Source organism: Dromiciops gliroides, chromosome 1 (genome assembly GCF_019393635.1).
Source record: "Dromiciops gliroides isolate mDroGli1 chromosome 1, mDroGli1.pri, whole genome shotgun sequence".
Classification (NCBI taxonomy): Eukaryota; Metazoa; Chordata; class Mammalia; order Microbiotheria; family Microbiotheriidae; genus Dromiciops; species Dromiciops gliroides.
This window is the reverse complement of record NC_057861.1, coordinates 49,180,922-49,250,043: the sequence shown is the minus strand read 5'-3', so window position 1 is coordinate 49,250,043 and position 69,122 is coordinate 49,180,922. Positions and strand designations below refer to the sequence as shown.

The following is a 69,122-nucleotide window of genomic DNA, read 5'->3' as shown; positions in this document are numbered from 1 at the left end:
AGGCCCTGGTGGTGGTGGTGGTGGTGGGCAGGAGTAGACCAGGTGAGGTGCAAAAGGCCTTGGGGTCCTAGTTCTGTGTTCTAAGGATTTCTTCGCGGCTTTGATGTGTGCTTACCAGTTCCTTCCAACTCTGAGCTTTGAGAAGCTACAGATCGGGGTTTTGTGTAGTCACTTTCAGAAACAGATTGGGGGGGGGGGGACAAAACCTCTCTCTGATAGGGCCATCACCTTCTTTCCCCTTGTTGCCTCCCTTTGCATGAAGGCTATGCTCCTGGCCTAAGGGGCTGTGGGTAAACCGTGGTCTAAACCCTGGGAGGGGGGATGGTTTGATGGAGTCCTTAGCCAAGCTAGATTAAGAGCTGTTCAGCTCCTTCCCTTCCTGTCTATCTCTGAAATTTCCAGCTTCTCCCTGCTTTTGGGTCTCACCTGGGGCCTGACTCACTTGCAGGCAGGTTTTCTCTCCCCATTTCTGCCTTCCTCTGCCCTGACCCTGACAGGAAGCTTTCCTTGTGGTTGACAGGAGGTTAATCCATCCTGGAGACCAGTTCCAGCAGGTGTTAACACCTGACCTTGGCACTCACCTGTGCTTCTTGGCACCTCCATTGTCTGGGGGCTGCATTTTCCTGGCTTTACTTTATGAGCCTGGTCCATCCAGGATGGGAAAAGGAGGATAGGATGGTTCTGTTTAGTGATACCCCAGGAAGGATGGGGATTAATGGGTGGCTGCAAAATAGGTGATGAACCATTGGCATTTTTGGACAAAAGACAGCTTTGGTATAGGAGGAAATCTTTAAGCAGAGATGAAGATACCTTGGAATTGGCTCTTCCATCAGATTGCTATTTGACTTTGGGAAAATCCCTTCAGTGGACACATTTATGAAAAGTGAGGGCATTGAACTGTATTTTCTCAAAGATCTCTGCTAGCTCTGACTTGTTCTTTTCTTTTTTTTTTTTTTTTTGGCAGGGCAGTGAGGGTTAACTGACTTGCCCAGGGTCACACAGCTAGTAAGTGTCAAGTGTTTGAGGCTGGATTTGAACTCAGGTCCTCCTGAATCCAGGGCTGGTGCTTTATCCACTGTGCCACCTAGCTGCCCCCTCTGATTTGTTCTAAGGGTTCCCTTAGGCCTGACATCCTGTGTTCTAAAGCTTCCCCCACCCCCATTCTTGACATTCTGTGTTTTTCGAGCCCTCCCTGCTCTGATGTCGAGTGTCCTAAAGGCCCTCCCAGCTCAGTCAGTCAGTATCAACGGGCCCTGCCCTGTCTGAGAGCTTGTGTTCAAGGGCCCTCCTAACTCCGAGGGTCTTATGTTCTAAGACTTGGGGTTGGCAGAGGCCTGGGGCTTGGCTCACCACCCTAGGCTGACCCCTCCCGGCTGTGGCTGCGGGAGGCTGGTGCTCAGCTCCCAGGCGGAACGTGGCTAATTGAGCCGCTAATCGGCTTCCTTTCCGCAGGGCCTTCCGTTAATGAGTCTGGTGAGGGGAGGGGGGACATCTCCCAGGCAGCTCAAGCCCAGCGGGGCAGCTCCCAGGGGCTCTCAGCCAGGGCTGGGCTGCTTGAGGGAGGGAAGAGGGAGGAGGGGGGGGTCAGACAGCGGTGGCTTCACCATCCATCACCCCACTGAGCCCAGGAGGCATCAATAATTCATCTGCACTCAGCAACAGGCCCCGCCTGGGCTGAGCTGGGGGGATGGGAAGGAAGAGATCAGTGGAGGGGGGACAAGCTTAGCCCTGTTACTGCTTGAGTATTCAATCTGTCCCTCATCCAACGTCCTCGCCAACTTTCCTAAGCCCCCATCTCTTTACCAACCACTCCCAGTTCTCAATGAGTCCCTACCCCTTTCACTGCCCCCCAATTCCCTCCTGGATCCCAGTTTTCTTACATACCCTCTCCATTCTACTCATTGGACCCATATCCTCCCTCCCGAGCCCCCTTCTCTCCATTCAGGGCACATCCTGTTAATGAGTGACCCCCACCTCAAACCAATTCCCTGTCCTCTCCATGGGCTCCACCACCACTTTCTCTGAGTCCTTGTTCATTCATTAAGCAATCATCCCCCTCCCTGAGACTCCCATTACCTCGAGAAGCTTCCTACTCCCTAAATGGGTCCTCATCCTACACAAAGCCTCCTATGTGCAGCCTCCATGCTCCCCAACTCTCCCTCTTCAATGAACTTTCACCTCCAACCCTGAGCCAGGAAGGGGCTACAGCCAGAGAGGATGAACTCCAGTCTGAAGAACTGGTTGGAAACTAACCCTGAAATTCTCCCTGGGAAGACAGTGGGAATTTAAATCCCCTGAGGAGTGTGGGGTTTGCCAGGCATTATGGGAAGAGAGTGAGGAGAGAGAAGATATAATAAGGTTAAGACACAGAAAAGAGGTGGGGGAGAGACTAAGAGAAAAATAGAGACTTAACACTGAGCCTGCCCTTAGAACAGAGAGCATGAGAGCTGGGAGGGTCCTTAGAATCCAGAATGTCAGAGCTAGGAGGACCCTTAGAACATGGAATATTAGACTGGGGAGGGCCCTTAGAGAATGTCAGAGCTAGGAGGAACCTTAGAATCTAGAAGGTAGGAGCTGGGAAGCCTTTAGAACAGCGAATGTCAGAGCTGGAAGGGACCTTAGAACACTGAATGTCAGAACTGGGAGGACCCTTAGAACACAGAATGTCAGAGCAGGAAGGGCCCTTAGAACCTAGCATGACAGGGTTGAAAGGGCTCCTAGAACACAGGATGTCAGAACTAGAAAATAATTTTAGCACAATAAATATCAGCAGTAAAAGGAACCTCAGAAAAGAAAGCCGAAGCTCACAAGAGTTCTTAGAACATAGAATATCAGAACAGAAAGGAACCCGAACAATCATATGTAGTCCAACCTTCTCATTTTACTAATGGAGAAACTGGATCTGAGGCAGGGGAAGAGACAAGCCTAATAACACACAGTGAGGCAAAGCAGGGACTAGAAGCCAGTATGATCCCAGGACCTCTTCCTTTCAGCTATGCCCCGGTCAATGATACCATTGAGACAGTTTCAAATTCATTGATTGCTCTGAGCCCCCACTAATGTATCTGTTTTATGCCAGACCAAGCTAGATAACGAATTCAAAGCAAAGATGTTTCATTAAAACAGAATGACAGTGTAACAACAGAAAATTGAATCAGGTATTAAATATTCTTGGAAGTCATTCTCAAATGGGAATGCTAGTTGACTTCCAATTTAACCCCTCTGTTTCCTCAGTGTAGTGGAAGGACACATGGGGTCAGTTGTGTTAATTTGCTGTAGGGAATGTCAGAACTGGGAGGACCCTTAGAACACAGAATGCTTTGGGAACACTGGCAGAAATCACAGAGCATTTCAGAGTTCCCAGTCGACTTCTTTTGGCTCAGTAGTTGTGATTGAGTGTTGACTGACCTTCTTCAGTCACCAAAGCTTAAAATGTACTGACTTCTCTTGGGACCCAAACCTAGGGACTGTTGACTTTTCTGGGTGCCGTAGTCACTTCTGCCATCTGTACTAACTCTGGTATTGTTTAGAAGTGGCTGCCATTTTCCTTCATCTCTCTCATCTCCCTTGGGCCAGCCTGCACAGTGAATCTTCTTGCAGGCTGTCTGTAGGAACAAAGAATGGGGGGAAAGAGAAGGTGCCTATTATTTGGGGACTGGTTAGAAAAATGCAGCACAGAGATGTAATGGAATATTATTGTCCCATAAGAAATGGCAAATAGAAAGAATTCAGGGAACCAAAGGATGACAATGTAAACTAATACAGTGAGATAAGGAGAACTAGAACATACACAAAGGAAAATAATACTAAACAGAATGATATGTAATTATAATGATCAATCTTGGCCCCAGAAAAGAGTTGTGAAAATGTAACTCCCCTTCATTGCAGAGGTGGGGAGGCTACAGGGTAATGATTACTGCATGTACTATCCAACAACAATAGTTGGGGGGGGGGGCACCATAGTGCATAGAGCCCTGGGCCTGGAGTCAAGAAGACCCATGTTTATGAGTTCAAGTTCAGTCTCAGACACTTACTAGCTGTGTGACCCAGGGCAAGTCATTTAGCCCTGTTTGCCTCAGTTTCCTCTTCTGTCAAATGACCTGTAGAAGGAAATGTCAAGCAACTCTAGTATCTTTGCCAAGAAACTCCAAATGGGGTCACAGAGAGTTAGACATGACTGAAGGACTGAAATGACTGAACAACAAGAAGAACAATAAAATACATATATATTTATTTGTATCCCCCCAGTAGATTGTCCACAACTTGAGGGCAGGATCTAGTTTTCATTTCTCTCTTTCTATCTCCAGTGCCTTACAGTCTTGCTTAATAAATGCGTCTTGAATTGTAATGAACTTGGGGCAGCTGGGTAGCACAGTTATAAAGTACCAGCTCTGGATTCAGGAGGAACTGAGTTCAAACTTGGCTTTAGACACTTGACACTTACTAGCTATGTGACCCTGAGCACGTCACTTAACCCTCGTTGCCCTGCCCAAAACAAAAACAAAACAAAAAACAAAAAAGTCTGAATCAAATTGTGAAGGGCTTTAAATGCCAAACATGAATTTGCATAAATAAATAATGAAATCTCTAAGTTGACATAGTCTGACTATGGGTAGAGTTGGAAAGGACCTTAGAGACCTTTGATTTTACAGATGGGGAAACTGAGGCTTAGGGAATGGAAGTGACTCACCCAAGATTGAGCAGCCTAAGTAGGAGTCTGAGACAGGATTTGACCTCAGGTTTTCCTGGGAACAAACCCAGATCTACCCACTGTGCCACCTCAATAATCTTCCTCCCACTCCTAGAGTATCTTTTTTATCATAAAAATATTTTATTATTTTCCAGTTACATGTAAAGATAGTTTTCAACATTTGTTTTCATAAAATTTTGAGTTCCAAATTTTTCTCCCTCTCTCCCTTCCCTTCACCCTCCCCAAGACAGAACTCGATCTGATAACTCCTAGAGTATCTTAAGTCAACCTGATCATTGATTGGATAAGCCTGGCACGTCTATAGTGATGTCGGGTCATTTATGTACTTTTGGCTTCCTTAAACCCTGTTGCCTGCCTCAATCTCATTGTGGAGCATCTGGTTCCTCTGGGCCACTGGCTGAGATAGCCTGAGCAGGCTTCCACGACTGATTATGATAATAGAAACAGTAGCAACAATAACTACAATAGCATTTGCCTGGTACGTTAAGGTTTGCAAAGCATATTACTGTGTTACTACTGTGTTACTGGGAGGTGCTATTATTAGCCCTTTTTAAAAATGGAGGAGGGGGCAGCTAGGTGGTGCAGTGGATAGAGCACCGGCCCTGGAGTCAGGAGGACCTGAGTTCAAATCCAGCCTCAGACATTTAACACTTGCTAGCTGTGTGACCCTGGGCAAGTCACTTAACCCCAATTGCCTCACTAAAAAAAAAAAAAATGGAGGAACTGAGGCTGAAAAGTTGAATTGTTTGTCTAGGACCACATAGCTAGTAAGTGTTAAAGGCAGAATTCAAACTCAGGCCTTCCTGAATCCAAGTCCAGCGTTTTATGTACCTAGCTAGTCACCTTTAAGAGGGTAGCAACATGTAATTTCCTCTCCTTTTGGTTCTTTTTTTTTTTTTTTTGGTGAGGCAATTGGGGTTAAGTGACTTGCCCAGGGTCACACAGCTAGTAAGTGTCAAGTGTCTGAGGCCAGTTTGGACTCAGATCCTCCTGAATCCAGGGCCGGTGCTTTATCTGCTGTGCCACCCAGCAGCTCCCTCCTTTCAGTTCTTTAATTGTGATTCAGGTCTTCTCCATAGAAGTTATCTTCCAACTCCAGAAGATTGTGATGGACTAACAGGTCCTTCTCAAAGCCCACTTGGCTGACTCTCTCCTCATGTCTTCTCTCCCTCCCCCTCTGTCCCCTTCTCTCCCCTGCCCCCATCACTAGAGAGTCCTCTATGGGCAGCTGTTGGTTGTTCTTGTTCCTCTTGTTCTTTTTTTGTGGTGAGGCAATTGGGGTTAAGTGACTTGCCCAAGGTCACACAGCTAGTCAGTGTTAAGTGTCTGAGGCCGGACCCAAACTCAGGTATTCCTGAATCCAGGGTCGGTGCTCTATCCACTGCGCCACCTAGCTGCCCTTCTCTGAGCTCTTCTGATGGAAGGACATCATTTGGGAGGTGGGTCTTCTTCAACTGGTCCCTTAGCAGAGAAATACCACGGGGAGGCCACATGTCTTTTATCTTCTGAAGCTTCAAAAGCATCGTTCAATAGGTGAGCATGGCTCTTGGCCAGATACCAGCAGCTATGACTGCAGCATCCTCTCTACACACAGGCAGACTTCACAGGGTCTTCTGCTCAGGCCTCAAGCTCTCTAACACAAGGGAGGCAGCTGGTGGCACAGCAGATAGAGCACTGGACCTGGAATCAGGAAGACCTGAGTTCAAATCTGACCTCAAATACTGGCTATGTGATCCTGGGCAAGTCACTTAGGTTTCAGTCTGCTTCAGTTTCCTAAGCTATAAAATGAGGATAACAATAGTACTTACTTCTCAGAGTTGCTGTGAAGATCAAATGAGATATTTGTAAAGTACCTAGCACTGTGCCTGGTAAATAGTAGGTTCTCTATAAATGCTTATTCTCTTTCCCCAGTATGTTGGGTACCAACCCATCAAAATGCTCTGGCTATGGGGTCACTTTGCTCAGATGCAGCTAGGTGACACAGTGGAACTAGAGTCAGAAAGTTCAAATTGGGCTTCAGAAACGTACTAGCTAAGTGACCCTGGGTGAGTCATTTAACCTCTGTGGCAGTTTCAACATCTGTAAAAAGGGGCTAAATAAGGCGGCCACCTCCCAGAATTATCATGAGGATCAAATGAGATAACATTTGTGAAGTGTTTTGCAAATCTTGTTGTTTTTGGTTTTGGTTTTGGTGGGGCAATGAGGGTTAAGTGACTTGCCCAGGGTCACACAGCTAGTAAGTGTCAAGTGTCTGAGGTCAAATTTGAACTCAGGTCCTCCTGAATCCAGGGCTGGTGCTTTATCCACTGTGCCGCCAGCTGCCCCCACAAATCTTTTTTTTTTTTTTTTTTAGTGAGGCAATTGGGGTTAAGTGACTTGCCCAGGGTCACACAGCTAGTGTTAAGTGTCTGAGGTCGCATTTGAACTCAGGTACTCCTGACTCCAGGGCCAGTGCTTTATCCACTGCGCCACCTAGCCGCCCCCACCCCAAATCTTAAAGTGTTATGTTATTGTTGAATTGTGGCCCCTTTGGGGGTTTTCTTGGCAAAGATGCCAGAGTGGTTTGCCATTTCCTTCTCTAGCTCATTTGACAGATGAGGAAACCAAGGCAAACAGGGTCGAATGACTTGCCCAGGGTCACACAGATTGGAACTCAGGAAGATGAGTCTTCCTGACTCCAGGCCCAGCTCACTATCCACTGAGTCACCTTGCCACCCCTAAAGTGCTTTTTAAATGTTAGCTGTTATTCTTATCACACAAGGCCACTTGACTCCTGCCAAGCTAACACAGCTTTCTCTCAGAACCTTGACCTTGGGTTTTAGACCTGGAATTGAAAGGGGCCTTGGGTCCAATCCATTCATTTGACAGGTAAGGAAACCGAGAGCCAGGAAGGCTAGGAGAGTTGCCCACTGTCACACAGGTTAGTGAGTTACAGAGACAGTATGCATAGGAGGCCAGTCTTAGCTCCTGCTTGGGCTGGTACTGGTTACTGTACGTGTGAGATTAGAAAAGAATGAGATTATATAACCTATATCAGATTGTTTTCAGTCTTGGGGAAGGAAAGGGAGAGAGGGAGAAAAATTTGGAACTTGAAATCTTATAAAAACAAATGTTGAGGGGGCAGCTAGGTGGCGCAGTGGATAAAGCACCGGCCCTGAATTCAGGAGTTCCTGAGTTCAAATCCGACCTCAGACACTTGACACTTACTAGCTGTGTGACCCTGGGCAAGTCACTTAACCCCCATTGCTCCGCAAAAAAACAACAACAACAACAACAAATGTTGAAAAGTATCTTTATATGTAACTGGAAAATAATAAAATACTTTTAAGATTAAAAAAAAAGAAAAGAATGAGTTGCTCATAGACAATTGAAAAGTCAACAAAAGCAAGTTGATTTAGGGATGTCAAGGGGAAAGACATTCAAGGCAAGGGAAGGATGTTCATCCAAGACTTAGACATGGTTCATCTGAGCCGGTGCTGGTGTCCTGATCTGAGGTCAGAAGCTGAGGTCAGGGAGGGGCTGGAGTTCCCCACTCCTGCTTGTTTTGGGGCACAGACAGCCAAACGGCCCTAGTCTTAGCCCTCTGAACCAATTAAATCTCAACGACGGTCTCAAAGCCTTTTTTTTTTTTTAGTGAGGCAATTGGGGTTAAGTGACTTGCCCAGGGTCACACAGCTAGTAAGTGTTAAGTGTCTGAGGTCAGATTTGAACTCAGGTCCTCCTGACTCCAGGGCCGGTGCTCTATCCACTGCGCCATCTAGCTGCCCCTTCTTTCCAAATTCTTAAAAGTAGCCACCAAATTCCAGCAAAGTCTTTTTTTTTTTTTTTGGAAAATTCATTGAATGTGTTTAGGTGACAAACATTTCCTTCTGTCTTATTGGGTCATTGTACAAATATTGTCCCATTTGATCCTCACAACCCTGGGAAGTAGGTGCTAGCATTAGTCCATTTTACAATCAAGGAAACTGCCTAGACACTGTGACCCACACACCTGACAGAGCCCCTCAGAAGAACCACTTGTCAACAGAAAGCTTCAGAGCCAAGTAACCCTTTCAGTTATCCCTCTCAACATTCTTCCAGCATCTCTCCTAGGCTCCCAGACATAAAACTGGAAAGGTCCTTAGAAACCATCGAATACACTCCTCTCATTTTTCAGAGGAGGAAACTGAAGCCTAGAGAGTCACTTGCCCAGCATACCCCAGCTAGAAAGCAACAGTGGTGAGATTTGAACTCAGGTCTCACTGATTCCGAAGTCCAGTGCCCTCTGCACTGTCCCATACTGTCCCTCTCCAAATACCATATGCCAATCCAGACATGCCAATGCTTCCCCGTAGTTCTTATCACCTACCAATCTGTCCTCAAGCCACTCAAAAGTGTCTTGGGGCCCCCCAGACATTTCTTGGGGCTCACATTCAAGCTGCTTGAATCCTACTGGTCAGATTAAAACCGTCTTTTCCTCAGCTTCCTCTGCCATCAAGGATTCGTTCATTGATTTAATAAGTAGCTATTAAGTGCCTACTATGCGCCAGGCACCGGGGTAGGGACTGGGGGTACAAACACCAAAGACTCCCTTAAGGAGCCTCCATCTCTTAGAGGAAACAGTGTACACAGAGAATCAAACAGAAAACTGATACAGAGTGAATTCAGGTGTGAGGGGTGGGGAGCGGCACTAGCAAATGAGAGGGAGGGGATTCAGATCAGTTTCCTGTAGGAGCCAATACCTGAGCTAAGCCTTGAAGGAAGCCAAGAATTCTTTGAGGCCAAGCTGAGGAGGGAGAGTGTTCCAGGCCTGGGGGTCAGTCTTGCCAAGGTCACAGATGTAGGGTATGGGATATATATAGTGTTCAGGGAATTGCAAGTAGGCCAGTTCATGCACGAAGGAGAACAAAGTAGGCTGGAGCCAGGCTGTGCAGGACTTTAAAAGTCAAACAGAGGCATCTGTATCTTAACAGCAAGAGGGAGCCATTGGGGTTTCTTGAGTTGGATAGTAACACAGGCAGACTTGTGCTTTAAGTACATCGTTTTATTATAGATTTTAAAAGGAACAGCAGGTTGTACATAATGGATTTGAAGTTTCAGGTGCAATTATCTTTTTTTTTTTCATTGTACCATGATATGGAAATGTTTGTTTTATTCCATAAATTAAAAATAAAATAGGGGCAGCTAGGTGGTGGAGTGGATAAAGCACTGGCTCTGGATTCAGGAGGACCTGAGTTCAAATCCAGCCTCAGACACTTGACACGTACTAGCTGTGTGACCCTGGGCAAGTCACTTAACCCTAATTGCTCCACCAAAAAAAACCCCAAAACACAACAACAACAACAACAAAAAAAACAAAAATACCCCCAACCACATAAAAATAAAATAAACACTTTTTTATTTAAAAAAAATGTTTTAAAGGATTATGGACCAGAAAGGGGAGAGATTAGATGGATGCAGCAAGGCTAACAGTAGGCTATTGTAATAGTCCAGTGAGAGGTTTTGAAGTCCGGAAGCAAGGATGCTGGTGGTTGTGTGAATGGATGGAAGGGATGAATGGGAGTTATTTTGTAGAGCAGCTGTTCTATTTTGTGTGGCCTGGGCCCCTTTGGGAGTCAATCTGCTGAAATTTGTGGAATCCTCAGAAGAATGTTCAGAAATGCACAAAATAAAATATATGAGATTACAAAGGAAACCAATTATGTCAAAATACAGTTATCAAATTAAAAAAACCTAGGGGCAGCTAGGTGGCACAGTGGATAGAGCACTGGCCCTGGAGTCAGGAGGACCTGAGTTCAAATCTGGCCTCAGACACTTAACACTTACTAGCTGTGTGACCCTGGACAAGTCACTTAACCCCAATTGCCTCACTTAAAAAAAAAATTTAAAAACCTAGTTCATGAACATGACTAATATGGATAAATGTTATATATAATTGCACATATACAATCTCTCTCAAATTGATTACTGTCTTAGGGAGGGAGGGCGGGAAAATTAGGAATTCAAAATTTTATATAAAAATGAATCTTAAAAATAAGTTCATGGACTCTATAGAATAAGATTTTAAGTGCATAAAATAAAACATGGATTGCAAAGGAAACCAATTATATTGACACAGTTATTGTGGGGTTTTGTTGTTGTTTTTGCAGGGCAATGAGGGTTAAGTGACTTGCCTAAGGTCACACAGCTAGTAAGTGTCAAGGGTCTGAGGTCAAATTTGAACTCAGGTCCTCCTGAATTCAGGGCCAATGCATTATCCACTGCACTACCTAGCTGCCCCCTATTGACACAGTTATTGAAATACTTAAAAAATAAACAAGTTCATGGATCCCAGATTAAGAACCCATGTTATAAGTGGATAGAGAACCGGCCCTGGAGTCAAGAGTACCTGAGTTCAAATCCGGCCTCAGACACTTAACACTTACTAGCTGTGTGACCCTGGGCAAGTCACTTAACCCCAATTGCCTCACTAAAAAAAAAAAAAAAAAGAACCCATGTTGTAGAGGAAGAATCAACAAGATGTGACCACGGATTGGGGAGGTAAGAGTGGACCACAACTCCAAGGCTAAGAACTCAGATGGCTGAGCAGCCTCTATAGAAAAAGGGAAGGAAGGAAGATAGGAAGGGATTTGGGGAAGACTGTATAGTACAGTGGTTAGAACTTTGACTTTGGAATTAGAAGATCTAGCTTCCGAATCCCACCTCTGACAATTACTACTTATGTGATTGATCATGGACAAATTGCAAACCTGTCCCTAGGTCTCAGGCTCCTCATCTGTAAATTGGGGAGGGGGTTGGACTAAGTGACCCATCATGCGGTCCTCTAGCTAGCTCCATGATCTTATCATCCACTTCAAAGCTTTCTTTCTTTTTTCTTTTCATTTTTTTTGGGGAGGAGGCGGAGCAATGAGGGTTAAGTGACTTGCCCAGGGTCACACAGCTAGTAAGTGTCAAGTGTCTGAGGCTGGATTTGAACTCAGATCCTCCTAAATCCAGGGCTGGTGCTTTATCCACTGAAGTGCCACCTAGCTGCCCCCCTGTCCAGAACTTTGAATCAAATGGAGCTCATCCCAATCCCTGCTGACACACCCAAGATGTCTCTGAGGTCCGGACATACCAGGACCATGGTGTCTGCCTTTTTAGAGACCCCTGTGACTCTTCCTGAGAGAGTTCCAAGCTCACCCTACCTAACTCAAGTAACCTCAGTCTTCCAAGGTCTAGACCTTGCTATGCAGATACACAGAAAGTGTCCTTCATTAAATCAATTAAATCATTAGTTTTATAAATGAACAAATTAATTCATAATTAACTGTCAAAATTAATTAATTAAATCTGTTAAATCCATCAAATCAACAAGCGTCTATTAAACAAGCCAAGTCAAGGAAACAAGAATTAATTAAACCCCTCCTTTGTTCTAATCATTGTCAACACAAAACAAAAATGAAACTGTGCCCTGTCCTCAAGGAGCTTCCATTCTATTAGGAGGGACAATGTGTGCATAAATAGGCATATGCGGGGGCAGCTAGGTGGTGCAGTGGATAGAGTACTGGCCCTGGATTCAGGAGGACCTGAGTTCAAATCTGGCCTCAGACACTTGACACTTACCAGCTGTGCGACCCTGGGCAAGTCACTTAACCCTCATTGCCCCACCCAAATAAACAAACAAATGAATGAATGAATAAGTAAATGAATACACAAATGAATGAATGAATGAACAAGCAAGTAAATGAATGAATGAATGAATAAATAAACAAGCAAATAACCAAATAAATAGGTGTATGCAATGGAGCTATACACCCAAAGTTATTAAACCATGTATGCCCTTTGCCCGAGCAATACCACAACCAAGCTTGCCCTCCAAATAGATCAAAGAAAGAGGAAAGAGAGCCATATGTACAAGAATATTTATAGCAGCTCTTTTTAGTAGTGGCAAAGAACTAGAAACTAAGGGAGAGCCCATCACCTGGGGAAGGGCTGAATAAGATAGGGGATAGATTGTGATGGGATACTATTGTGCTGTAAGAACTGATGAAAAAGATGGATTCAGAGAAACCTGGGAAGACTTGCATGAACTGATAAAGGGTGAAGTGAGCAGAACCAGATTGATTTAGACCATAACAGTAGTATTGTAAAGACAACTTTGAAAGACTTAGGAATGCTATCAACACTATTCCAGAGGACTCATGATACAACAAGATGCCCACCTACTGATAGAGGGCCAATGAATTCCACCCAGACTATGGCATATGGGATTATTTTTTTTTTTTGGTGGGGTGGGGCATGGCTAATACAGGAATTTCTTTTGCTTGACTATACATGTTTATTGTAATGGGTTTTGTGTTTCTTGCTTTTTCTATAAGGGACAGGAGAGGGAACAAATTGAGGCCCTAAAACACAATAACATTTGGTGTGGCTGAACAAATTATGGTATGTGAATCAAATAGAATATTATTGTGCTGTGAGAAATAATGAAAAGGATGGTTTACTACCATAAAAGGAGCTGCTGTAAATGATTCTGTATGAATGAGTCCTTTTCCTCTTTCTTTGGATATCACTGAATCTGTGTGTGTATGATTCAGTGACTTTGCTTTCCACAATGACTGAACCAATAATCTACTCATTTTATAGAAGAAAGAACTGGGCAGCTAGGTGGCACAGTAGATAAAGCATTGGCCCTGGATTCAGGAGGATCTGAGTTCAAATCCAGCCTCAGACACTTGACACATACTAGCTGTGTGACCCTGGGTAAGTCACTTAACCCTCACTGCCCCACCCCCACCCCCCAAAAAGAAGAAAGAACTGAGGCACAGAGGTTATGGGACTGCCCCAGGGTCGTCTAGCTACTAAGTATCTGAAATGAGATTTGAATTCAGTTCTTCTTGACTCAGTACTCTAGCCAATATTCATCACATTCATCACAGACCAATTCCAGGTTATTCATCATTCCTAAACTCCCAAATTCCTATAACCCATTCATCAAAACTAGACCCTTTTCTGCTTGGGTTAGGCCAACGTCACCTAACTGTTGCATAAAAATGGCTCCTTTGGGGGCAGCTAGGTGGCACAGTGGATAAAGCACCGGCCCTGGATTCAGGAGGACCTGAGTTCAAATCCAGCCTCAGACACTTGACACTTACTAACTGTGTGACCCTGGGCAAGTCACTTAACCCCCATTGCCCTGCAAAAAACAAAAAAAACAACCCCAAAACAAAAAATGGCTCCTTTGATTTCCGCTCTCCAGAGCAAGCATCCCAAACATAAATTGAGGCTAGAGATATTCTCTCCATCACACTATAGGGCCCTGAGGAACCATGGGGAAATATTCTTTGTCCTCCTCACACCATAAAAGGGTCCATGTAATCTCCACAAACATTGTGGCACCTGCGATCCGGAGCCTGCATTTCCTAGGAGTAGCTGGTGATGGCAAGCACAGGTTCCCTGAGGCTTTTCCCACCTTGATCCCTTGTGGACTCTAGCATTTCCTCTGGAGCATATCCTCCAAGGGACTCCAAGGGAACTTCTCCTGGTGAGCTAAGATGATTCCCAATTTCTATACTGAGCTCCTTGTTGTGTAGTGGGATTGTCATTGCCTTTGGGACTGCCACAGCTACTGGTTACTGGGAAAGGTGTGGGTGTTAGGTCACTGGATAGTGAAGATTATGTTACTATGGAAACCCAAGCAACCTAGCCCTGGGCATAGAAAGAAAAATGACACACACAGTCTTTGCTCTCCAGAAGCTTAGTTATACCGGGGAAAATTTGGAATGTACACAGGATGTGGGTGGCACAGTGGATAGAATGCTGGGCCTGGAGTCAGGAAGACCTGAGTTCAAATCCAGCCTCAGACAGGTACTAGCTATGTGACCCTGGGCAAGTCACTTAACCCAGTTTGCCTCAGTTTCCTCATCTGTAAAATGACCTGGAGAAGGAAATGGGAAACCACTCCAGTATGTTTGCCAAGAAAACCTCAAAAGGAGTGAAGTCAGACACAACTGAAAACAACAACAAAGGGCTATGCTGGTAAAGGTTAAACAACCACTTCTTGGGTGGGGAGGGGCAGGGTGGAAATGTAGGCATAGATACACTTTTCAGTTTAATCTGTATTGCTATCATTTAAAAATTTTATTTATTTTTTATAGGCAAACAGTTAAGTGACTTGCCCAGGGTCACACAGCTAGTAAGTGTCTGAGGCTGGAATGGAACTCAGGTCTTTGAAACTCCAGGGCTGATGCTCTATCCACTGTACCACCGTTTAAAAAAATCACTTTCTTAAGTCTAGATGATCAACAAAACAACAAATAAAACTTTTATCAGTAGCATTTGTTGAGTTCCAAGACATGAATGCTCACCCTGAAAATTTAACAATCGGCTCTTTGAAACTGACCCAGGCATATTCCTGCAAGTCCAATAGATCAGGGTAGGGAGTGCCGGGAGGCAAAGGGAAGAACGGGATAAAGTGTTTAAATCATTCTAGTTTGGGAACTGAAGACACAGAAATCCAGCCCTATACTCTTGAGGGGTAATCATGGCCCTGCAGTTCTTAACTTTCTTTGTGCTGTGGCCACAGGGCACATGGACTCCTCTGGAGAGTCTGGTGAAGTCTGCATTCCCCTCCATGAATAATTGAAGGAAATGCTCAATATCGATCAGAGGTTGGTGAAAATAAAGATTGTTCCCCCATCCAAATTCAAGGACCCCCTGAAATCTATCCATGTATTCCCTTGGGGAAAGGGTTCTGTAAACACCGATCTATCATCCATTAACTAGCATTTTTAAGCACCTACTATGTGCCAGGCACTGATTGACCTCAGGTTAAGAACTCTTGCTATATAGTTTATTGGTGATGTGCAGGTTATCTGTGGCACACACGCACACACACACACACACACACACACACACACAGAACTACAAAGAATATATGTGCCAATCATCTCTACTGGCCACCCATTAAATAATTTTTTAAAAGTTTTATTGATGCCTTTTTGCTTTTAAAACCACAAAGAAAACTGACAAAACAACCATCTGACAGTGGATGCAACATTGCAGTCCCATAGCCCCCCACTTCTCTATCAACAAGAGAAAAGTACATTACAGGGGCAGCTAGGTGGCGCAGTGGATAAAGCACCGGCCCTGGATTTGGGAGGACCTGAGTTCAAAGCCGGCCTCAGACACTTAACACTTACTAGCTGTGTGACCCTGGGCAAGTCACTTAACCCCCATTGCCTCTCAAAAAAAAAAAAGTACATTACATTATTTATTCTAGAATTCTTTTCAATCCCCCTTAATGCTAGTGCCTTCCCTCTGTTTATCCTGTATATATCTTGCATGTATATTGTTGCTTCCATTCCATCTTCCCTATTAGAGGCAGCTGATGGTAAAGTTGGGCCTGGAGTCAAGAAGACCTGAGTTCAAATCTAGCACTGAACATTTACTAGCTATGTGACCCTGGGGGAAAAAATCACTTAACTTCTGAAGCCTTAGTTTTCTCAACTGAGAAATGGAGGTAATAATAACACCTACTGGGGTGGCTAGGTGGCACAGTGGATAAAGCACTGGCCCTGGATTCAGGAGGACCTGAGTTCAAATGTGGCCTCAGACACTTGACACTTACCAGCTGTGTGACCCTGGGCAAGTCACTTAACCCTGTTGCCCTGCGCAAAAAAAAAAAAGAAAAGAAAAGAAAAGAAAATAATACCTACCTCCAAGGATTGTTGGGAGGATCAATTGAGATAGTGTTTGTAAAAAAAAAGTTCTTAGCAGGGTCTAGCACATAGTAGGTGCTTTGTAAAAATGTGAACTCCTAGGGAACCAGGACTGTTTAGTCCTTGCTTATGCTTAGCAGAGTGCTCGATATACATGCTTAGTAAATGCTTTTTGACTTGATGTTCTCCAAGAATAAAACTGACAAACAAAATTAAGCTCTCTACCCAGTACACCATACTGCCCTGCAGACCCCTCCCCCCCATAATTTCCTCAGTTGTACAAGAACCTCTGAGGTCCCTTCCAGCCCTAAGTCCAATAATCTGATCTAAGTAGCAGAGATCATATTTGAACCCTGGGCCTTTGTACTTAAAATCCAATACTCTTAGGGGCAGCTAGGTGGCGCAGTGGATAGAGCACCGGCCCTGGACTCAGGAGTACCTGAGTTCAAATCCGACCTCAAGACACTTAACACTTACTAGCTGTGTGACCCTGGGCAAGTTACTTAACCCCAATTGCCTCACTAAAAACCAAAACCAAAACCAAAACCAAAATCCAATACTCTTTCCATGACTTTCTTCTCCTAAAGGACTCCAGGAACATCAGAGTTCTGAGATGAGGCAAGAAGCCAGGAGGGGATAGAGTGTACTTGCTAGGCATTCGAGTGACCAAGGAGGTCACTGATAAAAAAGAAAGGTCCCCTCCCCTCCTTCCCAATGCCAGCAAAGACCTGGACATAAAGCAGATACCCATCATCTGGGGAATGGCTAAACAAATTCTGGTCTATGAATGTAATGGAATATGACCAGGTTCAAAGAGATGACAAAGAACAATAGTGAATATTTATATAGGACTTTAAGGTTTGCGAAAGGCTTTACATGGATGAATCCATTTGGATCCTCAGAACAATCCTGTGAGGTAGGTACTAATATTATCATCCCCATTTTATAGATGAGAAAACTGGGGCTGAGAACTGTTAAGTGATTTACCCAGGGTCACCTGGCTAGTAAGTATAGGCTCAAGTCTCCCTGAATTTGGGCTGATTGGCTCTATCCACCTGGCTATAGAGACTCAAAGAAAGACATATAATCTTAGGTAGGGTCCAATGAACAGAGCCAAGAGAACATCAGACACAATTTCTGTAACAATGTGAGAGGAGAAAACAACAATCACCCAAACAAAAAAAAAATGAAGGTAGCAAAACAGAGATGGCCTGGAAGGAGAGAGAATCCGTTCCCCCAACTCCTTTGCAGAGGAGACTTACGGTGGTGGGTTCTGTGGTATGGAACTTTGCATGTAATATCAGTTTTTTTTGTTGTGTTGATCAGTTTTGTTGACTATTAAAGAATCTTTTTTTTCTTTTAAAAAATTCTTTGTTAAAAAAAAGAAAAATGTATTTGTTATATGGAAAAGGGGCACAGGGAGAAACTTAGGTGATATAAAAACAAAAGACCTCCTCCCCCCCAAAAAAAGAAATCAGTAAGAACAAGAACAACAACAACAAGGAGGCATTAGAAAGAGCCAGAGCCCTGCCCCTCAGAGCCTCAGTTTTCTTCTTTGTAAGAAAATCCCTCCTTTCCCCTCAACATTTTATCCCTCAGAGAAGCTATGAAGAAAAAGGTCCAGGTATTGGTGGATATGCCTACACCATCGACCCCCACCATCACTGCATCAAGGCTCCAGTTATGTCCCCCTGAGATGGTGGCATTAAACCACCCAAGCTCCCTTACAGTTTCTTTTGTGACCAAAATGAGTTAGAGCTCAGTCCAAGGCCAAAGCTGGGTCTCGAACTGAGCTGCAGGTTCAGTGGAGGGCTAGAGTCAGGACTCAGTCTGGGTTCGGGATCAAGGCTTCAGTCCGTTCTAAATTGAGCTAAGCCGTTGAGCCCCACTTCCAGCTTTTGGACTCTTCCCCCCAGAATCCTTCTGACCTGATCTAAACAGCTCAGCCCCTGGAGCTTAGTTTGGGAGCCAGATAAATTCAGGTAATAAATATCTCTCCAATGAAATATTTACACTGGCTGCTGGCCCAGGCTGAAGTGTGTGGGAGCCGGAGAGGATGGGTGGGGTAAAGTCCCCTTCCTGTGTGTGTGTCCTCCCCTAACCTCCTCTCCCCACCCTCTGCCCCTCAAGTGAAGCTTCCACCAAGGTCCCCTGAGGCCACCTCCCAACAGAGCCAGCAGAGCCTTGTCCTGACCTCCTCCCTCAGGCACCCACGCTCCCACATCAGCACAGAGCCTGGGAGGGGGAAGGGATAAGGACAGAAACAGGGAGGGGGGATGGGGGGATGACATCAGCTTGAAATTGACCAGGCTGCCCAGCCCACCTGCCCTGGGCTCAGCCCTGGGGAAGATGCCCTTGAGGAGTTCACTGTCTCTCTGGCTGGGAGATTAGATACATCCCCAAAAGAAGGCCAGGTGTGAGCCAAGCATTGCAGAAGAGAATAAAGGGGAGAGTGTGGGACTGAGTACTGAGGGCTCCTGAACTGGAGCTTCAGGAGGAGAGAGGCCCCTACCAGGAGTCCAGGCTTTGGAGTAGGGGAAGCCAGCCTATAATGACATAGAACGTGGCTTAGAATATGGAGTGTCAGAGCTGGGAGACCCCTTAGCACACAGAATGTCAGGACTGAAAGGGCTCTTAGGACAGAGAATGACAGAGTTGGGAGGCCCTTAGAACACAGAATATCAGAGCTGGGAAGGTCCTTAGAACAGAGGATGTCAGGGCTGGGAGGGCCCTCAGAAAACAGGATGTCAGAACAAGGAAGGACCTTAGAACAGAGAAAGTCAGAGCTAGGAGGAACAGGGGACCATCTAGTGGAAACCCCTCACCTTACTGGTAGGTCTGGCTGAGGTAAATAGTAAATTAGTAAAAAATAAGTTAATCAGGAAAAAATAAACAATAAATAAGATTACATACAAAATAAATAAACAAATAAATAGATGAATGAATGAATGAATAAATGAATAAGCAAACAGCACTGGCCTCTCTCCACTTCTGCTTCCTTGAATTCAGTTCCTAGGGTTCCTAGGGGGGCACACTGCCTCTGCTGAGCCAGACAGGAAGCTCTTAGGGAGCTGGGATGGGAGCTTGCTCCTCCTGTCTCTCCATCAAAGGGACCAAGTCAAGGCCTGGGCTGTTCAGAGGTTACAGTACAGATTCCTGGACCAGGATTACAGTTGAATTCCTGGTTTATCTTCCATTGCTGTGGATAATCGAGAAGTGCTCAGATAATCTCTTTTAACTGTTAAAAGCCTAAGTGAAAGCAAGAGGCAGCCCCTTCCCAACCCCCCTGCCTCTACTGCACAGAGGCCCTGCTCAGGCCAGAATCAAAACCCAAGAGGAAGCACAAAAGCCCTGTAAATATTTCAGGCCGCAGCTGTACCTGGCCCTCTCTAGGGCTAAATATTTAACATGTCACATTCCAACCTCATCTGTTATTCACAATGGTTTTTGCTCCCTGGCTGAGAGCAGGCAGCCCAGATCAGCTCACCCCTCTGCCCTACCAAGTGTCCCCCCTCCCCAGACAGCCTGGCCCCCCAAGTTAGGGCCAAGGTGACAGGTCCAACGGGCTGTGACATTACTTTGCTTGGTGGGGATGGAGGGAGCCCCTTGGGTACTCTTTTTTTATTGTTATTATTTTGTTTTCTTATTTATTTTTTTCTGATAAACGTATTTTTTCCAGTTACATGTAAAAATAGTTCTCAACATTTGTTTATACAAGCTTTCCAATTTCAGATTTTTCTCCCTCCCTTCCCTCCCTCCCTCCCCTAGACAGCAGGTATTCTGTTATAGGTTATATATATGCATAATAACATTAAACGTATTTCTGCATTAATCATATTATAAGAGAAGAATCAAAGCAATGAGGAAAAACCTCAAAACAGAAAAACAACAGCACCAAAAGCAAAAGAAATAGTCTGGTTCATTCAGCATCTCTACTCCACAGTGCTTTTTTTCTTTTTTTCTGGATTTGGAGATCCTCTTCCATCATGGGTCCCCTGGAACTCTTCTGTATTGGGTACTCTTTTTTTTTTTTTTTTTGCAGGCAATGGGGGTTAAGTGACTTGCCCAGGGTCACACAGCTAGTAAGTGTCAAATGTCTGAGGCTGGATTTGAACTCAGGTACTCCTGAATTCAGGGCCAGTGCTTTAACCACTGCGCCATCTAGCTGCCCCCTTTTTATTAGGTACTCTTGATAACCCTGACAGAAAGGGGAGAGATCCCTGGCAAGTAAGAGTTTTCCCATTCTACAGAAGAAGAAACTGAGGTAAAGTCACTTTTTGGACAGACATTCCTTGTCCCATCACACTTACACACAGGGCAAGTCAGAAAAGCTAGTTGTTTTCACTTAGCAATTCTTAGCTTGGAAATTAATTTCTGCTCACTGGGTCTTTAAGACAAGATAGACTAGGGGCAGCTAGGTGGCACAGTGCGAGCACCAGCCCTGAAGTCAGGAGAACCTGAGTTCAAATCCAGCCTCAGACACTTAACACTTACTAGCTGTGTGACCCTGGGCAAGTCACTTAACCCCAATTGCCTCACTTTAAAAAAAAAAAGAAGAAGACAAGATAGACTGATTTTACTTCTTTTAAGGTACTTACTTCCTCACTCTGACATCCTGTATTCTCAGGGCCCTTCCTAGCCTTGACATTCTGGATTCTAAGTATCCTCCCAGCTCTAACATTCTGGGTTCTAAGGGCTCTCCCAGCTCTGACATTCTGGATTCTAAGTATCCTCCCAGCTCTGACATTCTGGGTTCTAAGGGCTCTCCCAGCTCTGACATTCTGGATTCTAAGTATCCTCCCAGCTCTGACATCCTGGGTTCTAAGTATCCTCCCAGCTCTGACATTCTGGGTTCTAAGGGCTCTCCCAGCTCTGACATTCTGGGTTCTAAGGGCCCTCCCGCCTCTTTCATTCCACATTCTAAGGCATAGAGGTCACTCAGGCAGTCACTGTGAAGGACGCTCAGAGAAGGCAGCGAGCCCAGATAGCGCTGAGAGTTTAGCTTTGGAGGACAGAAGGTGTCGAATCAAAGATGAGAAAGAATCCCACGGGGATGGGCATGGGGACATCATCAGCTGTCTTTGCCTCCTTGGGGTCATAGAATCACAGATGTGGACCTGAAAGTCACCTCCAAGGTCATCCAGGTCAACTCCCTCATTTTAGAGATGAGGTTACTGAGGTTCAGCACCCTGCCTGTTCTCACACAGGTAGTAAGTGGCAAAGCCAGGATTTGAACCCAGGTTCTCTGACATCAATTCAGCATTCTTTTTTTTTTTTTTTTGCAGGGCAATGAGGGTTAAGTGACTTGTCCAGGGTCACACAGCTAGTAAGTGTTAAGTGTCTGAGGCCGGATTTGAACTCAGGTCCTCCTGAATCCAGGGCCGATGCTTTATCCACTGTGCCACCTAGCTGCCCCCAATTCAGCATTCTTTCTCTGACACCTGCTCCCCCCTTTATCCTCCGTGTCTCCCCAGGATTTGCTCTTTCCCCCTGTTTCTGCGTCCCTGATTTGGACCATCCACCCTTTCTGCCTGAGGCTCTCAGAGACCACTGGCCCCCCTCTTCTCAACTTCTCCCAAGCACACACTTTCTTCTCTGTTGCAAGAGGCACGCCCAGAGAGCTCAAGTGTGGAGTCACACATCCTTTGCCCCCCAAGCTCAAGGGGCTGTGGACACATGAACCACAGTCCTGCCAGGCCTGGGGGAGGCTGTCCTGTCTGGGCTTAGAACCAGCTTCTCTTGAGGCTTGGAGCCCAGGGTGGGTCTTGATTATAGCTTCTCCCTCCCTGGCTCCTGGACCAGGCCTGTAACATCATATCCTCTGAGTCTGGGAAGCTGCCAGGAGCAGACGGAGAAATTAGGGGCTTGGAGTTTGAATCTTGGATCTGCCCTTGCCTCAAAGAAGTCCATTCTCTCCGAGCTGGTAGAGACCTCCGAGGTCTTTCCACACAAACTGCCATCTCCTATAAGAAGCCTGACACCATCCAGACTCCACTTGGAGACCTCCTGGGAGAAAGAGCCACCTGCGTCAGCCAGCCCTTGTGGGATAGCTTCCTTCATCAGAAACTAAGGTCCTAGGCAGCTAGGTGGTGCAGTGGATAGAGCACCGGCTCTAGATTCAGGAGGACCTGAGTTCAAATCCAGCCTCAGACTTAATAATTACTAGCTGTGTGACCCTAGGCAAGTCACTTAACCCCAATTGCCTCAACAAGAAAGAAAGAAAGAAAGAAAGAAAGAAAGAAAGAAAGAAAGAAAGAAAGAAAGAAAGAAAGAAACCAAAGTCCTCCTTCTCCTGAGCTAGAATCTGCCTTCCCCTCCCCCTGCTTCTGGCTCTCCCTCTGGGAGGACTAGGGTGCTGGCATCGGCTGCCTTGTGCTGCCTTTTAAGGCATCCCAAGATAGCAGCTGCCTCTTCTCCAGGCTGAACATCCTCAATTCCTTCAGCCTGTGCTCCTATGGCCTGGTCACCTGCCTTCTTCCAGAAATGTCCCATGCTGTCAGTGTCATTTCTAAAATGAAGTCCCAGAGTTTGATAGAAACTGACCAGGTCAGGACAGAAGGCAGGGTCTATATAACCTCCCATGTCCTGGATGCTATTCTTCTTCCTTTCCAGCCCTGACATCCTGGGTTCTAAGGCCCCTCCCAGCTCTGAGATCCTGTGTTCTAAGGGCTTCCTCCAGCCCTGACATCCTGGGTTCTAAAGGCCTTCCCAGATTTGACATCCTGTATTCTAAGGGCCCTCGCAGCCCTGACATCCAGTGTTCTAAGGGCCTTCTCAGCTCTGACATCCTGTGTTCTAAGGGCCCTCCCAGCCCTTACATCCTGTGTTCTAAGGGCCTTCTCAGCTCTGACATCCTGTGTTCTAAGGGCCCTCCCAGCCCTGACACCCTGTGTTCTAAGGGCCCTTCCAGCCCTGACATCCAGTGTTCTAAGAGCCTTCCCAGCTCTGACATCCTGTGTTCTAAGGGCCCTTTCGGCTCTGCTATTCTCTATTCGAAGAGCCCTCCTAGCTCTGACAGCCTCTGCTCTAGGGCACCTCCTGGCTCTGATTGTGTTAGCTTTTTATGCTGACATATCACACCTTATAGTGTAACCAAATCCTCAGATCTTTCCCACAGGAATTCTTGCCTAGCTACTTCTGTGTTCTTAGGCAGCTGCTTTTTGGAGACCCAAGTCCATGGCCTTCTGTTTCTCTCAGATTTCATTTTAAGAGATTCAAGAGCCTCCAGCTCTTGCCCACTGAGGTCTTTTTGGTTCCTGCCTCTGGCATCCCACCCAGGTTCCACAAATATAAAGAGGGAGTTGATCCAGAAAGTTCCTGGATTAATTTGATAAGCTTTCCTGGGGTCAAAAGTCATGGAGACAATGGACCCTCTTTAGCGTAGCATGTTCTTTATGCCTTAACCCAAATTACTGATCAAAATATCAAACCCCAAAGGGCCAAGGGTACACCCCTGGGACACTCCATTCTTCCAAATTGGCATGCCTAGGGGGTCTGGCCATTGGGCCACCTCCGAACCCACCTAATTGTGTTATCATACAGTCCATATTTCTCTGTTTTTCCTCATAAAGATAGTAGGTAGGAGAAACTTTGCCAAATCCTCTGCCATATCCCCCAGGGATATGAATTCTACTGGTGTAGAATCTGATAGGTAATGTCATTTCATCCTTGGGGGTATTCTGGCCATATTTATGGTCTTCATAAACTACTTTTTTAGGAATGGAGACTTTTCATCAATGTAGGGAATTCTAAGTGTGGAAACTCCCTCCACCAAAGCAAATTAACATCTTACCTACAACTTCGAGGTCTAGAGTTGGAAGGGACCTTCAGGTCCCTTCATTTGTGCAGATGAGGCTGGCTGGGCACTTCAGGGCCTTGGCCAAGATAACGCGTGCCCAGCCAGGATTTAGACACAGGACCTCAGACTCCAAATTTGGGCCTCTTTCCATGGCACCATGGTGTCTCCCCTCTTCTACGTGGTTCCAGAGGGAAGATTTAGGAATAATTGGTGGGCTGGCATGGGGGTGGGAGAGAAGAAGGTGAAGGGAAGTTGTGATTTTAATTCATTATCAGGAAAAACTTCCCAACAAATGGTGTTGTTCCTGAGTGCAAGAGGTTGCCTCTAGAGGGGGTGGACTCCCCCACCAAGGGCCTTCATAAGCAAGAGGCTGGAGGACCACTGGCTGCATATGAGTCAAGGGGGGTTCTTGCTTGGGGACAGGCTATACTCAATGACCTAATCTGAGATTTGGGGATTCTTCATTTCAGTATAAGTTCAAACTGACCACCTTCTCCAGGAATCTTTGTCCCTGAACCTTCCCCAACCCCCAACCTGAAAATGTCTCCTTCCTCAGGGTTTTCTATGTTACCTTTGTCAGATTTTCTCTTTTACTCCCATCAACTCAACCTTGGATGAAATGAGATAAGAAATGTCAAGTACTTTGCAAACTTTACAGTGTCCTAGAAATGTTAGTTATTATCGCCTTGCGTTATACTCATTGTGTATGTGTCATAAATCCCTACCTCCCCTCCCTTCCAGAGGAAGCTAAGTCCCCTGAGAACAGGGACAGAGCCATTCTAGGAAGGTAGTTCATTGGATAGGACTTCTTTGTTTTGTTTTGGGGTTTTGGGGTTTTTTATGGGGCAATGAGAGTTAAGTGACTTTCCCAGGGTCACACAGCTAGTAAGTGTCAAGTGTCTGAGGACGGATTTGAACTCAGGTCCTCCTGAATCCAGGACCAGTGCTTAATCCACTGCACCACCTAGGTGCCCCAGATAGGACTTCTTTGGAGGACTTATTGGAGAATAAGGATAAGAATCCCAGAATCCTAGAGTTTCAAGGGATATCAGAAGACTATCTAGAGTTGCAGCAGATAGATTGAGGGTGTCAGGAAGACCTGTCCTCAAACACTTACTGGTAGCTGTATGGCCCTGGCCAAGTCACTTAACCTCTGTGTGCCTCAGTTTCCTCAGCTATAAAATAAAGATAGTAAGAGCACCTACCTCCCAGAGTTGTTTTGAGAATCAAATAAAATCATACTTGTAAAGTACTTAGCCTAGTGCCTGGCACATAGTAGGCATCTGTTTCCTTCCTGTCTTCCCATAGTCAAGTCTAAATCTCCCAGCTTCCTGACGTTGGGTCTGTTCACCTTAATTACTCTTTGATCCCTCTTCTGCCCTCTGGGGCCAAGCTGCCCACGTGAAATGTGTCCTTCTTCCCCCAGACAACCTTTCAGATATTTAAACACAGCCATCCTGTTCCTCCCAAGTGTTCTCGTCTCCAAGCAAAGTGTTCTCTCCCTCGGTTCTTCAATGGAGTCTTCCCTGTGAGCTAACATCTCATTGGTCTGGATGAGAAGCAGAGATGGCTTTTGATCTGCACCAGTGAAAGGCATACCCCTTTGTGTGAGTGAGATCACGAATGCACAGAAATACTGAAGCCTTCCCAGAACTTAGGCCAGCTCACTATGCTGGGGAATGCACTCCCCCTCCACCTTGGCTTCTTGGAACCCCTAACAGCTTTCCTCCAAGCTCAGTTCAAATGAGGCTTCCTAGATGAGACCTTTCCTGACCCACCCCCTCTTCCCCAGAGGCTAATGTCCTTCTGAATCATCTCATATTTGTTTATCTTCTGTGTGTATGTATAGAGGCAGCTAGGTGGTGCAGTGGAGAGAGGGATGGGCTTGGCATCTGGAAAACTCATCTTCCTGAGTTCGAAACCAGCCTCAGACACTTTCTAGCTATGTGAGCCTGGGCAAGTCACTTCACCCTATTTGTCTCATTTTCCTCATCTGTAAAATGAGCTGGAGAAGGAAATGGCAAACCTCTCTGGTGTCTTCACCAAGAAAACCCCAAATGGTCACAAAGAGACTGAACAACAACACATGTATGTGTATATATGTATATATGTGTATATACATTACATACACACAATACATATATGTGTGTGTATATATGTCATAGATGTATGTATATGTCTGTGTGTACATATATGCACGTTTTCTCCGTCCCATAGACTGTTGGTTTCTTGAAGGTAGAGACTGTTTTCACTTTTGTCTCTGTATCCCCAACATCTAGCCCAATGCCTGGTACATACCAAACATCTAATAAATTCACGTTGATTGGATCGATTGATCTCCTTGCATGTAGAAGATACCCAATACATTTTTGTTGAATTAAAACCAATTGAATCCTGTCAAGAAAAGATGAATTTGGCTTGAATTGTTCCTGATGAACTTAGGTTGCGTCCTAGTAATCTGTATTTTTGTTTCTGATGCTCAGAGACCGACCTTCCCCCCCACACACCTTTTTTTTTTTGGATGAGGCAACTGGGGTTAAGTGACTTACCCAGGGTCACACAGCTAGTAAGTATAAAGTGTCTGAGGTCGGATTTGAACTCAGTTCCTCCTGAATCCAGGGTCGGTGCTCTATCCACTGCACCACATAGCTGCCCCCTCTTTTTTTAACAGCAGCCCTTTTACTCAGATGTGACAACTCTGAAGTCACCTCAGATTCCTAACCTCTCCCCACAACGTGTTATCCCATCTGTCATCAGCTGATTCTTTCTGTTGAACTAGATACACTCCAATCTGGCTTCTCTGCCTTCAGCTTCTCCTCTTGCTATCTCCCCTGCAAGGGTTCATCCTGGTGCCTGACTCTGGCCATAACCTTGCCCTACTCAGGTGTCTTATGTGGCTTTCCACGGTTGGAAAGAGAAGTCCTCAGGCCTCCACAATCTAACCTTGACCTTCCTCAGCAGCTTCATCTTATTACTCTTTCAGGGAAGGGGCTTGCTTCTCAGATCTCTTTTTATCCTACATCCCAAGTCAGAGTAATCGAAACATAAAACATAGAATGTCAGAGTTGGTGTGTGTGTGTGTGTGTGTGTGTGTGTGTGTGAAAACACAGAACAGAGAATGTCTGAGCTAGGAGGTATCTCAGCACATAGAATATCAAAGCTGGGAAAGACTTGAGAACACAGACTGTTGGAGCTACCTAGGGGCTTACCTTAAAACATGGAACACAATCTCCTTCTCAGGTTCTATGTTAACAGACTAAGTCCTTCCCCCAACCCATATGCCATCTCCTGACTCAGTGCAGGCCTTTCTCCCATGTAAGAGACTCATTTCCTCCCATCTGCCTCTCAGCATTCCTCCAGTTTTCATGGTTAAAGGTAGACAGCTTAGGTGTCCAAGTTCCTGGGTCTGGAGTCAGAAAGATTGGAGTTCAAATCTCAGCTCAGACACTTTCTAGCTGTGTGACCCCCGGCAAGTCACTTAACCTCTGTTGCCTCGGTTTCCTGGACTGTAAATGGGAATAATAATAGAACCTTATCTCGGAGGGTGGTTGAGAGGATCAAATGGGATGACACTTGTAGAGCCCTTTGCAAACCTTTAAAGTCATATAGAAAAACTGGCTGGAGGCAGCTAGGTGGCACAGTGGATAGAGCACTGGCCCTGGAGTCAGGAGTACTTGAGTTCAAGTGTGGCCTCAGACACTTAACACTTACTAGCTGTGTGACCCTGGGCAAGTCACTTAACCCCAATTGCCTCACTAAAAAAAAAAAAAAAAAAACAGAAAAACTGGCTGTTATTATCTACATCCCTGGCACCTGGTGAACATTTAAAAAAAAAAAAGGGTTAAGTGAATTGAATTCTTTAACTTACAACATAAGATGCCAGAACCGGAAGACTTCCCAATCGGCTCATTTTACAGATGTGGAAACTGAGGAGCAGAGAAGGGAGATGGGTCTCGCCAAAGGTCTCGCATAACAAAGTAGGGGAGAGGCAGTCGGGTCTCCTGAATGTCAGAGAGGGTTCTTTCCCAATACATGGTCCTCAGACCTTATTTTAATTGTTTTGTGTGTTTTGTGGGGTGGGGGGCAGGCCGGGGTCGCCGTGACTGGGTCTAAGGTGGAAGAAGGGCCATGGCTCCCTGCTCCCGGCTGAGCAGCTTCCCCGGACGGCTGCAGCGGCAGCAGCAGTAGGAAAGCCGGGCCCAGTTAGATCAATGTGCGGTAATTATACTGTGCAGCCACTCGGCTCGGGGCGGGGGTTGGGGTGGGAGTAAGGTGGGGGAAGAGAACCCGGGACCCACGTTACTTTGATTGACAGCCAGGAGGGGCCAGTTCGCATGGTCTTGTGGGGCTTGTAGTCTTTCAGGCTCAGACTAGCCCGGAATCCTTGTGGGGACAGAGCAGGCGACCCCCGCTTTCTCCTCCCCTCTATTCTGGCCCACTCTGTGAGGCTGCAAGCAATCTCGGAGCCCAGGACGCGTGGGTCTTCCAGAGTTTAGAAAGGCAGGACATCCCTTAGCCTTCTTCAGCCCGCCATGAATGGGCCTCCTCCTGCCCCCAGGTCTCGGGCATTCATTCTCGCCTCCAGCAGCAGCCCTCAGTTAAGCCAAGGCAGTTTAGAGATACTCCTCCCCCGCCCCCGGCTCCCCTAGGGTCACATCCTTCAACTCTGAAGTCCCACCGGATTGGCCCAGAAGGCCTCAGACTTAGCCTACCATTGGCTGTCTGAGTCCCATCTTCCATTGGTCAGCTGCGATTGTGGCGTCATAGACCCATGTGGGAGCACTGCCGGCCGATTGGCTGGCGCGATTGGCCAACCGCAGCCCAGGGATGGAATTTCCACAGTAGCCAGGGTTGCAAAGCTCTTTTAAGGTGGTCCCTCAATCCGTCTCCTGGGTTCCTTCTTTCTTCCTTCCCCCTCCTTTTTTTTTTTTCTCTTTAAAACTGAATCCACATAATAAAGTCTGGGTATGGAGCCAGGAGGAGGCCGACAGCCCAATGTACTGTAGGGCTCTAGGGCCAGCGGGGAGCTGCCAGATGGAAGGCCCAGAGAGGATGGGTGAATCTCTCAGGGTCACACGCCTACTTGGGGGCAGGGCCCCTTCCCCTCTCTGAGTTTTACCTCATCTGTCAAATAAAAGGAGTTGCAGGGGCGAGAAAGGGTAGAACGATCTGAAAGGCTGTCTAGACAGACTGAATGTGAGGGAAAACTTCCTAACAATTAGAACTCAGTGAAATGGGCTGTCTCAAAGGTAGTGAGCTCTCCATCACTGGACATAGTCAGTCGGGCAGGAGTCTGGGTGACCATTTACCGGGCATGCTGTAGCTCTAGAGGATTCCTGTCCCCGCATAGGTTGGACTGGATAACTTCTGTGCAGTCTTCTCAGATTCTGTTATTATGAAAGTTCAGTTCTCCCCCCAGCTTTTTTTGCAAGGATTCCCCATTCTGGGCTTCAGCTTTTCCATGTGTAAAACCAGGGAATTAGACTAGGAGATCTCTTAAGATCTCTTCCAACCCTAACTGTGTTCCTTGTTATAATGTTCCTCCCACCCAACTCTTGTTATTATTTATTTATTATTTCTTTATTGCCGAGGGGGCAGGGCAATGAGAGTTAAGTGACTTGCCCAGGGTCACACAACTAGTAAGTGTCAAGTGTCTAAGGTCAAATTTGAACTCAGGTCTTCCTGACTTCAGGGCCGGTGCTTTATCCAGTTCTGTCACCTAGCTGCGCTACCCCCCCCCAACTCTTTTGTTTTGTTTTTTACGGGGCAATGGGGTTAAGTGACTTGCCCAGGGTCACACAGCTAGTAAGTGTTAAGTGTCTGAGGCCGGATTTGAACTCAGGTCTTCCTGACTTCAGGGCTGGTGCTTTATCCACTTCTGTCACCTAGCTGCACCGCCCCCCCAACTCTTAACAGTTCTATGTACTGTATTCTAAAGTCCTATCCAGCTCCATCATTGTGTTCCATTAGAAGGTCCCTTCAGACTTTGAAATGCTATGTTCTATATTCTAAATATTAAGCCCTTTCAGGTCAGGAACTGACCCAGCCCCTAGGACAGTGCTTTGCAACCTAATAGGTACTGAATAAAAAATGCCTGCACACCTATGGTGTGCAGAAAGCACTATTTCTCTGAAGATACAAAATTTAGCTAAAAATCCTCTCATCAAAATAGGGTCTAATATAGGGCATAGGAAGTTCTAAGGTCCCTTCCAGCCCTGCCTTCTGTTTTATGAGTCCCCCTTGCTCTGACACTTTAAAAAACAAAGAATCTTATTTTTGTTATTTTATATCACTTTTATTTCCAAATATATCCCACTCCCCCTCCCCCAGCCATTCCTTGTAACAAAAAGATTTCAAAAGCAAAGGAGGGGCAATGTAGTGAAACCAAACAAGTCTGATAATGCTTCACTCCCTTCCTTACCCACTTCTGCACAGAAGGGAGGTGCATATTCTTAACTCTTCTTGGAGACAATGACGTTTATTTGTTATTGTGCTTTCGGGTTTGCAAAGCACTTTCTAGGTGCATTATTTCATTTGATCCTCACAACAACCCTGTGAAGTAGGTACCACAGGTATTATTCTCCCATTTTACAGATGAGAAAATGGAGGTTTAACTAAGAGGTAAAAGTCATTTCCCCAACATCACCTAGTTACTAAGTGCCAGAGACAGGGCTGGTTTCCCCAGACTCCAAATCCAGCATCCTATCTACTACACCCCTAAAGTTCCTTCCAGCTCTGACATCCTATGTTTGATGTTCTGAAGTTCCCTCCAACTCCGACACTGTGTCATCGAAGGTCTTTTGATGTTCTAGGGTCCCTTCTGGCACTGTCATTCAGTGCAATACAATTCACCCCACAGAAAACCACTCAGTTGCTTGTTGCATTGAAGTGAATTAAATTTGTTGAATCACAACATCTCAAAACCTTAGAGGCTTCCCAACCTGTACCTGCATTAACCTCTCCTGGACAACATTTTGGACGGGTCACCCATTTTGGCTCTGCCTGAAGACCTCCAGTGACCATACATTTATTAGTCAACTACAGAATTCAAAGGTCTTATGTTCAATGCTGAGGGTAAGGGGGCAGCTAGGTGGCACAGTGGATAAAGCACTGGCCTTGGATTCAGGAGGACCTGAGTTCAAATTTGGCCTCAGACACTTGACACTTACTAGCTGTGTGACCTTGGGCAAGTCACTTAACCCTCATTGCCCCCCCACCCCTTCTCCCTCAAAAAAGAAAATAGACAATGCTGAGGGTACCAGGAACTATTCAAATAATTCAACAAACATTTATTGATTGTTATGTGTCAGTCTTTGTGTTTGACCCTGGGAATACAAAGATTAAAAACAAAGTACTCCCTGCTGTCAAGGAGCTTACTTTCTGCAACATGTAAATAGATGAGGTAATTTGAGGAGGAAGAAATCAATACAACTTCACAGAGGAAGTGACACCAGCCTGTGTGAACCTCCAAGTTGGTAGTAATTTTAGCTCTCTGTTCTTCTGTTTTCCTACAGCTACATTTATTAAATACCTACTGTATCCCAGGCACTGTGCTAAGCACTGGGAATATTAAGAAAGGCAAAAACAGTACCTGCTCTCAAGGAACTCCCAGTCTAATGGGGGAGTGTGGGAGGAACCACAGAGGATCTTTAAGGGGAGAGATGATATTATGGTCAGATTGTCAGACCTGTGCCTCACTTAGGAAGATTATTTTAGCAGCCATGTGGAAGGTGGATGGATGGGGAGGAGAACAGGGAGAGACCGGAAGAAGGGAGAGCATTTAGGAGAATGTTACAGCACTCTACCAGGCAAGAGATGATCAAAGCCTGAACTCAATTGGTCACTGGATGAATAGAGAGGAGAGGACACAAGACCAAGGTGTTTGGGAGGTACTTTTCCCGTAGGTCTTGCTCTGCATTGAATGGGAAGGGGAGGCAAATATATAAATAACTGGTGCAAGGGGGAGTGGGATAAATGCAAGAGAAGTGGCTGAGGTCCTGAGCAGATGGAGGAGAGCTGATTTTATAGCCAAGGGTTCAAGAAAGGCTGCCCAGAGGAGGGGGGCCCTGACTTGGGCATTGAAGGAAGGAGGGGCTTCAGTAGAAAGAAACAGAGGGAGAGGAGTCTATTTCAGGCATAAGAGAGTTCGAGCCAAGGCAGACAAAGAGAGGTTAGGAGGAAAATGAGGGATGGAGAGACAGCTTGCCTGGAGCATGGCACAAGAAAGGAGAATAGTACTAGATAAAGCTGGGGGGAAAAATTGGGTTGTAGTGACCCTGGACCAGCCAGTGACTTAACCTCTCAGTTCCTCCTGGGCAGCTCTCTGAGCCTATCAATTGCAGAACGGGTGCCAATTCTCATTAGGAGTTTTTTCACTAAGAACTCCCTACACCAGTAAATCCATGGGTCCAGACCAAAACAAAAATAAATAAATAAGTGGGGGGCAGCTAGGTGACACAGTGGATAAAGCACCAGCCCTGGATTCAGGAGGACCTTAGTTCAAATCTGGCCTCTGACACTTGACACTAGCTGTGTGACCCTGGGCAAGTCACTTAACCCTCATTGCCCCGCCAAAAACAAATATAATAAAAAAGTGGACTAGAAGCAAATTGTATGGTTGAATGCAAGGTAAAGGAATGTCTGCTTTATTCAGTAGGCAATGGGGAGCCCCTGAAGGCTCTTGAGCAAAGGAGGGACACAATCAGTATTGCATTAGGAAAATTGTTTTGGCAGCATGTAAGGGACGTTTTGGCAGTAAAGAGACTACAGGTAAGGAGACCAGTTAGGAGGCTGGTGCATAGTTATCCGATATAGGCTTTACAGCTGGAAGGGACCTTAATGACCATGTAGTCCATCCCCCTCATTTTGTAGATCAGGAAACTAAATCTAATCCAAATGAAGATGCATGGGGGTGGGGGGTGGGGCAATGAGGGTTAAGTGACTTGCCCAAGGTCACACAGCTAGTAAGTGTCAAGTGTCTGAGGCCAGATTTGAACTCAGGTCCTCCTGAATCCAGGACTGGTGCTTTATCCACTGTGCCACCTAACTGCCCCCTGAACATGCATTTATTAAGTACATGCTATTTGCAAGGTTTTATGCCAGGTTGGATATAGATACAAAAACAAAATGAAAAACTGATTACCTTCAAGGAACTTATATTCTATTGGAAGAGTTGAGAGATTTAGTGACTTGCCAAAGGTTCCACAATCAAGTAGTCAGTCCACAACTCTTATTAAAGTACTATAGCCCTGCACTAGGTGCTAGGGATGCAATGACCAAAGGTATTGGCAGCTGGGTGGCGCCATAGTGCACAGAGCACTGGGCTTGGAAGCAGGAAGACATCTTCCTGAGTTCAAATCTGGCTCACTTGTTAGCTGTGTGACCCTGGGTAAGTCATTTCACCCTGTTTGCTTCAGTTTCTTCATGTGTAAAATGACCTGGATAAGGAAATGTCAAGTCACTCCAATATCTCTGCCAAGAAAAGCCTAAATGGGTTTTCAACAACCAGCCAAAGTAGTTTGAAAACCCCGATCTTCTGGAGATGGCAGGGGTAGATGAAAAGGTTGGACTGGTATGATGAATAGGACTTGGTTAATGATTGGCTTCCTAGCAGAAGGGGGGCGGGGTTTGTCGGATCTGGAACTGAGCCTGGAAGGGGGACTTGAGCCATACCTAACAAAGCCTCTCTTTTGGTTTCAAATCCAATGGTCTTACCAATGGAAATATGAAATTTGGGGAGGAAGAACAGGTTTAGGGAATAATGAATTTGATTTTGTAATTTGTGATTGGTCCAAGGTTAAGTAAATAGAATGCAGCAAAGCAGGAATGAGCATCTTCCGATGATGCTAAAGTGGATGTACTTTCTGCTACATCACACACCTGCCTCCTAAAAATGACAAGGTGGTTCAGCTCCCCCCCCCCCCACCATACACACACTCTCTCCCTTCCTTTTTTCGATCCCCCCTCTGTGAACAGGGTACTTACTCTTGGGTCATTCAAGGATGTTTAGTTCAGTTCAGTGAGAAGTCTATTCTGTGTTTCAAAATTCCTGCCTAGCTCTGACATTTGGGCTTCTATCTATAGTCCCAGGGCTAACATGCTTTGCATCTTTCCCAGTTCTGGCCTCCTCTGTTCCAAGGGTCCTTCTAGATTTGACATTGTATAGGTTTTTGTTTGTTTTTTTGTTTTTTGTTTTTTTTTTTGTTTTTTGCGGGGCAATGGGGGTTAAGTGACTTGCCCAGGGTCACACAGCTAGTAAGTGTCAAGTGTCTGAGGCCGGATTTGAACTCAGGTACTCCTGAATCCAGGGCTGGTGCTTTATCCACTGTGCTATCTAGCCGCCCCCTGTATAGGTTTTTAATGAAGACTTAATTAATGATCCTAACTTCTAAGTTTCTTCCCAGTTCTGAAATTCTATGCGGTAAGGTCCCTCCCTGCCCTGGCATCCTGTGTCCTAAGGGCCCCCCACCTCTGACAGTCTATGTTCCTCACTCTGATACTTTTGTCTTCTAAGGGCCCTCCCAGGTCTGACATCCTGTGTTCTAAGGGCCCTCCCATCTCTGACAGTCTATGTTCCCCACTCTGATAATCTTGTCTTCTAAGGGCCCTCCCAGTTCTGATATTCTGTGCTCTGTGGGATTCTGTTCTTATTCTAAAGCCACATCCCCACTGGTGGGAAGGAAGAGTCCACAGTTTATGACAAATCCTGGTAAGAATGAGGGAAGGCAGGGCAGCTAGGTGTCGCAGTGGATAGAGCACCGGCTCTGGATTCAGGACCTGAGTTCAAATCCGGCCTCAGACACAACACTTACTAGCTGTGTGGTCCCAGGAAAGTCACTTAACCCCAACTGCCTCACAAAAAAAAAAAAAAGAATGAGGGAAGGCTTCCCGGAGGAAGTGAAGACCTCAGAGGAGAATGGCCCACAAAGCCTATCTGCGCCTCAGTCTTCTGGACTCAAGTCCCGCTTTGCTTTCTTCATCCACTGATGCCCTCTGTGGCTCCTCCGCAGCCTCTAGACACGGTTTCCCCTCCCCCCGCTCTCCCCAGGTAATGTTCAGAGGTTCCTCAGGCACCCGGACTGTCTGGCTGTTTGCAGATGGAGGCTGGCCAGGTCTGGGGGGAGCAGAACAGACTGGGGTGGGCTAGGCACGGGATAATAGGATTGGAGAGGCGGGCCACCTTAAGGCCGCGGTGCCAGCGGCATCTCTGATAGAGCCGAGCCCCGAGACAGCTGGAGTGGGGGACTGACCGCGGCCACTAGCCCTGCGGCTGCCACCGCTGCCCGAGATCCACACCTCGCTCCTGACCTTCCCCGCCCGCCCGCTGCCCTCCTCCCTCTCCCTTTTCTTCCCTCCCCTCCTCTCCCTCCTGCCCAGTTCCTCTGACACATCTCAGAAAAGAGGCGGCTGAGCTCACTCTCCCTCCGGAGCGGGAGCCCCAGGGCGCTCCCTTATCTCTCTCCAGCTCCAGACGGCCTTGGGAAGCCAGGGACTCCTGGGTCCTCGGACCCTTTGCCTGGCTTTTTCCTTCCTCGGCTTTCCTCAGCTCCTGCCCGCCTCCCCGCCTCCCCGCCACTTTCCTTCCTTTCTCCCTCCCTCTCCGCAGGGAGACCTGGACTCCTGGGTCTCTTTGCGGCATCCCCTTTCCCTTTCCCTTCCTTAGGTTTTATCCTCAGTCTTGCCTTCCTTCCCCCCACACCCCCGGCTTCTCTCATTCCTTTGGCTCTCCTCAACATTTGGCCGGGTGGCGGCTGGGGGCCTGGGGCCAGGGGTGCTCTCGGGGACAGAGTGGAGCGGGCGGGACTCCGCAGGATGTACCCCCAAGGCAGGCCTCCGGTGAGTGGCTTCCCAGGGCGCTTAGGGGTGTGGGGGACCCGAGGGTCAGAGAAGGTTCTCAGGCTAGTCTGGTCCTGAGACTTAGCATCTTCTTATCCCCGCCCTTCACGGCCTCCCGGCCCCCTCCACCCCCCCCCCCCCGCCCCCGACCACTCTCCACTCCAGGCCGGACAACCCTTCAAGTTCTCTATCTTGGAGATCTGCGACCGCATGAAGGAGGAATTTCAATTCCTGCAGGCTCAGTACCACAGGTGAGGAGGGGCGGGAGAGCTGGACTGAAGGGCTGCCCCTCCCCCCAACAAACAGACTCAGAGTCCCGGAGCCTATGCCACTGAGTGGGAGGAAGGGGGCATCCAGGTGAGGGCGGTGTCTCAGAACGCAAAGGGCCAATGGGGTGTTGAATGGGAGAGGCCAGGTGAGGGCCGAGCCTCGGAGAGCTAAGGGCCAATAGGCCGGGAGAGACAGAAGGGCGTGGCCTAACAGTGGGAGCGGCCAGGTGAGGGGAGAAAGGGCACAGCCAAGGAGGCAGTGTGGGGGTGGAGCCTAAAAGCAGGTGAGGAGAGGGAGGATCCAATAGGGAGGGAGAAGAGGCGGGACTCCAGAGTTCAAAGGACCAATAGTGAAAGAAGAGGGTGGGGACAGAGTAGGGGTGGCCAGGTGAGGGAAGAAGATCCTAGGAATTGGCTTCAGAGTGGGAGGTATCCTAGGGAAGGAGGGGCTGGTGGGGGGGGCAGGGCAGTTCCTGATGCCAGGTCTGTCCTCTCCTTGGTCTCCCCAGCCTCAAACTGGAGTGTGAAAAACTGGCCAGTGAGAAGACTGAGATGCATCGTCATTACGTCATGGTGAGGGGGGGCGGGGCACACTGTGCCTCCTCCTGGAACCTCCGACCCTTTCCTGATTTCTACTAATTGTTGTATTTAAAGACCTGCCCCAGCCATGGACCTATGAGGCCTTAGGGAAGGTCCTTTCTCCCCTTAGCCTCAGTTTCACTATTTCTAAAATGAGTCAAGGAAGGGGAGTTGGATTTAGTAATCTAAAAATCATAAAATATTCAGGCTGGAAGGGACCTTAGAGATAACCTAATCCCACTCACCCACCTACCCATTTTATAGATAAGAAAACTGAAGCCCTGGGAAGGAAGGAAAAAGCCAGAATCTTATAGTGACTAAAGCAGGGTATCCTCTCGTTTCAGGTGCAGTGCTCTTCCCTCTACACCAAACTGCCTGTCAGTGTTGGCTTTCTGAGATTATCATCTATAAGAATCACTGGCAGGGCAGCTAGGTGGTGCAGTGGATAAAGCACTGGTCTTGGATATTCAGGAGGACCTGAGTTCAAATCCAGCCTCAGACACTTGACACTTACTAGCTGTGTGACCTTGGGCAAGTCACTTAGCCCTCATTGCCCTGCAAAGAAAAGAAAAGAAAAGAAAAGAAACAGAATCACTGGCATTTGTATAGTGATTTAAAAGTTTTCAAAATGCTTAGCACAAATGACCTCATTGCACTCATCACATGTGTCTCCCCATCCCCTTCAGAAGACTTTAAGTTCATTGAGAGCTGGGACTGTGTATTCTAGAAGGGAGCCCCTAATGCCTTGTGTGTATATACCCCTATATGGAGGATCTTGGGCCATAATTCAGAGTTTTCTGGGAGGTGATTGTTCTTTTTGATGAGTGTGATCTCCCTGGGCTGATGGAGTAGAGGCTTAGAGTCAGAGGGAGCTAGACATGGGAAGTTCAGAAACTAGGAGAGAATGGGCATGCTTTTCTCCCAGTCCCAGTGGGCCTGGTGAAGGGAGGAGTACAGGCCAAGGTCATTAATGGTGGAGGGAGAATGTGTTAGGAACTTCCTTCCCCTGCTCTTGGAGGTAATGGTAGGGGTTTCTTCAATGCAATTTGGGGGGGTGGGGTGGAGGGTGGGAATGAAACTTCTCCAGCAAATGAGGTCAAGATGGACTAGACTGGAGTTCTCTAGGCCCCCAGGAACAAACTAGATGGGAGAGTTTGGGGGATCAGTAGTGCTTGGGAGAGATTACTCTAAAATAAGTGTTATAGGACTAAATTCTATAACTGCAAGCCTGGTGGGGCCTCTAAGTATGTTGGGGATAGGGGAATGGGAGAGTAGTGTCAGGAGCTGGGCTGGTTAGTTCTGACCTGACCTGAGGTTACGAATGCTCTTGTTGAACCAAAGGGAAGACAAAGAAGGGTATTTCTTGTGTCTGGTGATTGTGAACAACCCTTTCTTGCTTTTCAGTATTATGAGATGTCCTATGGCCTCAACCTGGAGATGCACAAGCAGGTGAGGGGGGAGGGAGCAGGTTGGGGATTTCAGGATCCTAGCCATGGCCTTGGGTAACCACAAGGATTGTGTCTCATCCTAGGTCTCTGGGATGGGGTTGGAGCCAAACAGATTGCTTTTCAAGATATCTAGGTCACATTTTGGATTCTGCCTGAGTTTGATGTGTGACCTTGGGCAAGTCCTTCCCCCTCCCTCTTGGCTTTAGTTTCCCTAGATGTAAAATAAGGTGAGGAGACAGAGCCACAGACTCAAAGAACATCAAAACCAGAAAGGACTTGAGAATGTAGAAGGTAGGCTATCAGCACTAGAAGAGGTCTTAAGGGGAAGACAGGATGTAGAGGAAAGTAAGGTGTCTTGGGAATGAAGAAGACTGGGTTCAAGTCTGGCCTTGGACACATAATATCTTTGTGACCCTGAACCAGTCACATAACCTCTCAACTTCCCTCCCCATCCCCAATCCCTACCCCCCCTACACACACTAAGGCAATTTTATAAGAATGTAAATGGGGGTGGGGTCCTCTCAACTAAGACCTCCTTGCGACAATGACATCACTGTTCTGTTGTTTTTTAAAGGAGGTCCTTAGAGCATAGAACTGCAGGGATAAATGTCACCTTAGAGACTGCCTGGTCCACTCCCTTTATTTTACACGTGGAGAAATGGAGAGTTGGCTATTTGCCAGAGGTCACGATGAGGCTGGCTCTGGGTGATCTTCAAGGTGCTTTTCAGTTCTGACGTCCTGTCAAAGCAGCCCTGCCCTGCCCAGCCTTGTTCTCTGCTCTTGCCTTTGCTCCCTCTCCCCCCTCCCCCCCCCCGTCCTGCTCCTCCCCCCCGATCCCCCCCCCCCACTCCCTCCTGTCCTCCTCCTCGTGGCTGCCTGCTTTGTTCCGGCAGTAATTTGCTGTCACTCTTCAGATTCATCAGTCCCGTCATCGCGGGGCTGCCTGCCAGAGAAATTAGTTTGGAGCAGAGCCCGACGGAGTGGTGAATCCAACAGCCATATTTCTCCAGCTGGAGAGGCCTCCCTCCCAGTTTGCTCCTTTTATGATCGTGGGAGTGAGACACACACATGCACTCACACACACACACACACACACATGCATTCATAGACACATTCACAAACAGGCAGGTTCAAGGGTACAAACACACACACACACACACACACACACACACACACACACACACACCTCCCCTGGCTGCCTTCAGCCTTGACCCTTCTCTGGAAAAACAAAACAAAACAAAACCAAACCCCAGTTCCTGGCTTTCTTCACCTTCCCTTTACCCCAATGAAGAAGGCTGGGCAGTAGCCACCATCTCCTTTTACAGATGAGGAAACTGAGGCTCAGAATAGAGAGGAAGGGGCAGAGTTGGGCCTCCCTAAGATAGGCAGCAGACCCAAGTCTGCTAAGGAGGGTAGAGAGGGCTTCTCTTTCCTCTACCTCCAGCTTTCTTTGTAAGGGATTTTTTGGGGGACTGGGAGACACTGCTCTCTTCCCCATGCCTCCAGACTGACCTTGTTCTATATCTGTCTCTCTGCCAGGCAGAGATTGTGAAAAGACTCAGCGCCATCTGTGCCAAGATCATCCCCTTTGTGAAGCAGGAGGTGAGCATGGTGGGCTCTGGGCTTCTGGGAAGGGCAGGGCAGGGCAGGGAGGATCAAAGGAACTTAGATTCTAAGAGCTAGAGCTCGAAGGGATCTTCGAGGCTAGTGACTTCACTTTATAGATGAGTAAACTGAGGTTCAGAGAGATGTTACTTGTCCAAGGTCACACAACCACCATAGAGGTAAGATTTGAACCCAGATCTTCTTGACTCCAAATTCAGTGCTCCATTTACCCTTTCTGTTTCAGGGAACTGGGATGCTGGACTGTGGGAGGAGGGAGACTGATAAGGGACAGGGACCTTTATCCCCAATTCAATCCAGCAATGCAACAAATATATATTTTTTTGTTTTTGTTTTTTTGTTTTTTTGGCGGGGCAATGGGGGTTAAGTGACTTGCCCAGGGTCACACAGCTAGTAAGTATAAAATGTCTGAGGCCAGATTTGAACTCAGGTACTCCTGAATCCAGGGCTGGTGCTTTATCCACTGTGCCACCTAGCTTCCCCCAATGCAACAAATATTAAGCATCTGCTTGGTTTGCTCCTGGGCTAGGATTTCCTAGTGCATCAATCTAATTTGAGGAAGGGGACACAGGTAGGAGAAAGAACATTCATGGGTTTGGGGCTGGAAGGGACCCAAAAGACCATCCATTCTAACCCACTAATTTTTTTCAGATGAGATTGTAAGCTCTGTGAGAGCAGGAGCTGTCTTTTGCCTCTTTTTATATCCCTAGTGCTTAGCCCAGTGCCTGGTACATAGTAGGCACTTAATAAATGTTGACTGATTGATTAGGAAACTGAGACCAGAGAGTGTAGGCGATTGGGCCAACATCCCCCAGGCACTAAGTGACAGAGCTGGGATTCCATCCTGGGTCCTATAAATTCAGAGCCTGCTATTTCCATCATCCCAAGGTATCTCTGGGGAGTCTGCCACTAATGACTATGACCTTAGACAGGTCGATTGAGGCAGCACTAGGCTTCTGGCTGGATCTGGGAGGATGCAGGCTGGTGAAGAGGGAGGAAGAGGAACATGGTGGCTCTGTCTGGTACAGACTCATCTATTCCACGTCCCCGCTGTTACCACCTTTCCCCCAACTCCACCTTAATGTGTTTCCTATCCCAAGCACCAGCAGCAAGTCCTTCAGGCTGTGGAGAGAGCCAAACAAGTGACCGCAGCAGAGCTGAACAGCATTATCGGGGTGAGTCAGCATCCATCAGGCTGAGGTTTTTGTCCGGAGCTTGGGGCCAAGCCAAGGAGTCTGACGCTTGGTTAGGTCAGACCTGGGATGCTCCCAAGTCCCTCTGTTCCCTACATTACCCCTGACTTTCTGTGAGACCTTCTCCTCCCCAAGCCTCAGTTTGTCCTGCTGTGAGATGGGGCCACAAACCTCCTTGGGGCTAACTGTGCCCCCCCCCTTCCCCAACCTGGACCCTTCTCCAATTTAGCAGCAGCAGTTACAGCACTTGTCACACCACATTCCACCTGTACCCTTGACCCCCCACCCTGCAGCAGGGCTGCTAGCCCTGACTGGAGCCCTGGCCACCCAGGCCCAGCTGGCAGCCACCACCCCTGCCACTGATAATACTACCAAGGAAGATCAGAGGATCCCAGGCATTGGGGAACCTCCAGGTAAGGAAGGGGCTTACTCTGAGGTTGAGAGAGGAGGAGGGAGGGCCATTAGGTTAGGAAGAGACATTGGGAAGGGGGAGGACAAGGGCTGTACAAGGGAGGGGGGAAAGAGGGTGACAGAAATACTGGAGAAAAAGGACATTGGGATGGGAAGGAAAGGAACCTGTCCCCACTCCTAATTCTCTCTCTCTCTTCCTCCTTTCTCCCCTTCTCCTTTCCCTCTCTCCTTTCCTTTCTCTCTCTTCCTCCTCTCTCCTTTATTCTCTTTATTCCTCCCACCTGCCCCCCCCTTTCCCCGTGTCTCTCATTCCTTCTTCTCCCCTCTTCCCCTGGGCCTGGGGAGCAGCAGGCAGAGGCCACAGCAGCCGGGTGAGTGATGGGGCTGGGACTGGGACTCTGTCTTTCCTCTCCCAGAGCCACCCTGAGCCAAGATCACTTGGGAATGTGCTGTGGCATTTCCATCTTATTTGCATTCATCTGGCCTTTGGGCTTCTCCATCTTGGGCAGCTTTGGCCCATGTGTTCTTAGGGGGTGGGGGGTTGGGGGGGTTAGTCTGGATCTTCGGTCTGGGCTCTGAGCCTTCCCTAGACTGAGCACCAACTCTTCTGCTGGCCTTTCCTCCCTTCCCCGCCCCCACCCCAGCAGGAGAGATTACTGACCCCTCCCCTCCCCCAAGCCCCAAGCATCAGTCAAAGTTGGGAGGAAGTAAAGAATCTCTCTGGGGATGGGCTGAAGAGAACAGCTACAAGCTGACAGTGCACTTCCCTCATCTCCAGTCCGGTTTGTCTTAACTCCAGGCCCCAGTTGGCATTTCTGGTGTGGAGGGGGGTTGGCCAGGGAGGGATGGAGGCACCTTCTGCTGAACTCCCCAGACCACCTGTCCCCCTCCCTGTGGCCTCACCTGCTGTGTTGGGATAGTCCAGTGCCCTGAACAAAAGCTGGGATTGTTCTGGTCATTCCCCATCTGAGAGACAGTGTCTAGTTCAAGGACCACGTTAGCGGGAGGACATTGACAAACAGGAGCTCACCAAGAGGAGAGCAGCTGGGATGGGGAGAGGGAGAGAGCAGCCCACTGGAGGAGCTACAGATGTTTAACTGGAGAAGACTCAAAGGCCTGTCACATGGGAGAGGGATTAGACAGATTCTGATGGGGCTCAGAAGGGCAGAACCAGGAGCAATGGGCTGAAATGGTAGAATTTTATCTCAATGCAGGGGAAAACTTCCTAATGGTCAGGGCTGTTCTACTGTGGAATGGCCTGCAGGGAGGGAGGGAAGGAGGCAGAGAGGCAGGGAGGGAGCTCCCCATCACTGGAGGTATATAAATGGAGGCTGACAGAGATACCTTGCAGGGAGTGGTTTTCTAGGCTGGGAAAGAGATAAGGTTAGGTAATTTCCCTGTCCCTTCCCAGATCTGACATTGTGTTTTCTCTCTCTCAAGGTCCCTCCCAGCTCTGACAGTCTCTGACCAGGGGGAGAAGGGGCTGTAGGCTGGGCTGGGGATTTTCCATTACGGATATGCCTCATTATCCCTTCCAGAGTGAACATCTCACAAGATGGGGAGAAGGAAGCAGGATTGTGGGGAAGGCAGCGCGTGCATGTGTGTGTGTGTGTGTGTGTGTGTGTGTGTGTGTGTGTGTGTTTATATAGGCCATAGAGGGAAGCGGGCACAGCCCGCCACCCACCTCCCTTGACCCCCACAGAGAACATTGTGGCTTCCTGGGGAAGCTGGGAGTGCTAGGAGCTGAGGCTCCCTCACATCAACAGAGAACCCAAGGCTGTAGCTCTTGGTGAGAGTGGGGGCAATTTGGAGAGCCCTCTCTCGGGTGAGATGTCCTGTGCCTAATGGAAGGCCATGTTCCCCTTCTTTTAACTTCCAGGAACTAGGGATGCTTGTTCAGAGACTTGGGGTGAAGCATGTGGACTCCTTCCTGGGACCCACTGAGCCTTCCTAGTTGCTTCCAGGATGCCTGATAAACCTTTTGCATTTTCCTGCAGAGCCCATCCCCTTCACCCCCAGAGAGCCTAGTGGAGGAAGGGTGGCTCATTGGTCAGACACACAAACAGGAAGAGAAAGATCCTCTGGGAAACTATGTGAGTCGAGTTGTGTCCCCTTTCCTCTCCCTAGGTCTCAGTTTCCCCATCCATAAAAGAGGCCTGGGTATTTGAATGGTCTCTGAAGGCTCCTTTCAGCTCTGACGGTCTATGGTCTATCTTTTTTTAATTATTGATACCTTTTGTGGTTACAACAGTTTCATTCCCAAATATGTTCCTTCCCTCCTCAGAGACCCATCCCTTGTAACAGAGAATGAAAAGAAAGAGAAAAAAATGCAGCCCAAATCATCATCAATCTATCATATATATTTATATATGTTTGGAGCACTTGGCAAGTCCTGACACTCTGTGTCTATGTTGGGAGGTTCTTCCTGGCTCTGATATACCGTGTTCTGTACCCTAAGGTCCTTCTGGCTCTGACCTTCTCTGGTCAAAGGAAGCGGCTAAGAAGGGGAGCGTGGGTTTCCCTCTGGGGACTCCTCTGGGGCTCCTCCTTGCCAGCTTCCCCCTTTCTCTCTGCCAGGACAGTGACGGGGACAAGAGCGATTATAATCTGGTGGTGGATGAGGTAAATCTGGCCCTTGGGGGTGGGTGTAAGGAGGTACAACTGGGACTTCTTCCCTCTGGGGGAGGGGAATAGGGACTTCAGCATCAAGAGGAGGGCTTTCCCCGACCCCCCCCACCCCTCCCAGGAAAAGGACATTGAGCAGGGGATTCAGAGGATCTTGATGGGGAGGGAAGATAACAAGTCTTGGGCAGGACCTAGGACAGGGACTGGAGAGAGAGGTAGGAGTCCCGCCCTCCCCGATTTTCTCTCCCTCATTCTCTAAAAGGATTGGGAAAAATTCAGTGACTTTCAAATGTTCCATCTTACTTTATGGTTTCATTAAGATTATAACACCCCAGAGCTTGAAAAATCTTTAGAGATCTTCTAGTCTAGGGATTTATTAACCAAGGGATCCATGAACTTTTTAAAAAAAATAGTACTTCAGGGGGCAGCTAGGTGGCTTAGTGGATAAAGAACCAGCCCTGGATTCAGGAGTACCTGGGTTCAAATCCGGCCTCAGACACTTGACACTTACTAGCTGTGTGACCCTGGGCAAGTCATTTAACCCCCATTGGACCACAAATTTTTTTGGGGGGGTGAGGCAATTGGGGTTAAGTGACTTGTCCAGGGTCACACAGCTAGTGTTAAGTGTCTGAGGTTGGATTTGAACTCAGGTCCTTCTGAATCCAGGGCCGGTGCTCTATCCACTGCGCCACCTAGCTGTCCCCCACAAATTTATTTTTTAAATAGTATTTCATTTTATTTTTTCCCAATTACATGTAAAGATAGTTTTCAACATTCTTTTTTGTAAGATTTTGACGTCCAAATTTTTCTCCTTCCCTTCCCCTCCCCAAGCCAGCAATCTAATATAGGTTATACAGCACAATCATTTTTTAAAGTGAAAACTATAGGGGGTGGCTAGGTGGTGAAGTGGATAAAGCACCAGCTCTGGATTCAGGAGTACCTGAGTTAAAATCGCCTCAGACACTTGACACTTACTAGCTGTGTGACCCTGGGCAAGTCACTTAACTCCCATTGCCCTGCCCAAAAAAACCAAAACCAAAACCAAAAAAGTGAAAACTATATTTCAACATAATTAGTGTTCTTCAAAATCCTATACATACATTGTGTTTGATGTATTTAAAAACATGTTAAGAAAGGGACAATGAAGAATCAATTTCTGATTTAAGGGGCAGCTGGGTGGCATAGTGGATTGAGTGCCTGCCTGGAGTCAGGAGGACCTGAGTTCAAATCTGGCCTCAGATACCTATGAGCTGTGTGACCCTGGGCAAGTCACTTAACCTTGATTGCCTTAAAAAATAATCTTTGATCTAGACCCACTCCCCTTCTTCTATTTTATATATGGTTTTATATTGTGGTTAGTAGAGGGAAGGGCACTTGCCCAGGGTCATACAACCAGTCAACAGTATCTGGGTTCTGCTTCAGGCTTCCTCCCTTCTTACTCTCTAGCCTTCAGTTCTGCCACCTTTTTTAGTGGTTTTTGGCAAGTCTCTTTTTCTCACTGAGCCTCAGAAAAATTGCCCCCTAAGCTGCTTCCCTCCTGGGGCTGAGGTGAAGAAGCAAGGACAGATGTGCCCAATCAGAGACTCCCTTCTAAGAGAGGAGCAAGAAATCCCCCTCTTGGAAGGGGCAGAATCCCCAAGCTCTCCCACCTTCTCATTGCCAGGATCCTGTCTCTGGACCCTCTAGCCTGATGCCCACACCCAGCCTGATGCCCATACCCAGCCCAAAGCAACTAACCCACCCAGATCTGCCTGACAGTCCAGCCTCTTTGGCCTCCAGCCCAGCCACACTGACCCACAAAGGCAAGGACTCCAGCCTGGTAAGGAATCAAAGAGCCCATCCCTAGACAGTCATTGTCATCACATCTCTAGCCCTCGGGCCTGGGACTCTGATGCTGCCCAGAGCACCACAGGCAGGGAGGCTGAGGCCCAAATCTAGCTTTCTTGACCCCTATACAGAAACCTTCCATCACAGGGCACTGCCTCAGAGTAGATAGAGTACAGGCCCTGAAGTCAGGAGGATCTGAGTTCAAATTTAACCTCAGACACTTATGAGTGGTATGACCCTGGGTGAGTCACTTAACCCCCATTGCCTTTTGTTTTGTTTTGTTTTGTTTTTTTGTTTTGTGGGGCAATGAGGGTTAAGTGACTTGCACAGGGTCACACAGCTAGTGTCAAGTGTCTGAGGTTGGATTTGAACTCAGGTCCTCCTGAATTTAAGGCCTGTGCTTTATCCACTGTGCCACGTAGCTGCCCCTACCTCCATTGCCTTTTTAAAAAAAATAAAGTGGATTTGAGTCCAGACTTCCCTTTATTTTATAAGATCTATGCCCCTGGACAGCTGACTTCCCTTCTCTGCCCCTCTGTTTTCTCATCTGTAAAATGAATAGTTCTTAAACGTATGTATAAGATAAATGCATATGTATCATACATACCCCCCCTTCCTCCAGATTAGTGATAAGAAAAGTGCTTTGTAAACTTCAGATACCAGAGAAATGGGAGCTGTGAGTTTGAGTACTCCCCTCCCCTACCCCTACCTCAGCATGGGGCTTAATTCAAGAACTCGGTTAAAAAACTGGTTTTAAAGCTCATGCTGTAGAGAAGGGGTTAATGTGGCAGTTCCTGGCACCCAGGCCCTGCAGGCCTTCCTGCCTGGCTGCTGCCTGAACTGTTTCCCTGGCCCCTGGATCGATTGGCCAAGTCAGATTCTGGGATTGAAATATCATTGGGAGGACTGCCTTTCACTGAGTCACACTGGTTCAGGCAGATGAGGGAGGAGGGGATTGGAGTGAGGCAGAGAGAGATGCTAAGGGGCAGGGGGAGGGGGGGTTGGCTCCCTAGATATCCCCAGGGCGCCCCCCACAAAGTGATAGCGACCTCCCCATCACTGTAGGGGCAGTGGGAGGAGCAGGAGCGCTGGCTTACAGAAGGGACCTTTCCCTCTCACACACACAGGTGGCTCCCCCTTCTCCCTGCCCCCCCATTCCCGACCACCCTCACATGTGCTTGTGTGTGTTCACATGAGAGACGTCCTCAGGTACAAGTACACACAGGGACTTATGGGAAAGGGTACCCCTGTGGAGCTCACGCATACATGCATTCACAGGAACAAACCAAGTGCACTCGGGTAGGCATGTGGATTTATGGACAGTATGTAGCCTCTTTAGTCAATGCTCATGCAAACCCATGTAGGCATGGCTGCGATGGCTTTCTTCTATGTAAACAGTTGCTAACGTGAGTGGGTATACACACATGCAGTCTGCATACACATACATGGACACCTGCAAGCACATACATGTGCTTGCTCATATATCTCCCTCCCTAGTTTTCTGCTAAATGCATTAGCTTTAAACAGCCCCCAACTACTCCCGATTTATCTTGCCCCAGCCTGAATCTGACCACCCCTCCCCCATTCCCTTCTCTGTGCAGAAGCTGCTTGCTGTCAGCCCACCTCCAATGGGCAAGCCCAGCCGCCCCTCCTCCTCCTCCTCTTCCCCAGATGCCTCCACCCCCGGCCCCAGCTCTGCCAGCCAGCTCCGCCAGCTTGGCACCAAACGACTGCCTACCACAGACAGCACTGGTGAGAAGCCGGGCCTCCAAGCCACCTCTACCCCAGTCCCTGGGGAGAGTCACTCTGCGAAGGATGGATGGTGACTGTCTGCTGGGAGCAGGACCTCACTGACACAGACCCCTGGGCTGGGGAGTGATGAGGGATACTGAAAACAGGGCAACCAGACTTCTCCTATCAGCTCCATCACCGACTCACTGTGCCATCTGGTGCAAATGTGTTCCCCTTGCTGGAGCAGTAAAATGGTGGGGGTGAGGAGCCTGAGAACTAGAAGGGGTCTAAGGTTGTTTCTAGCTCTACCATCTTGTGTTCTGGGTTCTAAGGGCCCTCCCATTTCTGACATCCTGGATTCTAAGGGCCCTCCCATTTCTGACATCCTGGGTTCTAAGGGCCATCCCAGCTCTGGCATCCTGGGTTCTAAGGGCCCTCCCAGCTCTGACATTCTATGTTCCATGGTTCCAAAATCCCAAGCTTATAAGGTTCTAAGTGACTAAGATTCATTCTAGGAATGGAGAACAATATGAGTTGCAAAGACTCAGAAACCCAAATGAATACAGTATTTTGCACTGGACTGTGTGTTTGGGAGTGGGGGATGGAAGGGGTCTGTGCTGATAGTATTCGGGTGATAGGCCCCATTGAAATGCCATGTATATCTTATGGATATAATTAGGAATAATGACAAATGAGGTTGGCCAGGCAGGGTGGGACCCGATGGAAGTCAGGAGGGAGGGAATGGAGTGTTGAACATCAGGCTCAGAAATTTGGACTTTTGATGTATAAAGAAAAAGAGACTGCCGTGGCAGTTTTGAAGCAGGGAAGATATGGGAAGAAAGTGTTGCTTGAAGAAGAAGAGTCTGTGCAAGAAAGGTCTTGGGTAGAGGCTAGAGAAGTGGAGGCTAGTTATGGTGCTGTGAGGACCACCAGAGGTGGGCTGTCAGAGGATGGGGAAGACATTCAGAAGGCTTGACTAGACTTGAAGAACATGGAATGCTGGAGCTGGACAGAACCTCAGAGATCTAGTCCCATCCAGTCATCTGACAAATTAGGAACCTGAGGCCTAAAGAGAGGAGAGGCTTACCCTAGGCCCCACAGCATAGGGGCAGTTTGTATGTGAGGTACAATGCTGGTGGTCAAAGATGCCTCAGAGGTCTCTGCCTGGGGAGGTTAGAAGATGGTGGCACCATTGGCCCAGGGAAATTTGGTTTGGTCATTTGATCATGAGGTCATGTGGGGGAGAGGAAGGTGGTGACTTGGGCTTTTTGGATGTGGTTAGTTTGAAGCAATAGTAGCATACCCAGAGAGAGATGGATGATGGGGGCTGGGGCCTTCAGGGAGCTGTGGAACTGTGAGAACAAATGGGTGAGTTGAGGGTAACAGGAATATAGATAAAGAGGGGTAGGCTAGGGAAACTTCCCTATCCTTGATTCCTTCTTCTTCTGAAGGGTCCAGTGGGCACTGTTGAACCCTTATGGGGGTTCCAAAATTCCTAGTTTAGAAGATAGAATCCTTGGCTGGAGGGCACAGAGATTTGGGAATCGTGAAGCTCTGAACTAAGGAGACTCAAGAGCTGAAGCCCCTTTCTTGGTGCTGGGGGGAGAGGATGTCTGAAGGCCTTGTCCCTTCTCCACAGCCTTGAGGAGTCCCCTAACCCTGTCTGGCCCCTTCACTGCATCCTTTGGCGTGGGACCCTCCACTCTACTCAATGGGGACCTTGCCGTGCCTAGCTCCTACATGAGCCTTCACCTGTCCCCACAGGTGAGCGGCCCCATGATGTATGGCCGCTCCCCCTTGGTGAGTCTGAGCACTGGGCCCCCAGTTGAGGAAAAGGAAAGCATTTGGATTTTCTTGGAACTAGGCCAGTCTCCATAGTCCCATTTGTGAATGGGGCATGTCTGGTCATCAGCTGTCCTTGAGGACTAGCAGGAGAATGAGTCGAGGCTCTCAGGAGCTTTTGTTGAGAGTTCTGTCCATCTTAGGGGGTAAAGGGAGGAAGATCTGGGACAGAGGGAGAGACAGGAGCCCAAGGCTTTCTTCTTCCTTACCCCCTGAACCAGCAGATGGAAACTGAGTCTCACTCCCACCTCCGTCTATCTACCCTCTCCTCCACCTTGTCGGGCATCCCTGGGGGAAAGTCGTGAGTACCCACTTAGCGGTTAAGGGCCAGGTGAGGGCCTTGGGCTAGCTGGAAGAGGTGGCTGCATCTGGGGAATGGGTTGGTTTGTTTTGTGACTTCACATCGAGACCCCAGCTGGCATGTGTCAGGGGAGGGACTTGGGGACAGACCCCCCTCCAGGATCTGGTTTGAGAGAGTCCATTCGGAAGCTGTTCCCTACCCTTATGTTGTAAGAGAGGGCAAGTTGCATCCCTGTAACTTTGTGGGTTGAGCAAAGAATCTTTGTCCAGGCTGTTTGGAAAGTTCTCTGAGGATTTAGTGGCAGCTGAGTGGGAGCTTCTCTGCTTGGGATGGGGAGGGTCAACCTCCACCCCCTGGTTACAGGCCCCTTCTGACCCCCCCCCCCCCAGGGCTTACTCCTTCCACGTGTCTGCTGATGGGCAGATGCAGCCAGTGCCCTTCCCGTCAGATGCCCTCCTGGGCACAGGCATCCCCAGGCATGCCAGACAGCTGCACACCCTCACCCACGGCGAGGTCGTCTGTGCCGTCACTATCAGCAACTCCACCCAGCATGTCTACACGGGGGGCAAGGGCTGCGTGAAGGTGTGGGACGTGGCCCAGCCAGGCACCAAGACTCCCGTGGCCCAGCTTGACTGCTTGGTGAGGAAACTGGCCCATGAGCCGCCCAGGCTTGGCCAGGGGCTGGAGGGAGGTGCTCCTGTCCTGGGCAGAGCTGGGGCCACCCACTGTCCAGGCCTGGTGTGTGTGCGCGCATATGTGCATGTGTGTGTACATGGATGTGTGCATGTGCATATACATGGATTATGCATGTGTGTGTGAAGCTCTAGGCTCTTCCCTGACTTTGGGTGTGCCTTTGGCCAAGTCCTTTGTCCTCCTCTGGCCCTGGGCTTCTGTGGCTCCCCAGGGAGCTGGACCTGGTTGGTGCTGAGCCTGCCCCCAGTCCCTCCTCTCCTCTCCTCTCCCCCTCCTCCCCCTCACACTTGGACAGAACCAGGACAACTACATCCGCTCCTGCAAACTGCTGCCAGATGGACGCAGCCTGATCGTGGGTGGGGAAGCCAGCACCCTGTCCATCTGGGACCTGGCAGCCCCCACCCCCCGCATCAAGGCTGAGCTCACGTCCTCGGCGCCTGCCTGCTATGCCCTGGCCATCAGCCCCGATGCCAAGGTCTGCTTCTCCTGCTGCAGTGATGGCAACATTGTCGTATGGGACCTGCAGAACCAGACCATGGTCAGGTGAGGCCACCCCAGCTGTGCACGGGAGCGGGGGCCGGGCAGAGAAGCAGGCCATGATCAGCCAAGGAGGTGGAGGCCAGGGGATGCAGAGATAGGGGATCTGGGTCCATGGCATAGTATAAGACTCGGGCTTGTGGAAAAGGGCAAATGGATACTTGGGAACGGGGGTGGGCTGAGTGTATCATTATGTGGTATCTGGGCATGCCAAGGTTGGGGGACCCAAAGCCAAGGGGATTCGGTAAGAAGGGCCCCAGGGCCAGGGATGCTGTGCAGGTGTAAGTTCTGAGTCCCTACAGATCAGTGTGAGATCCAAGGTTGGAGGAAGGAAGAGGGTGGGGTTGTGGAGGGATACCACAGAAGGGCTCTCTAGTAGCCATTTAGTACAAGCTGGACCAGATGTGGCTGTGTGGGACCCAAGGCCAGGGGCATTGACTGTGGGAAAGCCAGACCCCTGACTTCTCTGGATTCCCTCTGTCTACCTCGCAGATGGACGCTTAACTCGCCAAGTCTCCCTGAGCTGAACTTTCCATCCCAACAGGCTCCCCCTGACTTCCTTGCTGTTGAACGTGCCATCCTCTGGCTCTGCCCTCTCTCATTTCCTCAGGGCTAGGCTGAGGCCTTGACCCACCTCCTGACCCTGGCGTGGCTACTGACCCCTCCATCCATTTCTGTGTGCTAGGAGGGGCATTCGCTGGTGGTCTCTGGCCTGCTTGGCAAACACGGAGAGGCTCACTGGCCTTCTCTCCCTTCCTTCCCTCTCCTCCATTCAGGCAATTTCAGGGCCACACGGATGGAGCCAGCTGCATTGACATCTCTGATTATGGGACTCGGTTGTGGACAGGCGGTCTGGACAACACTGTGCGCTGCTGGGACCTTCGGGAGGGCCGTCAGGTTCAGCAGCATGACTTTAGCTCCCAGGTGGTCCTGCCCCAGGCTTCTCAGCAATGGGCGGGAGGTGGGATGGAGTCCAGCGGACCTGCTGGCTCATCCTTGGGCCCACTGGGATGTGTATGAAGCATCAGGACAGAAGGACAGGATTCCCCAACAGCAACCCTGGCACATCTGGTCCCCTCCCATTACTGCATGGGAAGCCCATCTCCAGGCATAGAATGATGAATCGGGGAGCCGCAGCACTGAATTCAAATGCCGGCTCTGCCTCCAACATGACCTTGGGCAGATCACCTCTCTGAGCCTCAGTTTTCCCATGTGTAAAATGGGTGTTTGGACCAGATGACCTCTAAGTTTCCTTCTGACCCCATCGTGCCTCATGAGTGGTCACTGGGACGTTGACACCATCAGAGCAGGTGAACTGGCCACATCTTGGGGCAGCACGTCCCACTGTTAGTTCTAATTTGCTGGGACATTTTCCCTTACATGGAAGCCTCTCCAAAGCTTCATCCCATGGCTCTTACCCCTGTTCTCTGGGGCTGAGCAGAGCAAGACCCTTCTGTCTTGCCCCAGGCCAACCTTCCAAATTACTGAAGACAGTGAGTATGGCTTCACTAAGTCTTCTCTGGTCTGACCATCCCTGGCTCCTTCAATTCTTCCATGACTTGGGTGTGGAGGCCCCTGTCACCATCTCGATCTCCTTCCAGTCTGTCACCATCCTGCCTAAATGCAGCCCCCACCCCCACCGCCTCCATCCCACCCCGGCCCCTCTAGAACTGACCATGATCTGATCCCAGCAGAGGGTGGAAAGACAACCATGTTCTTTGGCCTCCCTCTTCACCATCTAAGATTGGTGTAATTTTTCTGATGGCCCGTCACACCAGCATCAGGATTTAGTGCCTAGCCAGGAGTCAAGGATATTGGTGGACTTGATTAGGAATCAGTGTGACAGTAGGAGGGGGGATGGCATGGATGTTGGGCAGGTGTGTGTGTGTGTATAAATGTATTAGACACCACACCCCACTGTGGCTTAACTGAGGGAAGGTCCTGACCCCCGCCCTCTCCTCTTTTCTCCAACAGATCTTCTCGCTGGGCCACTGCCCTAGCCAAGAGTGGCTGGCCGTGGGTCTGGAGAGCAGCAATGTGGAAATTCTGCATGTGGGCAAGCCCGAGAAATACCAGTTACACCTGCATGAGAGCTGCGTCCTCTCCCTCAAATTCTCTTCCTGCGGTAGGCCAGGAGGCGACTAAGGCTCTGGGCCAAGAGACTGGCGGCCCCTCCCCCTCTTTCCTCCTTCTTTTGCTGGGGGGGCTTTTGTCCAATTGTTTTCCTTCCCTGAGCTTCAACCTCCTCCACCCACCTCCCAGCTCTGGCTTTTTAAAAAACTGACAGCAGCCAGGGCTTCCTACCTGTAGGCCTCCCTCGGGATTGAGCCTCAGTTTCCTCCTTTGTAAAATAAAGGGGTTGGACTAGCCGGCCTCTGAGGTCTCTCTGAGCAGCAGTTGGGAGGGGGAGAAGTTGTGGAAGTCTGAGAACGTCTCCCGCCCCCCACCCCCGTCCCCCTGCTCAGTACTTCCCTCACTGGGCCTTCTTCTCCCCCTGGCCCTACAGGGAAGTGGTTTGTGAGTGCGGGGAAAGACAACCTTCTCAATGCATGGAGGACGCCCTATGGAGCCAGCATCTTCCAGGTGAGGCAGAGAGGGAGGCAGGGTGTAGACACGGCCCGGACGTGGCCACAGGAGCAGAGTCACCACCAAGTACCTCGAGGGTCATCAGAGTCCAGGGGAGAAAAGGGTGGCTCAGAGAGACCCTGGGATCCTACCTCCAGAGCTGGAGTTCAACTCCATCATTACATACAGATGAGGAAACAGGCTCAGGGAGGTTCAGAGTCACACAGCTGGTATTTGAGGCAGGATTTGAATTCGGGTCTACCTGACCCCTAGCTGCCAGAGTTCCCCACCCCCACCCCCTTTCTAGGTGGTTATGGGACGGGACCTGGTTAATGAGCCTGTTCCCTCTTCACTCAGCTCAGGTGGTTGGGGAGGAGCATCCCTCATAGCCAGGGACTCAACTCACTGTCCTCCCTCCCTTTTCCTCCCCTTACCTGGGGCCAGTCCAAAGAGTCATCCTCTGTCCTCAGCTGTGATATTTCTAGCAACAACAAATACATTGTGACCGGCTCAGGTGACAAGAAGGCTACGGTATATGAGGTGGTCTACTGAGGCTGCCCCTTCTCATCTTGGGGGAGGAGCCTAGGCCGGGCTCCCCGCCCCCCACGTGTCTGTCCAACAGCTGGGCTTCTTCACCTTCCTGCCCACCCCTCCACCTCCCTGCCCCCCATCCCCCACCCCAAGGAGCTTCAGGGGCCTGAGCCTCTGACCTTCTTCAGAGTAAATAAAGGTCTTTGTCACACATGTTTGTCCATGCTGGGCTGCAGGAAGGCAGCCTTCTCTTCTCTATCCCCCCTACCCCTACCCCAGGCACCCCTACCCCTGGGGCTCCCAGAGGCTAGGCCAGGGACACGGCAGGAGGCCCAAAGCAGACTGAAGGGGTGAGAGTTGGGGAGGGAGGCAGGGAGGCAGCAAAGAACACCTTGTTGTTGTGGGAGGGCAAGGAGCTTTGCAGGGAGCCCTCCTCTTCTCTCTGACCTAGACCCAGCCCCTCAACAGGACCTTTGTACAACCAAAGCCAGGTCCTGCCTAGAGTCACGGCCTTTCTCCCGGATCCAGAGCTTTGAGTCAACAGGGGGCCTCAGGGGCCTGGCCGCTAGCACTGCCTGGCTGGACCAGAGAGCCGGCGCCAAGGAGAAGGCGAGGTGTGTGGGGAGCATGCGGACCTGGAGGGATCTGTGTCCAAGCCTGTCATTTACCCATGAGGAAACTCAGGGTGGGAGGAGGTCCAGGCTCAGCCATGGTGGTCACACGGCACTGTGTAGCAAGCCACAAGATAGAGAGCCACAAGGTAGCCAGCCAGCATGGCGAGCACCAGCCCCAGAAGGCTCCAAATGGTCCAGGCTGGTGGCCTGTAAACACACACCACAGGACTTCCCTTCCTCAAGGAGGCTAGAGAGGATTCCTGGGGAAGCCCAGGGGCAGGTGGGAGCCCGGGTCTGGTTTCCCTTAAGTGGGCGACCTCTAAAAAGGCCTACGGCAGAAAGGAGGCACAGAGAGCCCAAGAAGAAGACAAAGCACACACGTGCCTCTGGCATTTTATTAAATACAACCTAAAGACGGGGGCCTACAAACCCTCCCGCCAAAAAAACAGAACCCATGAAGTAGAAAAATAAACACCAAAGACCACACAAAATGTCAAGAGTTCCCATTCTGGGGCGAGGCCAGGGGCTGCCTCTGGGCCCCGGGCTTCCTCCTGAGCCCCAGGGATTCTTTGGGACATCGCTGACTGACTGACGGGCTTGGGGCTGGGGGAGCCAGTGCGGAGGTCACCGCGTCAGTAGATGACTTCGTAGACGGTGGCCTTCTTGTCCCCCGAGCCGGTGACAATGAACTGATCATCCGTGGAGATGTCACAGCTCAGAACGGAGGAGGATTCTTTCGACTGGGGCCAGGAGAGGTGGGGAGAGAGAGAGACAAGGCGTTACTGGGAGGGGCGGCCAGAGTGAAGAGGAGCATCCCTTCTCTGATCCAGGGCCCCTGCAACTGCCTGAGTCAGTGAGGTCCCTGGGGTGCCTCTCACCTGGAAGATGCTGGCTCCGTAGGGCGTCCTCCAGGCATTAAGCAGGTTGTCCTTCCCCGTGCTTACAAACCACCTCCCTAGGCAGGGAGAGATGGGACAGTCACAGAAAGAAGGCAGCTAGCTCCTACAGTAACATCCAAGTCCCATGAGAACCCAGGGAGACGGGTGCTGATAACATCCCCATTTTGTCCTGCAGCCCTTTGCAGTCGTCTCCCTCTCTCCCCATCTGGGGTTTCCTTGGCAAGGATCCCAGAGAGGTTGGCCATTTCCTTCTCCAGCTCATCTGACAGATGAGGAAACTGAGGCAAACAGCATGAAGCGACCTTGAGTCACACAGTAAGTGTCTGAGGTCCGGCTTGAACTCAGGGAGATGAGTCTTCCTGACTCCACCCCTGGTGCTCTATCCACTGAGCCACCTATCCAGCAATGGGAAAAGCTTCGAATCAGGAGGAAGAGGCCAGGAAGGGGCCAGAAATCTAGGCCCCAGGCAAGTCATTAAATCTGTCAGCTTCAGTTTCTCCATGTGCAAAATGAAGGGTCTGAACTTTCAAGCTCTAAGGGCCCTCCTAGCTCTGACATTCCAACTTTCAAGGTGCTCCCCTGCCCCAGCCCCAGCTCTGACCTTCTGTGTTCTAAAGACCCTCCCTGCTCTGACAGTCTGGGTTCTAAGCTTCCACCCCCCCCCCCACCACTGTCTGACCTTCTCTATTCTAAGGGCCCCCCAGGTCTGATGATCTGTGTTCTACGTTAACAACACAGTAAGAAAACCACAGATTATCCTGGACAAGGCCACGCTTTTCTCCAACAGCTCACCCACTGACGTCATCCATTCACTTAACAAATGTTTGCTGACGCAGAGCTGGGCTCTGCGCCAGCCTGGGAAGGGTCAACACTTCTATCGCTAAGTCAGAGGCTGCTACTGAAAAAAGGGGAAGTAGCGGCAGCAGTCCAGAGACCCCGAGGGGAGGGAGGCAGCAGCCATCCTGCCTGTGGAGGGCATAGCCATCCCCTGGGGACCAGCACAATGCCTACCGCAGGAGGCAAACTTGAGGGAGAGGACACAGCTCTCGTGCAGGTGCAGCTGGTACTTGTCCGGCTTGCTGACATGCAGGATCTCCACAGTGCTGCTCTCCATGCCCACCGCCAGCCAGTCACCCGTGGGGCAGTGGCCCAAGGAGAATATCTGGAGGGCAGGGAAGGGGGTCTTTCAGAATTCGGCCAGAGGAGGGGAGAGGGTGATGGAGTCCAACCCACCCTGTGCCCACAGCTGGATGCAGGTCCTGCTGCTCCTGCTGCCCTCTGCCAGAACAAGCCCAGGGCACTTCCATCCTGGAGGGGTCTGAGGAGGCACCAGCCCCCGGCCTGGGTACCTGGGAGCTAAAGTCGTGCTGTTGGAGCTGCCGGCCCTCGCGAAGGTCCCAACAGCGCACGGTGTTGTCCAGGCCCCCTGTCCACAGCCGTGCCCCATCATTTGAGATGTCGATGCAGCTGGCCCCATCTGTGTGGCCTTGGAACTGCCTGAAGGAGGAGGAGGTGCTCAGGTGGTCTTGGTCAGGCCTCCCTGCACCGTGGCCCCCAACCCCGTGCACAGCTGGGGTGGCCTCACCTGACCATGGTCTGGTTCTGCAGGTCCCATACGACAATGTTGCCATCACTGCAGCAGGAGAAGCAGACCTTGGCATCGGGGCTGATGGCCAGGGCATAGCAGGCAGGCGCCGAGGACGTGAGCTCAGCCTTGATGCGGGGGGTGGGGGCTGCCAGGTCCCAGATGGACAGGGTGCTGGCTTCCCCACCCACGATCAGGCTGCGTCCATCTGGCAGCAGTTTGCAGGAGCGGATGTAGTTGTCCCGGTTCTGTCCCAGTGTGAGGGGGAGGAGGGAGAGAGGAGAGGAGAGGAGGGACTGGGGGCAGGCTCAGCACCAGGTCCAGCTCCCTGGGGAGCCACAGAAGCCCAGGGCCAGAGGAGGGCAAAGGACTTGGCCAAAGGCACACCCAAAGTCAGGGAAGAGCCCAGAGGTTCTCTCTCATTCTCTCTCTCTCTCTGTCTTTCTCTCTTTCCCCCCTCTCTCTGCCTCTCTGTCTGTCTCTCACTCACACACACACACACACACACACACACACACACACACACACACACGTCTAGACAGTGGGTGGCCACTGCTCACCCAGGCCCACTCAGCTCTGCCCAGGGCAGGAGCACCTCCCTCCAGCCCCTGGCCAAGCCTGGGCGGCTCATGGGCCAGTTTCCTCACCAAGCAGTCAAGCTGGGCCACGGGAGTCTTGGTGCCTGGCTGGGCCACGTCCCACACCTTCACGCAGCCCTTGCCCCCCGTGTAGACATGCTGGGTGGAGTTGCTGATAGTGACGGCACAGACGACCTCGCCGTGGGTGAGGGTGTGCAGCTGTCTGGCATGCCTGGGGATGCCTGTGCCCAGGAGGGCATCTGACGGGAAGGGCACTGGCTGCATCTGCCCATCAGCAGACACGTGGAAGGAGTAAGCCCTGGGGGGGGGGGTGAGTTGGGTATGTGTGTTGAGAAGCAGTAACCTTCAGCCCACCCCACACACAGATGAAGGCACACCGAGCAGCCTCTAATTGGTTCAGCCCATACAGCCTCAAAGCCCCTCCCCCAAACTGTCCTCCTCTGGCCTGGGCACCAGCCTCTTGATCCAACCATGCCTGAGGACCCTCTCAGGGCACCCCAGCCAGGCCTCTGGGGGCGAGTCCAGAACCTCTGCTCGTTCAGCAAAGGGCAAGGTTGGGAGGCTTTGGGAAAGTCCTCCCTGAAACTGCCCCTCCGGGCCCATGTCTGACATTTGCCTCTTTTCTCTTTTTGGTCAAAAGGGCTTAGATGCCACTGCCCCCCCAGGCATCAGGAGCCCAAGACATCCCCTCTCCCCTTTCCACTCACGGTTTTCCTGAGGAGCTGCTGGGCAGGTTAGCAGAGAGACTGGAGACACGCATGTGTGAGTGAGGATCGTAGCTGACCTGGACAGGCAGCAAGGGGGGTGGGTCGGGTAGGAGGTGGCAGGCAGGGTTCCGGACCTGTGGGGGTCCAGTCCCCTTCCCCCCGTGCCCCAGGGAAAAGTCTGATGAAGCCTCACGGTGGGGATGGGCCAGAATGGAGGGAGACTCACTGGGCTGGAGGCCAGAGTGGGAGAGTCCGGCCATGGGGGACCAGGAGAAGAAACAGCAGCGGAGAGGGCAGGACCACTCACCAGGGTGGGCCGGCCATAACCCGACGTCCCTCCCATGGTGCTGGTCCCGTTGAGTTGTGAGGATGCCAGATGGAGGCCCGTATAGGCCCCTGTGCCAGCCAGATCTCCGTTCACCGCCGAGTGCACCATCCCCATCCCGAAGGGGCCCGTGTAGGAGCCTGCCACGGCCAGGGGGCTCCTGAGGCCCAGGGCTGGGAGGAGACCCACAGCTCACTGGGCAAGTGGGCGTAAAGAAGTGCACCTCCAACCCCCTGCCCCACCTCCTGCCCAAGACACCCCCTCCCCCTTTCTGCCCCCTTGCACTCCACAGCTGGGTTACCCAGAGAGTCCACTGTGGCCTTGCCCAGCCCCGGCCGGAACGGCTGCCCCCCGATACTGCTGCTGCTACTGCTGCTGCTGCTGCTGCTGCTGCTGCTCCCACCTCCTCCGGGCCCCAGCCCATCTCCCTGGGATGTGGGTGTGCTGGACTTCAGGCCGGGTGTCCCAGCCTTCTCCACCTGCGGTCGAGGGTCAGGCCAACTCTTGTTTCTATTTCTTTCAAAGGCCGTGGAGGGCTCTTGTTTTGACCCTTTGCCACAGGGCGGTCCCCCCACCTCAGATGGGGGCAGATATCATGGCCCCCCCAAGTCCTGGGCTTTTCTCAGGGGTCTCTTCTCAGACATTCGGCAGCCCTCAGCCACTGGCATCACTGTGCCCATTACTCCCCTGCTCTGCGTGTTTTCTCCCATGTTTCTCGTTTCTTACTGGGCACTCACACTCTAGTTTGGTTATTTAGTCCTCTGACTCTACAGGTGGGGAACTGAGGCACTGAGGACCCAGTCAAAGTCCAGGCAGGGGCAGATCTTCCAGGCCTGGGCCTGGTCTGGTTCCCGGCTTCCCTTCTCAGCCCCAAGTGGCTGTGAAGCCTGCCTGTCCATCGCTCCCCTCCCTCTCCCACACATACCGGGGTCAGGTCCTTGCTTCGAGTGGGCGAGGCGCTCCTGGATGAGCTCACAGATGGTGGACTGCCAGGGATGGCCTCCTTCCGAGGCACCGGAGTCTTGTCCAGCCCATTCTCCCTCGAGGAGTAAGAGTGAAGACTGTGGGGGGACTGAGGATCCTAGAGACAGTAGAGAGGCGGATACTAGGCCTAAGGCTCCAGCCTCCCTCTCAGAAGTCCCTCCCAGAACCAGGTGGCTGCCCATCCAAAGCTTCTTTGTCTCCACCCCATCCCCAGTGTACACAGTGAGGCCATGGGGGGGGGCCCCTTGGGCCACCCTGAAGAGGAGTGAAAAAGAGGGCCTGGGGCCCACTGACCTCATCGACCACCAGGTTGTCCTCACTCTTGTCGGCATCACTGCCCTAGAAGATGGGTGCAGGGAGTGTCAGGCCAAACAGGCCTCCCTCTACCCCTCCTTACCCCCAGCCCAGACCCCCTTACGTAGTCGGTAAGAAAGTCCTTTTCCTCTGCCCGCCTCTTCTTGCTGCTGCTCAGGTACTCAGAAATGGTGCGGACCCGGTCAGTGCTCGGCAGGGCCAGGGAACTCTGAATGAGGGACAGAGACAGAGAGATCCTCCTATCAGAGCCTCCATTGGACACAGGCTCCTTTTAGCAATGGGTACAAACTGGGCCATGGACCGCTGAGGCAGGATCCCCATCCTAGCTATTCCGAGGACTGAAGATCCCAAGTTGGAAGGAACCTCGGAGGTTGTCAAGTCAAACCTTATTTGACAGAGGAGGAAACTGAGGCAGAGAGGATAACTGCCTTGTCCAGAGACAACGCACTGTCTGAGGCAGGATTTAAAGCCAGGTTCTTCTGGCTTCCCATCCAAACTGTGCTCTCTCTCTCTCTCTTCCTGCTGACTGAGACCCCCCACCCGACACCATAATAAATATTCAACACCTACCGGGCCTGGGTCTCTGTCTGTTGCCAGGATAGTACAAGTGAGAGGTAAGCAGGCAGCCAGATCAAAGGAGAGAAGAAAGGGCACAGTGAGGAGCGAACCACAGCACTTGCCTCTGCCCCCCCATCCCTAAGCTCTGCCATCACCTACCTCTGTGCTCGAGGTCCTGCAAGCCTCGATCATCCTTGGGGCCAGCCTGGGCTGGAGCTGCCAGTGCTCCTGTTAATGCCAGGAGCCCCGAGGCACTGCCCAGGCTAGCCAGGCCGGAGGGATGCGGGGTCAGCGGGATGGGAGGTGCGGAGTGGGGCAGATGCTGAGCCTGCAGCTGGTGCTGGGAAAGAAAGGGGGGAGGTCAGGGGAAGAAAAACAGAGAGACCGACAGGGCAGAGAGGAAGGGCCAGGGAGACAGAGACAGGGGAGAGAGACAGGGAGAGAAACAGACATGGGGGGGGGGATTGATGGAGGAGAGGGAGATGGTGATGGTGCAAGGAGCCTAGAGTAGGAAAGGCAGCTTTCCTGTGAACAAACCAGCAAAGCTGGAAGGGGCCACAGAGATGATTTTATTTTAACCCCTTCGTTTTTTTTTTTTTTTTTTTTTTGGTGAGGCAATGGGGGTTAACTGACTTGCCCAGGGTCACACAGCTAGTGTCAAGTGTCCGAGGCCAGATTTGAACTCAGGTTCTACTGAATCTAGGGCCAGTGCTTTATCCACTGCACCACCTAGCTGCCCCCAAGCCCCTTCATTTTATATATGGGAACTCAGTCCTTGAGAAGGTATGGTGCTGGTCCAAGGTCCAAGGCTGGTTAGGAAGCATGGGATTTGCTCCCAGTCCCCTCTCCTCAGGGCTCTGGCCTTGTACCAGTCCTCACCCCTCCCCACCATCAAGGATCTGCCTACCCCGATGGCAGCATTCAGCTCCGCCATGGTCACCTGCTTGGCTCTCTCCACTGCCTGGACCACCTGCTGTTGGTGCTGGGGAAAGAAGGAATTTGGGTAGAGTCATGGGGGTGGAGAACCAGATCAGAAGACCCTCCTAGACACTCCAGGGCTAGCCTGGAGCCCCACCCATCAGCTACCCCCTGAGCAACCTACCTCCTGGGAGAGGAAGGGGATGAGTTGAGCACAGATCACGTTCAGCCGCTTGGCAATCTCTGTCTGGAAGAAGAACCAGAGAGCCAGCTGTCGGGGGCGCCTGCCCACTACCCCAGGTGCTGGCGGCTGGGGGGTAGGGGTGGGGGCTGAATAAAGTTGTGAAGACTCAGGACATCAGAGCTAGGAGGGATATCAAGGACCCAAGACAGGGAAAATGAGACTCCATGGAAGAAATCCACGAGCAGTCTTCTACTCAGTCAAGTAACTGCACCAGTATGAGAACTGAGTCTCCTTGAATGCTAGACCGCCTTCAATCTATACAGCTGATGTTCTCTGTTCTAAGGGCTCTCCCAGCCCTGACATCCTGGGTTCTAAGAGCCCTCCCAGCTCTGATATTGTGGGTTCTAAGGGCCCTCCCAGCCCTGACATTCTCTGTTCTAAGCTCCCCCTGCCCCAGCTCTGACATCCTGTGTTCTGTTTCTCAAGGGGTCACTTTAATAGCGGATTCTGCCAGGCCAGGGCTCTGGGTCCTGAGAGGGGTACCCCCTCCCCCAGCTTGGAGGCTGGGTGCTGAGTGCTAATTGATGCTCTCAAGGCTTGTCAGGAAGCCCTGGAGAGGTCCCTCTTCCTTCCAGCTGCGGTTTTCCCTGGGCCACTTGTGTGCCACAAGCAATCAGGGACTTCAATTGCCAGCAAGGATGGTCGAGGAGGCAGGGTGTATGTGTGTGGGGGGGCGGGTAAGGGACCCGGCTGCACTTCGATCAATGCTCTGAACTGATGAAGGGTGTGAGAATCAGCTCTCATCTCCCCCCTTGCTGCCTAGGCTGGAAAGGGGGGCAAGCAGGGGGCCTTCAGGCTGCCGGGGCGGGAGCAGCTCTCTCCAGACTCCTTGGGGGCCACCATGGTGCCCCTGGGAGCCCCCCTAGTCAGCCCCCCCACACGATGGGAACAAGTGGGGGTACAGGGCAGTTATTCACTGGAATGGGCTTCCCAGGCCCTGGCCTCCATGGCCAGCCCCTCAGCCCAAAGCAGGCAGCCCTGCTGGGTGGTTTCTGGGCAGGCCGAGGCTGCCTCTTGGGGCGGGCGGGCAGTGACGGATCCTCCTGCCTGATGCACTGATGGGCAGGGCCCCGGGGGAGGCAGCCTCCAATTCACTCGGGCTCGTTAATGTGCAATTTACGGGCACTTTAACGCTCTCAGCATGAAAAATGATCCTGCTGCTCTCGGCTCCCTCTTGCGCTCTCTCCCTCTCCTCTGCTGTGCACTCAATGGCTCCCCCCCTTTCCCTCCAAAGGAGGTCTTTGAGGAGGAGGCTGCCGGGTGGGGGAGGGGGGCTGGATTTGTGTTCCTTAAAGGCCAGGAGAAGCAGGGGTGGGGGCAGGGCAGGCAGGAGATGGATCTAAGGAATAGGGGCCCCCACCACCCACAATGCACTGAATGTCAGAGTTGGAAGGGCTTTCAGAACTGAGAATGCCAGGGGTAGAATGGCCCTTGAAACCCACAATGTTAGGGCTGGGAGGGCCCTTAGGACCCAGAATGTCAGGGCTGGGAGGGCCCTTAGAACCCAGAATGTCAGGACTGGGAGGGCCCTTAGAACCCAGAGTGTCAGAGCTGGGAGGGCCCTTAGGACAGAGGATGTCAGAGCTGGGAGGGCCTTCAGAACCCACAATGTCAAGGCTGGGAGGCCAAGGATATTCCTTGTTCACCTTTTCCAGAGCATAATCTCCCTCTGGGATGGGAGGGCCAGAAGTTCTGAGTGCTAGTTCTGGGCTGCATGAGAGCTCCTGGGCAAGTCCCCCTGCTTCTCTGGGCCCCCACATCCTGCCTCCCACAAAGGAAGGGGCTGGATTACAGCTGTCATCTCTCCTTTGAATGTCCAGGGCTTCACCGAAGGCTCCTGAACTCCACACTCAGTGCAGCAGGGGCCAGGGGGCTGGCAGAAGATGAAGCAAGATTCCTGCTGCTCCCCTACCCTGACTACAGTCCCCTGGCTGGGCCCTCAGTCCTTCTGAGGGATGCTCCATCAAGCACTTCTATCCAACCGTTTGGGCAGGACCCAGGCCTGGACAGCCGGCCCTGGTCACTGGGAAGGACTGGGAAAGCGAGGTGTTGCCCATGGGGGAACGAGGGCCTGGCTTGGCTGCCTCCTCCCTCCACTCTCCCTGGGCAGCCATTGCCTGTCAGCCCAGCCTCCTCTCGGCCCCTGGGGAAGCGCAGACAGGGCCCTGGCAGGCAGCCAGCAGCACCTGGGATCGGATCTCCGTAACTACTGCTGCTTGGGAGCCCCTGGGCCAGATGAGACAGGGATGGGCAGGCAGGGGGAGGAAGCGAATGGGAGGGGGGTGACAGCTTTGCTGGAAAGGAAAACCACAAGAATGCCCCAGAGCTGCTGGTGGGTGGGCCACCTCCCACCCCCAGAGCCCAGGAGACATCCTGGAGGAAGGAATGGGGGCCAGAGCTGTCAAGGCCACTCACCTGTTTATGCATTTCGATGTTGAGGCCGTAGGACATCTCGTAGTACTGCAAAGAAGGGGAGCAGGGAGGTGGAGGGGAGACAAAGGCACGCTCAGGCCCCCTGGCCCTTCCCCAAAGAAGCCGAGCCCCCCACAGGGGGCCAGAGGGCAGCTCACCATGACATAGTGCCGGTGAATCTCAGTCTTCTCTGATGCCAGTTTCTCACACTCCACCTTCAAGCTAAGGGGCAGATACAAGTGCTGAGTGAGGTCAGCAGAGGCAGGCTAGGCTCACAAAGGGGGCTCCCAGCTGCCCCAGAGGAGGGCTCGCACCAGTCCAGGAGCCCAGCCCGGGAGGGAAGGGGGAGAACGGCAGAGGTAAAAGGGATGACCTCGTTCAATACCTTCATCTTAAAGATGGAGAAGCCTGGGCCCAGAGAGGGGAAGGCTCTTCTCCAGCCGTCACACAGCAAGTCAGTGGCAGCTTCAGAATTGGAACTGACATTTTGTCCAGGGCTCTTTCCACTGTACCAGATGAGGCTGTATTGGGGAGGTGGGGAGGAGGGGGAGAGGAATGGAGAGCCTTGGGAGCTTGGAAGCACGGGCATGAGAGCTAAAAGGGATCGCAGGGGAGGAGGGGGCTTGGCCAAGATCACACAGCTGGTATGGAGTCAGCATTCACACCCAGGGCTTCCTGGATCCAAAATCAGGGGCCTGTGGCTAAAGGGTAACCCCGAAGCTGCCTGGGCTGGTGGGTCTCCTCAAGCCTCAGGCCTGTCTCTTGACCTCTTGACACTAGGCCCTCTCACCAGGATCCCCAGCTGGGATCTTCCTTCTTCTCCAACCCCATACCTGTGGTATTGGCTCTGAAGGAACTGGAATTCTTCTTTGATCCGGTCCAGCGTCTCGGGGTAGGTAAGTTTTAGAGTCTGGGGGGTGGTGGCTGAAGCATTGGTGGTCACCAGCACAGCTGCCGCTGAAGCCACTGGTGGGGCTTGAAGGTGACTCTATGGCAGGGTGGGGGAAGGGCCAAGGATCAGTCAGTCAGCACCCACCCCTGCCCCCCAAGAAGCCAGGGGGAGAGAGAATAGAACTGGTGCCTAAAGCCATGGGGTGGAAAAAAGAGGGTCTTGGAGTCCACCCCTCCCTCCTCTTCAAGACAACCGAGTCTCAGAGAGAGATGGGACTTGCCCCAAATCACAAAGCTTTTAAGTGACTGAGTAAGAGTTTGAACCCCGGGCTCATTTTGCTGAATTAAAAATCCAAGACGATTTAGGAGACATCAGGTTACCCACAGCTAGTCACTTGGGCTCAGAGTTAGGATTGGAAAGAGGTTAATGCCAGGAAGCATCTGAGCTGGGATTTGGAGCCAGGTCTAATTCACACTGTGTGAGATGGGAAAGGGTCTTGGGGACCATTAGCCCAATGCCTTAGGGGCAGGGAGGTCACATAGTGAAGTTACTATAAGAGCTATTGAGGACTCCAGGTTGGGGTCCCCTTTCTTCTCTCCCTCACTGCTCCCCCTGCAGTCCTAGCACGAGGGAGGCACCAGGGACCTAAGCTGATAGGGACTAAGTAAGGGGGTCCCCAGGACTGCCTGAGAGCAGGACTCACCAAAGGCGGCCTGTTCTGGGGAAACATCTTCAGCCAGAGTGAGCAGCCCTCCGTCTTAGCCACCAGCCACCTCTCTGGTTACTAGATCCAATCTTTGGCCCTTTGCCCAGGCCCTCGGACAGGCTCCAGCTAGAAACCGCCAAGGCTGCTGCCAATGGGTTCTGAAAGGCAGCCGACAGCACCGGGCTGGAAGAGGGAAAAGGAGGGGGGGGGTGTCCTGTGCTGTGCCACCCTCAGTGCCTGGGCCTAGGTGCTGTCTGGGGACAGAGCTTGGGATAATCACCCCCTCTGGCTGCACTCTGAACCCAGGGCTTTCTTAGCCCCCTCCTGACTGGGCCCTTCCAGCCACTGCCAGCAGCTTTTCCACCTGCTGTCCAACTCCAGCCTGGCACAGGCCCATCGCTGGCCAGCCTGGGGCTAGGAGGCCACTTGGCCAGCATCCCTCCTCCCCAGCTCAGCGCTCCTCTCCCCAGTGCCAACCCACCCAGCTCTGGCTCCCTCTCCCTCATCTCCAGCCAGACAATGGGCCCTCCTCCTTTCTTTTTCCTCCCTCTTTCCTTCTTCTCTTCTTCCTCTTCCTTCTTTTCTTTTCCTCCTCACCCACTCTACGTCACCTCTATCTCTCTTCACTTCTCCCCCATCTTCTTCCCTTCTCTCTTCCTTTTCCCTCTTCCCCCCATCTCTTCTCCCTTCCTCTTCCCTGTTTCCCCCACACTCTCCTACTCTCTCCTCTTCCTTATTCTCCCTTCTCCATTCTTTCCCTTTCCTCTGGTCTCTCCTCCTTTCCCTTACTCTCTACTCTTTCCTCCTTCCCTTCTTTTCTCTCTCTCCTCCCCTCTTCTTTCTCATTCTCCCCATCCTCTCCCACTGGCTCCTCTTCTCCCCTACTTTCCCTTCTCCCTCATTCTCTCCCCTCCTCACCCACTCTCTCTTCTCTCTTACTCACCCATTCTCTCCCTCTCTCCTCTCCCTCCTCTCCCTTACCTCCCATTCTCCCCCCCCCAACTTACTCCCCCCACCTCCTCTCCCCAGCGCCCCCCCCCGGCCCCGCCTCCTATCTCCCTCTTAGGGAAGGGAGGGGACAGCAAGGGAGGGGAGGGAAGGGAGCAGGCGGTCGTCCCCGCTCGCTCCCCCAGGACTCACCGGACAGGCTGGGGCACGAGAGGGAAGAAGGGACCGCCGTCGGGGGCGGAGGCTTGGCGGCCCCAGCCTAGCCCAGCTAGGTCCGGTCCGGCCAGGCCCGCTCGGCTTGGCGCCCGCGGAGGAAGGGAAGGGGGAAAGGCGAAGGCCGAGGCCAGGAGCGTCTGGAGCCCCCCCAACCCAAGCTGGCCTGCGTTGCTCGACCCACTCGGCTCCGCCCGGGCCCGGTCCGGCCCCAGCCCCAGCCCCAACCTCGGCTCGGCCTCCCCGCCCCCTCGGCCGCCGCTGTCGCCGCCGCCGCAGCCTCCTCCTCCTCCTCCTCCTCCTCCTCCTCCTCCTCCACCACCTCCTCCTCCTCCTCCTCCTCCTCCTCCTCCTCCTCCTCCGGGCCGCCCTCCCCGCTCCGCTCCGCTCGGCTCCGCTCCGCCCCCGCCCGCCCCGCCTCCCCCGCCTCCCCGGGCAGCAGAGGCAGCAGCGGCTCTGCGGGGAAACTGATCAATGAACGCGCGCCAGGTCCACGTGGGCCGGGGCTCGTGCGGGCCAGCGCCGAGCCGGGCTGGCCAATCAGGGCGCCGCGGGGGCCACCGCTCCCCCACGTGGGGCCCCCGCGCTGCCGCCGCCGCCCGCGCCCATTGGCCAGCCCCAGCGTTCCGCCCCGGGAATGTGTCAATCACCCCGGAGCCTGCGGAGCGAGCAAGCCGGGCTGGGGCTTTAACCCTTGCCTGGATGGTCTGGGATGGAGGTGTTTTGTTCCAGGAAAAGGGAGGAGGGGGGAGGGTGGGAAGGGGAGAGGAATGTAGGACAATTGTGGGAGGAAGCCGGGGCGTCAGCCTAGGACCGGCAATGTTAAAACAGAGATAGGATGGCCCCTTAGACCTGGGAATCTTATAAACCAACCCATTGTTTTTCTCTCTGGGGAAACTGAGGCCCACAGCCCGGAAAAGATGTGCCTAAGGTTGCCCGGCTACTGAGCGACAGAATCTGAACTGGAACTCCTCCCTTCTGGCTCTGGGCCCAGAGCTCCCCACTCCACTTAATCCTCCCCCACAGCCCAGAGTGAGGTCCAGAGGCCAGGGATGGTTAATCCGTTTGACAGATAGGGCAATTGAGGCGGAGAGAAGGGAAGCGCCTCAGCCCAGGTACTACCTTACTGAGAGGTCGAAGACTTGACTGCCCCCCAGAGGTTGCCCCTCTTCTGAGAGAGGGCTCATCAAAAGCTTAGTTTTCCCTGCATCCTCTTTCTGGGCTTTTCCCAAGAACTCACTCTGAGCTCAATTAGTGAGTCATGGGGGGAGGGTGTGTGTGTGTGTGGGGGGGGGGGAGTGGGATGGGAGGGGGCTGGGAAGAAGCTGAGTTTCCAAACGAATTAGCCCAGAGATGGTCAGTCCCATCAGTGGCCTGTTTCCCAGGGCTAAGGCCAACCCTTCCTCCTTCTCTGGATAATTACTGCTCCCTAGGGACTGGGTTGGGCCAGGATGGATTGGGGGGGATGGATTAGGGAGGGGAGAGGGAGGGAAGAAGGGCCTACTCCGTGTCTGAGTCCTGTCTCTACCACCTGCCTTTGCTCTGGCTAACCCAGCCTGGCATCTCCCCTCCCCAGCGTTCCATTGAAGTGGGGTAGAGGGGAAGGCAGGTTCTAAAGGCTAGCTCCCTGGATCTGGGCCTTCAGGCTAACAGGATGAGCCAGGCCCTGTACATTCCTACCACCCTCCACCATGCCCTATCTCCTGGCATAATTTTTGGCTTTGGGCTTTCTCCCAAATGTTGAGACCCAGGCCCCTGCAAAGAACACCAATTATTAATCACCTACTAGGTACAGAGCCACTTGGAGAGATACAAAGTTTAAATAGTCAGGAGGCCTGGCTTCTACTCCTTGTTCTCTCACACTAATCAAATAAAATAATGGATGTAAAGCACTTTGCAAGCCTTGGCTATGTAAATGGCATCTCCCTTTCTTAGGGTTACTTAATTATTATGTATTAACTCTTTGTGTGATCTGTGGCCAATACCTTCCTCTTTTGGGGTCC

The 69,122-nt window shown here is 50.7% G+C and overlaps 2 protein-coding genes across 5 annotated transcripts; one reads left to right on the top strand and one right to left on the bottom strand.

Moving 5' to 3' along the window:
* The first annotated feature begins 35,634 nt into the window (after positions 1-35,634).
* On the top strand, positions 35,635-54,289 carry LOC122756088 (transducin-like enhancer protein 2). Its single transcript, XM_044005195.1, has 20 exons — positions 35,635-36,025; positions 36,191-36,276; positions 36,804-36,867; positions 38,278-38,322; positions 39,861-39,923; positions 41,045-41,119; positions 41,367-41,550; positions 41,897-41,919; positions 43,546-43,641; positions 44,126-44,170; positions 45,837-45,992; positions 47,602-47,752; positions 49,371-49,531; positions 49,795-49,874; positions 50,264-50,513; positions 50,863-51,110; positions 51,881-52,028; positions 53,079-53,229; positions 53,611-53,687; positions 54,114-54,289. The coding sequence occupies exons 1-20, from the start codon at positions 36,002-36,004 to the stop codon at positions 54,219-54,221; spliced, it is 2,235 nt and encodes a 744-aa protein (XP_043861130.1). The 5' UTR covers positions 35,635-36,001; the 3' UTR covers positions 54,222-54,289.
* An 888-nt stretch (positions 54,290-55,177) lies between these two features.
* Positions 55,178-67,347, bottom strand: LOC122736004 (transducin-like enhancer protein 1). 4 transcript variants are annotated; one of them, XM_043977969.1, is made up of 21 exons: positions 67,099-67,347; positions 65,956-66,141; positions 65,194-65,348; positions 64,519-64,582; positions 64,364-64,408; positions 61,889-61,951; positions 61,694-61,768; positions 60,946-61,126; positions 60,799-60,815; positions 60,332-60,436; positions 60,208-60,252; positions 59,855-60,010; positions 59,231-59,408; positions 58,912-59,102; positions 58,605-58,681; positions 57,946-58,195; positions 57,299-57,546; positions 57,063-57,210; positions 56,725-56,875; positions 55,693-55,769; positions 55,178-55,554 (listed from the first exon to the last, which is right to left on the bottom strand). In XM_043977969.1, the coding sequence occupies exons 2-21, from the start codon at positions 65,980-65,982 to the stop codon at positions 55,447-55,449; spliced, it is 2,361 nt and encodes a 786-aa protein (XP_043833904.1). In that variant the 5' UTR covers positions 65,983-66,141; positions 67,099-67,347; the 3' UTR covers positions 55,178-55,446. The 4 variants fall into 4 exon arrangements, with proteins under 4 accessions (XP_043833904.1, XP_043833906.1, XP_043833905.1 ...); XM_043977971.1 differs by having other exon boundaries at positions 61,727-61,768; XM_043977970.1 differs by having other exon boundaries at positions 65,956-66,116.
* Between the last annotated feature and the right edge of the window lie 1,775 nt (positions 67,348-69,122).

Bases quoted from the DNA above. Each gene is read 5' to 3' on its own strand.
- LOC122756088 (XM_044005195.1), top strand. From the start codon at position 36,002: ATGTACCCCCAAGGCAGGCCTCCG. The intron at 49,875-50,263 runs GTGAGTACCCAC...CCCCCCCCCCAG, and splicing joins GGCATCCCTGGGGGAAAGTC to GGCTTACTCCTTCCACGTGT. The intron at 53,688-54,113 runs GTGAGGCAGAGA...ACCTGGGGCCAG, and splicing joins ATGGAGCCAGCATCTTCCAG to TCCAAAGAGTCATCCTCTGT.
- LOC122736004 (XM_043977969.1), bottom strand. From the start codon at position 65,982: ATGTTTCCCCAGAACAGGCCGCCTTTG. The intron at 65,349-65,955 runs GTGAGTCCTGCT...ACCCTGCCATAG, and splicing joins CCCAGAACAGGCCGCCTTTG to AGTCACCTTCAAGCCCCACC. The intron at 61,769-61,888 runs GTAGGTTGCTCA...TTCTTTCCCCAG, and splicing joins TCCCCTTCCTCTCCCAGGAG to CACCAACAGCAGGTGGTCCA.